This window comes from Marmota monax, unplaced genomic scaffold, assembly GCF_021218885.2.
Source record: "Marmota monax isolate L192 unplaced genomic scaffold, Marmota_monax_Labrador192_F-V1.1 WCK01_AAM20220418_F8-fsc00088, whole genome shotgun sequence".
Classification (NCBI taxonomy): domain Eukaryota; kingdom Metazoa; phylum Chordata; class Mammalia; order Rodentia; family Sciuridae; genus Marmota; species Marmota monax.
This window is the reverse complement of record NW_026694492.1, coordinates 5,271,011-5,343,099: the sequence shown is the minus strand read 5'-3', so window position 1 is coordinate 5,343,099 and position 72,089 is coordinate 5,271,011. Positions and strand designations below refer to the sequence as shown.

The window sequence follows — 72,089 nt, the reverse complement described above, 5'->3', positions numbered from 1 at the left end:
GTCCCTCACACATGTGAGGCAAGTGCTCTACCACTGAGCTGCAACCCCAGCCCTAATATTTTAATTTTTTTTTTAAAATTTGATCCCTGCCTCTTGCACATTCATCTCCTCTACCTCCTTCCCCCAGTGTTATCAGTCCACCTTGTATAGAATTCAAGATCTTCCTGACAAATATTTCGTATCTATAACACGAGAGAATTTGGTTTCCTGGATCCCAAGCTCCCTAACTCTCAGGGAGGATGAAATGGAATTATAACTCAGTAGATCGTCGAGTGAAATACAGGTATAGACAGAAATATTCTGGCCATCCCAAACAGATGGCTGCCATATTTAGTGAGGACTAAATGGACCCTTGGGTTTGGGAGCTGAGACTTGCTGTGCGCTATAGTACCACAGGCTGTGGGAGGCCTCTGGACCATTAACAGGATAGTCACTGAGTCCTGGGTCCAGAGCATGCCTGAGACAGGAGAGCAGAGAGGGTTCCCTTATGCTTTCTCTTCCTGGGTCTTGGCTCCAGTGGTTGTTCCCTTAAGCCATCCCTGATGAGGACAGTTCTTTCATCATTTCTTCACCACGTCACTAAATATCCCAGATAGGGCCTCCGATTCCAAATACAGTGTGGGTCAGAGCTCTTCTTCAAATACTCTTACAAACCTTGTCACTAGGTCCCCTTCCTCAAATTCAGCTTTCCCGACTATCACATCAATCTCCTGGAAGTCTGTTTTCCTCATGTGCCCCCTGGTGAAATTGCCTTCAGTAATACCTCATTGGCTCTTAATTCTGATTTGAAGCCTGCAACTGTCTTCCCCTGTGTTGATGCTATTTGAATCTGGCAGGTACTCAGAGCATACCATCTTTATCTCCTTAGTGTCTTTCTGCAGTCAGGAATGATCTTCCGTCTCCAGATCCTATGTAAACTTTCAGGGGTGGTGAAAGCCCCGTTTCTGCATCAACCAAGCCTCCCCTGATTATTCCAACCCTTAACGAGAGTTTTGGTTAAGAATTCCCGTTGCTCACTGCCTGGACTGGCCTCTTGTGACTTAATCATACACTGTTGTGCTTCGTTAGTTAATTCTACTGTTGAATCCTTGCTGCAGCCTATAACTAGACTTTTCACTATTACTTCTTCCAGGCTCTTGGCACATTTGTGCTTTGTACTCCGGAGGCAAGCCCTGGGCTGGAGTTTTGGAGGGCCTCACCACCTTCCTGTGCCTGTGTGCTAAGGGAAGAAGGAAGAGTGTCTGGTTCCTTTGGCTTAAACAGTAGAGGGGCACTTCATGGAGCATCAAGAATCACCCAGGGAAGGCTTTCCCAAAAACCCAGGGTATTTTGCTGCCAAGGAGCTAAGTGTTCAAAATTGGAATTTGAGTTCCAATTTTCTTATCTACGAGCTAAGAATAATAATATTTGTCAAACAAGGCTGTTTAAGAATTAAATAAGATGATATATGTTGTCACATACAGCTTGGCATAAATCATCACTTAACAAATATGAATGCTTCTCTCCCACTAAGAGTTATTACAGAGTTTACTAGGAAAATTATTTCTCACAATTTTCTATAACTACTAATCAGTTCATAATAACTTTATTTTTTCATGTTTTTATTGGTGCTTTATAATCATCCATAATGATGGGATTCATTGTTATGTATTTGTATATGCACATGTGTTGATAGGAACTTTAAAGAAAACAACTAATACCTAAGAACAACTCCCTACTAGTGTGTGTGTATTTGAATGACTCCAATCCTTATTTGCAAGAAAGATTGTGACATCCTGCTTTTGTTTTATTTTGTAATATGCCTTCCTTACATAAAAAGTTTCACTTAGGAGCTTTACAGCTTTTTAGTTTTCATTTCTTATTTCTGGTTTTGAATTCTGGGTGGATTAGGATTAGCAGACTTTAAGGGTTCAGGCGACTTCTGCCTCTCTCTCTCTCTGTCATAATTGACAGTACCAAGGGGACCTGGGGAGCTAGGACTATGGGCGTCATCGATTTGGCTGAAGATGAGGGTGTCATTACAATCGGCAAAGTCATGGGTAGATATGAGTCTGAGGTCTCTACTGAGTAACTAGCAGTAAACTAGGAATTGATTCTGTTGTGAGGGTCAATTTTTTCCAAAGGGCAGATGGAAGTGCTCAATTGAATACCATCATTAGGTCACAAACGTCACCCTTTTCCTACCCTACTGTAGGTGTTCCTTCAATGGCCCCTTATTTATTTTGAGTCATTTTTGACAAATATCCACTCTAGAGTTGGGACCCTGTTGCTATTATTTTTGTGACTGACCTTTACAAACAAGCCATGCTCAGAAGATGAGTCATTTAATCACAGTCTGTGTGGATCCCACCACCTAGTCCCCAGCCTCTGGGGCTGAGGCTGAGGGGGCTGCATTGTCACATCAGGGAAGGAAGTGGGGAGCAGCTTCCCTCACTCACCAAGGAAGGTACTTCTGGGCTGCCATCTGTCAGCAGAAATCACTTCTCCAAAATTGCTAGTGTAAGTTAACAGGGCCTAGAGTACAAATAACTGGCATATGGACTGGCTTCCTCCTATGGAGCACAGAAATGTGACTTTATTGGAAACGGGGTGAGAATTTCTTCCCTCACTTTTCCTTATTATTTCCACTGGACAAGTACATTAAAGGGTCATACATTCTATAACATGACATCTCTTTGATGCATAACTCTTTAAATATCATCCCATGAAGGGAGTGGGTAGTGCTGCCCGAGTCAGAGAGGAGCCACACAGAAACCAAGGAGCTCAAAACCATTCTGGCTTAATGGGTGTTCCTGTTAAAACACATCTCCCTTTGGATTTATGACTCTCATTTTATTATTTGTTTCTTCCTTCTCTCCCTTCTTAGATAATCAGACCACATGCATTAGCTCTGTGGGTGCATCAATAAATATTTGCTGAATGAATGAATGATGAGCGCTATCGCCAGCACATGTTGACCCTCTGGATGTGCCAGGGTGACCCAAGAAAGAAATGGATGGAAACAGTCCTTAATGAGGTGGCGACCCGAGGCAGGGGGGACTTTGTTCACCCTCTTGGCGAGGCGAACAGGAGCATTGGAAAAGAAGAAAGAAAATGATGAAGACATTTTGGTTTTATGCCATCTGGGATAATGGACTTCTTTTCTTGAGAAAGTATTTAGGAAGTGGAAAGATAGGCTAGTAGGAACGCAAGGGGAAAAATGTGTTTTAGAGCCAAATGTAGTGCCCTGGCTTAGAATGGAGATAAATAAAGAAGTGATGTAGATGGATGAGCTGCAATGAAGTACTAGATGATTCAGAGTTGGGAGACAGCCACCTGAAATCCTGGGGGGTTCTTGAGGTAGCTTGCTGTTCTAGAGACTTAATTACCACTGTAACTCATGACACATAATTGCGTGGCAGATAGGCTGGTTTTCATGCCGAACTGCAGCCTGTTGGAAAGAAATGATGTTTATTTCTCCTTCTCCTGCAAATTGACCCACCAGATTTCTGATACACATCTTGTTTTTCTTTCTTGTTCAAATTTTTTTTCCCAACAAAAATAGCAGCCATGATGTGATTTCATCTAAAATTCACATAAAACTTGTAGAATCCTAGGTTCTTAAATTTTTAGAGTAGATTCGAGGTCTAATCTTAATTGCAAAAGTGTTCTGAAGTTGATTAAAGAAGAAAACAAGTGAAATATAAGGGAACTTTGGTTATAAAATAATGTGATTTTTAAGTTAGCAACTTAGCAATATCTCTTTTTCTATAAAGAAACTTCTTTTTTTTTCTCTATTTTAGGATGTTCATTCCAAACCCACTATTTTATGAATAAAAAGTAAATAGTTTCCTATGGAATAGAAAGTTAAAAATGGAGCCCAAAGCCATGTAGAAAAATTTGGAGGAAAGTTATTATCTAATCATGTCATTGTTGTACTGAACAGAGCACAACTTGTCCTTAAATCTTTTACATCTGTTTTTCTAAAGAGTGAGCCTTCATTACCCTGTAGTCATTAATTTAAATTTAAACCCAGAAAAGGCATCATGACCAGATGTTTTGAGAATCATTTCTAATGTAGGAGTTTCCCACCTTTTCTTAAAGATATCTCTTTTGGTCTCACATTAATTTAAGATATCTAAGAGGACCTAAGCAAAGGAGCACTCTGTTGTTGAAGATTTATATTTATAGTCCTTGATGAACTGAATACATTTACAAGCTGCATTTTGAAATCATAATAATCTCATGTGAAGCAATCAAAATTCCAAAATCATCTAATCAAGAATGACATCAGAGGCAAACAATCTCTAGCTGGAGTAGGTATAATTCCCTCTGTAAATCTTCCATTTAGAGCAGATGTTCTAATTCTGTGGATTAAGTCAAGAAGTGTTGAGCTAAGTTGCCCAGAACACGGTTATTTAGAAGACCTTAACCAATACGAACTTGAGTTTCCTAAATCAAAAGAAGAGGTCATTATAACCCATGCTCCATCCAGTGGCTCCTTACCATCCTTTCTGAGTCAACAGAGGAGAAGTGAGCTGACAGATAAAGCAGAAAGGTCATTGCCAAGAGGAAAAGGGTACTTTCAAAGAAAAACAGCCTTGTGGTGACCCGCTACCTGCACACGTGAACATATTCTGTCTTCTTTGGGAGATTCTCTCCCTGTTCTTCACCGCCCAGTCCTTCTTTTCCAATAGGATTGAGAACAAAAATGAACAGCAGCAAGTTCTTGCAGCTTTTCAATTCCAGAGATAGTTATTTTGGTTCATTGATCAAGCAAGACATATGTATTTAGAAATACAAGATCTGTATGTTTTACTTCTGCCTCACATCTCATCATTTTGGCATCTCGATTAGGGTGACCTTCTATGGCAGGAGTTTGGGTCTGGAATGTATTGACATGGCCCCAGTGATTGCAACATTCAGGCCCTGGCCCCTGATCTAGAAACAGAATCATCGGCTCCAAAGGTCTGTTGTTAACAGTTTACTCGGTGTTGTCAAAAGCTGCATTCATTCTTTACTGTTTTTTTATTGCTTTTGTAATAAATATTTACAGATTTATTGCATACTTATTTTCCAAATGGATAGACATTTTTAGAAATGACATTTCTGAAAGTGCAGAAGCTATCTGGCACATATACAGTGTATCGTACCATGTGTTTTCTGACAAGAGCATCATCGAAACTGTCTCTGTGGTTTATCTGATGAAACTCTATTGCGATCAGTTGTATCAAGTTTATGGCCCTATTCTTCTCCTCTATGCTTTTTATTTTTACATCTGACATAGGGAAAATGGCAAGATTTTCTTTATTCCCTCGCAAACTAATCTGTAAAAGCCACAGGAACTTCTCTTTCCCTTGCAAATGCAGGAGATCCTGCATTTAACAGCTTGTCTTCTCTGCTAGAGAATTTATTTCTAGTCACATTGTCAATATATTGAGTCGTTCCTCTTAAGGAAAGGGATGGATAAAAGGGGAAAGCAGGAAACTGTAAAATGTCTTATTGCTTAAACTATACATTATTTTTAAATGCCTTGATTTAAAGGTGAAGGGTGCTACAACAAAAGAATCCTCTAGATCAGTTGGGTGTCATAGCAGAATGTGAAGCAGTAGGTGGATGATTTTTCTGACAGACTGTGGAATAGTTTCAATACCTGCAGCAAAAGTGGAATTATAGGATAGTAGAGCAGAATAGAGCAAAACCTTATTGTCTTTTTATTGTCTTGGTTTTGAAAGAGTCAGGTATTTTGCTGTGGGGTACATTTTTCTTTAAATGGAAGGTTCAAAAAATAAAGGAATATGTATAAAAAATCCATAAAACCTACGAATAACACTGTGGTCTCTATGTGATTTAGGTTCTGTTTATGAGAGGTCGGTTTGGAGTTTTATGACAATAGTCAAGTTGTCTGGGTTTATAGTTGTTAACTTTCAAATTTAGTTGAAGTGATATAGAAGATCTATTTTATAATAACTCTTTTTTACCTAATTTGTCCCCAAAATAACCCTCATGGCAGATGAAGTCTGTCATTAGTGGGTAAAAGAGACTAAAATCAGATCTCATGCATCTGTTTAAACTGAAACTGTAATTAGGACCAATGCGTGAATATTTCAAGGAATCACATTTTGATTAATTATAAGGAAAACTTTTAAACTATAGATGCTTTTAACAATGAAATTGGCTTTGAAAAATAGTGAGCCCTCTATTAATAGATGTGTTTACACAGCCTGGTTGATGACCCAAGATCAATTGAGAAGATTCCTGCATTAACGATGTCCCAGATCTCAGTCATTAATGTGACTAAGAGTTAGTGTTTTATCAGTTTACACACATAAACTTTTAGTAAAGTCAGATTTCCCTGATTTGGAATTCGGAATAATTAGGCTAAAGCCTTTTATTGCATACCACATATTTTGTCTTTTTAAAGACAGGATAAATAAGTTAGAGGAAGATTTTAAAAATGCTTAAAATGTATGTTTAAATGCTATCAATGTATCAATTTATATAGAAAAATGACACCCACTATAGGTCATTTATTAAAACATCAATCTCTATTGGATAATACCTCTTAGTAACTTGAAAATTATAAAGTAATATTATCTTTGAACATATTCTAATCAGAAAGATATTTTTCCTTTTAAAGTTTGAGTTAATAAGACTTTACATGAACTTATCTACACATGTTAAAGGATATATATCTTTATGTATATCTGTATGTATATGCATACATATGTATATATATATGTATATGTATATATATGTTCTTTGAGATATTTCTTACTAATTAACACTCTTCTTATTGCAATAGCCTGAATAAAGTAATCATCATTTTGCATTTTGTAAAAGACTGAATGATGTTTGTACATGTGAGGGTAAATTGGTTTTCTGGAAATGATAAAAATCACAAATATATACACATATACATATGTTTAACGGTAAAATCACAAGTCAAAATAAAAAGTGAGCATGTCATAGATTTATCTCATTAATTAATGAGAGACCCAGAACAGAGATGTAACTAGTTTCAGGTAAAATCCAAAACCCAGCTAACATTTATAGGACATCAGGAACGTAAAATAAAATTATTTACATAGATGTAAACCTGGCTTTTCCACAGTGGGAAAGACAAATCACTTGAACCTTCACTGGGCAATTTTGGCTTTCTATGGAGAGGAATTAGTTTCATTATGAGCAGATTTTTTACAGGGTAACTCCTATCTCATGTTGTTAAATAGGTCTTATCAAAGGCAGTGTCTTTATTGAACCCTTTTCTTTCAGATATTCCTTATTAATGAGCATTCTTCTTATAGCAATAGCCTGAATAAGATCATCATGTAAATTGCCAGTTGCATTTTGTAAAAAATCTGAATTATGTTTCAGTCATGTGAGGGTAAATTTGGTTTCTGGAAATAATAAAAATCATAAAGATACAAATATGGAAAAAAGATGAGTGGTTGAGTTGGAAGATGTTTTTGTGGGTGGCAAAAATATCGGTACGTAAGCATAGACGGTTGTTTTTTTGTGTGACATATAAGCAGACCATGAAAAGCAAAAGGAGTTTAAAAACAATCTAATGGTAGCACACTCAAGTAAGTCACAATCTCTTGAGTGAACATACTGAGAGTGCACCAAACTAATATTTTTTTGGAAACTATCAGTTTATAAGAATAATTTCTACTATATTAAAGGAATCAGTGCCATTTACCTCTTGGTCCCTCAGTTTCCTCCTCTGACAAACCAATGGTTGGGCTAGATAACTGCTATGTGCTATCAGTTCTTTGGTCTTTTGTGGGTTGGGCCCTTCTAGAACAATCAGATCACTTGATTCCAGCATTTCCAGGTAGCTAAGAAATGAAGAAATTGAAGGGTTGGTCATTCTTCTCTGTAATTCCCTTCTAATCTCATTTCTCGAATGAAAGCTATTTTATCATGCAATGTAGTTGCCAGAGCTTTCTAAGGGAAAGTGGGTTTTTGTGCATTTTAAGAATCCAATTCCTTCAATGAGGATCATTAAACACTGGGATAGAGGAAGATTGACGAGGTCTTTGGAATCTTCTACTATCCTTGAAAACTAAGGAGATGGGCTGGGATTGTGGCTAAGTGGTAGAGTGCTCACCTAGCATATGTGAAGCCCTGGGTTCGATCCTCAGTATCACATAAAAATAAATAAATAAAATAAAGGTATTGTGTCTGTCTACAACTAAAAAATATTTTTAAAAAACTAAGGTGAAATAGTTTAAATGTGAGAAGCCATAGAGTATGAATACCTAAAAGCTACGCTCTGTATACGCTAGGCACTGTTCTAAACTGTTTAAATCATTAGCACTTTGAATCCTTACATCCTATGTATCAGGATGACTGTTATCATCACCATTTTACTGTTGGAGGAACTGAGGCATGGGAATTGAGAATAGCAGATGATGATAAGCCTGCCATCTCCCACCTTATGGTGCATCCTGAACACCTATCGAGGGAATACAGAGTACATCTCTTGGTGTGGACACTTAGATGAACGATGCCTTATCTATAGTTGTAAGAGGACTTGGCCTTGAAGCCAAGGAGGGCATGTTCTCTTTCCCACTCCCAGCCTCTTGCTCATCACTGGTTTACTCCTGCAGCAGACATCACAGAGAAAATTGAATCTCTTTTAAGAGTTCCTTCCCTAGAGCTTGTCATGCAGCAGAATTCTTTCGTGTCTCCAGCTCTTGATAATATGTGGTCTTTGCTAGAACTCCTGTGGTTTGACACCAGCCTATGCTAGAGATTATGGCAGCTTTTGTTTTCTTAAAAAGCTGGCCGCTCTTGGAATTTAGGCTTGAGAGAACAGAAGTGAGGTTGGTTTGGCTCCAACAAAGCAGTCAAGTGTAACTAATACTGTGTTATTAGCACGGGGTGAAATTTTCAACTTTCAGTATCTTGACGAAACATAGACAATAAAAATTGCTCAGTGACTTTCTCTAACCTTTCTAACCTGTATTTTACTCCCCAAGACCACGATCCACTTTGCATTCTCAGACAATGAGCCAGGGAGCTTGAAATTGTGCCACTCATGGCGAAGGACGGCTTCCCCTAAACGGAACAGCTACGTTTGGCAAATTGAAGTCTCAAGAAGTCTTACAATTTTCCAGGTATGGAAATGTTCTTCTTAATGACAGATTGAAACAGTCGTCAAGGCCCCTGATGGGGGGGAGAATCGGTCATTAAAAAGTTCTGAAAAACCTAAGGAGCTGAGCTGGTCAAGTCCCCAAGTGTGATAAGAAAGCATTTTGTGCATCCCCGTGGATATTTAATTAATCTAATTGTTTTGAGATGCTCTGTTCTAAAATACAGTAGGATGAAAACAATACAATGTATTAAAATCACAGTGGTCTTAGTCAAGGCCCATTAACATTGCCAGTATAGAAATCTATACACATATCATTATTTGGAGTTTGTCTAGCTTTTCTGTCCTTTAGGCATTTTGGAAGGCTTGGAAAACTGGTGTACGACTTTGAAATGCACTTTCTAACTGTCAGCATTAAGTGATCAGGGATAGCATGTTTTTGCATTCAATAAGGAAAAATAAATGCAATTTGTTACCACCTTATATTCATTGTTTGTTAGAAAAAGAAAGCGGCAGGAAGAGGCAGGGCCAATTTCTGGCCTATGTGAGATCAGCTTGGAGACACCTCTTCTGTGGATTCCAGAGCTCTCCTTTTCCCCCATCCTAAGCTCCCCGAAGTGCCCAGTCCAGGTCTTTCTCCCTGGAATGCCCCATGTCCCGGACTTTACAGCTGACTTCTGCCTGCTAGCAGATACTTTTGGCTGGAGAGGGAAGCTTGTGTTGGAGTTTGGGGAGAGAAGACTCAGGCCTTTGATGGCAGGGTAACTCGTGGCTGCTGGTGGGGAAGCAGTAATGTGGACAGGAAAACATGGTTCTCATCTGGCTCTGACTCCAGTGTTTAAGCAAAATTCCTTAAATCCACCCCAAATCAGTGTTGTCTCTTGAAAAAGAAGGGGGTTGGATTTATTAGTAAGCCTCAGACTTTTCCTTTAGCCTCAGGATTTATTCCTTAGGAGAAAATTTATATGTGAGGATAATAAGATTGAAAGTCACAAGTAGAGTCTCTGAATGGGGCAAACCTTAGCTCCACTCACCCCTTGGTTTCTTCCCTTGTGCTGCTGGGTGTGTGTGTTAGTGTGTGTGTGTGTTTCTAACCAGAGTGTCTGGTATGGTGCTTTTGTAAGGAACATAAAACTGTGAAATTTTACATAACAGAGATCCTGGCAAGCCAGAAAGAGGAAGGGGGAAATATAGAAAGGAGAAGAGAAACAGATGTAGGGCAGGCAGTTGGAAAGATGCAAGTCCTCATCCTTTTCTGGGCCAAAGTTCCAGAGTGAAAAGTGTTTAGAAAGTTGAAGAAAATGTCATGTGTAATTTTTTTTTTTGGTACTTGGAATTGTACCCAGGGTGCTTAACCACTGAGTCATATTCTCAGCGTTTTTATATATTCAATTTTTAAATTTTAAAACAGGGTCTCACTAAGTTGCGTAAGGCCTCGCTAAGTTGCTGAGGCTGGCCTTGAACTTGCAATTGTCTTGTCTCAGCCTGCTGAGCCTCTGGGATTACAGGTATGAGTAACCATGCCTGGCTCATGTACAATTTGAAAGGAAAAAAACAAAACCCCAAACCTTGTTTTATTTATGGAATATTTTAGAGTTAAGTGTCTATGTAGGAAACAAATGGTTTCCTCTCCAGCTAACCTACCCTGTGACTGAGTCCGGGATTACATAACTATGTAGCAAGGAAGAGATATTATGGCCCAGCAGGGGCCATTGGGCTGGAGAGGAGGCTGGGGCTGTCTATGGAAGGAGAAGAATGAGGACGAGTCCAGAGAGGACTCTGGGAAAAGAACAAATAAGAAGGAAAGAAGCACAGGAGGAAGGGCCAGAGGAGGGGAAAAGGCCAGCGGGGTCAGTTAGCTATGAACGGGAACACTGGATTCGTATTCCAAGAACCAAAGGATTTTCAGGTTCTTCTTTCCATCTCTCAAAACAAAATATGAGTCGTCTGCCAAACAAGAAATGCAATGAGGTGCAGGCCATGGATTTTATATCTGTGTGGTGACATGTCAGCTTTAACTTATATCCCATATCTTAATTCTGGTTAGCTGTTCAACAGTTTACGTCCCTGGAGCCAAGGGACATCGGATGAGAGAGTGTGAAAGTTACGTGGACAGGCAGCATTTGTGAGCAGAGAAGGATGCCCACCCAGATTGCACATTGCTGCATTATACCCTTGGTTGAGTACCCGTGGTTTTCCTCCTCTGATCAGGAGATTTTGAGTAGGTTGATGGAGAGACCAAAGACTCCTTTCTTCATTAAATCCAACAAGTCTCTATGTCACACAGACACATTCTCTCTCTCTCTCTCTCTCTCTCTCTCTCTCTCTCTCTCTCACACACACACACACACACACACACACACACATACCATAATCCTTCATGATGTGAAGGCTTAAAAGAAACTCGTTTGATTTACTGCAGCCTTCAAATTCATCTTTTCCGAAGATATTTTTGCTCTGTGCTTGTCTTAATTTGGGCTACCATAAAAACAGAATGAAAACACCCCCCCCCCAACAAACAAACAAACAAAAAATTCATAGACTGGTTGGCTTAAACAACAGAAATCTGTCTCTTCATAGTTCTGGAACTTAAAGTCCCAGATCCAAGTCAATCTGGGTTGGTTTCTGGTGGGAGCTCCCTTCTTGGAAATAGGGTCACAGACCTCTGAGATTAGGGCTGCATCTTTAGGATCTGATTTAACTTTCCCTTGCAAAAGCTCATCTTCAGGTACAGTGACATGGGGGTTAAGGCTCCATCACATGGATTTGGAGGAGATACCAATCAGCACATAATAGTCTTTGAACCAATTAAAATTTCTTCATTTTAACAGTGTATTTTTAATTAAACATTTGAGATACTTGTAGATTCACATACAGTTCTAAGACATAAACAGAGAGATTCGTTGTACCTTTTACCTAGTTTTCCCCCAATAAAAGTGTTTCATAAAACACTGGTTCAATATCACAGCCAGAATACTGACATTGATAAAGTAAGATAAAAAAACATTTCTTTCATAGGGATCCCTCTTCTTGCCCTTTTATAGCCACATCCACCTCCCTTCTGTGTGGTGAGGATGTCTCATGCTTTGTTTAACAATAGTTTGGACCACTAATTGATGGGACATCTGTTTGTTTCCAGGTTTTGGTTATTATGCATAAAGCTGTTATGGACATCCATGCACAGGTTTTTGTGTGAACATAAGTTTTCATTTCTCTGGGATAAACTCCTAAGAGTATAATTGCTAGATTGTATATGAATTATGTGTTTAGTTTTTAAAAGAAACTGCCAAACTATTTTCCAAATTTCCAAACTGTTCTCACTTTGCATTCCCACCAGCAATGTAACAGTGATCCAGTTTCTCCATATCCTCACCAGCATTTGGTGGTGTCGCTCTTTTTTATTTTAGACATTCGGATAGGCATGCAGTGGTATCTCACTGTAAGTTTAATTTGCATTTCCCTCCTGGCTAGTGATGTTAAACATCCTTCAATGAGCTTATTTGTGCATATATACTTTTAAACATCTGGTTGTATCTGGGTTAAAAAAAGCATTTAATTGCTCTTTAGTGTTTTCTGTACAGTATTCCTGTGTCTCTAGGAACAATGGAAAAACAGGGCTAGCCACAGAGAAGAAGCTCACAGGGATTTCCAATACATTGGACAAGGAAAAGAAGTAGAGATGTTCATTGGAGGTGGATGCCATTCCTTGCTAAACAAACAAAAAAAAAGTGTTTTATGTAAGCGACCATGTAACACAGTATAACAATAACAAGGATTATTGTTTTATAACCCCTCAAAGGTCTAGTTCTTTTACCTTTCACAATGTTAAGAGTTTCTGTTGCCATCTTAAAGACGTTGTTATCTTTGGCAGAAGCAGGCAGCTTGGCTCAGGAAGCAGCAGTAACAATGATATCAATTCCTTTTGATATATGTATTTTTTTCTTCTGGAACACCATGTTACCTAGAATACATGAGAATCTGGCAGAGGTCTCCATTTTTTCTTCCCCTGTATTCCTTTCACACCATCTGTTTGGGTGTGCTAGAATCCACTGGAATGTCTTTACAAGGTGTCAAAACTCCGGGAACTCCACTCTATTTGGCAGCCGAGAGGGAAAGGATAAAGTGATCATGGGAGTCCTGTGGAAGAGCGAATCCGGGGGAGTGTCTGCGACAATTATAGAGGCAATTTACAGCGTGGCAGAGTCCAAGGGTAGAGTTACTTCTCCAGGTCTATTTCTGATCAAGATCTGGGAATGGATGCTGCGCAGGCTCCCTTGCTCTTCAAAGAAGTCCACATCAAGTGATGCCACACACCATTTTCAGAACCATTCATGCACCTGTCTAGAATGTTCTCAGAGGAAGACAAAGCTGGGGTGAGGGTGTGATGGCAGGAGCAGTCCTTGAGTGTAGCACAAGCTGATTTACATGACGGGCTAGTCATTAAGTCATCTCAATGGCAGAATTTCTATTTTGCTTACAAATATCTAGAAAAACAAAACAAGACCAAACCAGTCTTTCTACCCCTGAAACTTGTTTATAAACTGTATCATGTGAAAATCCAACTTGGAAAGAATTCTAGTTTGACTTTAAACTGTTCACAAGCTCATGGAATAACATGGTTCTTGGATTCATTAACTCTTATTTATAAACTTAAGGTTGTTTTGGAATAGGAAGCATAACATTTACTAAAAAGAACATTGAAATGTATTTGTCTTTTTAATTAAAAAAATACTAAGAAATGAAGCCTGTGAAACACAAAATCTTAATATTGCAGTAGGATTTTCCCTCATTAAAAATATATATCAAACCATTGTCTGATTGAAACTAAACACAGTTAAACATATATAGATATAAATTATATAATTTACATTTATTATACTTAATCCAGGTACACATGCAAACACATTTGTATATATAAATTATGTATGAAATACTCATAGCTAAAATTTATGTGGCTATATTTGAAACTGTGACATCAGAGATAGGCTTAAAACACGTTTAATTACATTACCAGCGTGTATAATCAGAGTTAGAACTACTGATAGATTTTGCTGACAAGAATTATGGAAAGTAGCAGCTAATTCAGGATTGTTCTATTACAGATATTACAGGGGAAGCAAGTCTGGAAAGTGGATTTATACTTATACATTCACTTTTGGTAGGAATTTTATCATTATAAAAGCATATTTCTTAAGCAATCTAGGCAGGTAAATTCTAGAATAAGACAGTAGCCATCATCTTTGATAACTTCCTGAAACCTTTATTTTTTATGCAATTAGGAGACATCCATTATAGGTTGCATAAAAATATAAAAGCATATAATGTGAAATAAATAATATATACCATTTCTTGCCTTCCAAAGGAAGATTATAAAAATATAGTAGCATCCAACTGGTATTGATTGGTAGCCAATGTGGTATTATCCAATTGATTCAGAAAAACGATACAAATTGTTGAAAATACGTTAGTAAGGAAAGCCCTTTCCCCTTAAAATGCTACACGGCTCTGTGGTCATTACTTTCATGACCCTAAAGTATGCATGCTCACATTTCCTTTGAGCAATGCATTTAAAAGATGGAAGGATATTTTTTCAAGCATAGGTGCCCTAAGTGCTCTATTAAAAACTTTATTTATAGCTTGGAAATATTTTTTTCCAGTGAAGATGGGTGGGTTTTAGCAACCACAGCAAAAATTATCTTTGACTAGAAGTCTTAAAGACACCTCCAAACATAATAACCTTGCTGAAATAAGTGTACTTTTTGGGTTGTATGATCATGCTAAGAAAAATGAGGGTTTGAAATTATATTTAGTAAATTAGTATCATTACCACCAAATAATAGAAGTCTCTTGTCGGCAGCTTTGAAAAGTGTTCTGAATAGTGTTGGTATTCTGCATTCCGAGCATTTAAAAAGATACTGATTCATTCATACCCATTTATATATTTAAATTCTTGACTTAATAGGCTATTGACACATCCTTTCTATAATTAGGGTCTGTAAATTCTTAAGAATGTAAGCCAGCATATGAGAAATCCTGGGGCTGATTCTGGTATATGCCTCTGACCACTCTCATTATGGCTCAGTGTCTGGTAAAGTCCTGTGTCAGAAAACTCGGGACAGACAAAGAATAGTCCCTTTAGAGGTTATTAGGTAAATACCATGGCTCAGGAAAACTTCCTTGACTGTGGAACTTCTCTGATCCTGGCACATAAGCTAGCCAGCTAGACTGTGTAGACCAGCATTGGATTTTGGTGTCTGGGTCCCTCTATCTGCTCTTACAAAATTTAGGTTGGATTGGCCTGAGGAGAATTCTGCTTGGATTGTAATCTGGCTGTGGTTTACTCTCAAGGTTAAGCTCTCCAAGAACAAATGACAAACAGTGCCAAAACCCCAAGATAACATCAGAGTCAATGGTGTCTGTGAGAAATGACTGTTTTGAAAGTAGGGGGGGGGGGATATGAGAGCCCAATAGCACATCAAGTCTCTCTGTACAATGTGAGAGACTACATTATTCTCCCCTCTTAAGAACCTTTGGGGTCCATTTGTAAATGATTACTCAAAGGTGGATAATATCATCAAGTAAATTAGCATACTATAAACAGAAAGATCAGGTGGACAGAATGAGGGAGAACAGATGGCCAGAGATTGCTTCCAAACATAATTCCAAAGGCTAATTGTCCAAGGAAATATTCTGGGCTGTCACGGTCTGGATAGCACTCATTCATTCATTCATTCATTCATTCTACTGTATTTATGGAGTGCTCAGTCTGTGCTAGGTCCTCTTGTGGGCTCTTGGGATTCAGCAATGAACATTAACAACAATAAAAATATCTGTTTATCTGTTGGTTCCATAGCTTGGCTATTGTGAATTAAGCTGCTATCAACTTGATGTGGCTATGACATTGTAGTATATTGATTTTAATTCCATCGGGCATAGACCGAGGAGTGGGATAACTGGATCAAATGGTGGTTTTATTCTGAGTTTTCTAAGGTATCTCCATATGGCTTTCCATAATGTGGTAAATGTACACAACAGAATATTACTCAGTCATAAAGAAGAATAGAATCATGGCATCTGCCCATAAATGGATGGAACTGGAGAATATCATTCTAAGTGAAATAAGTCAGTCCCAAAAAATCAAAGGCCAGATTTTCTTTCTGATATGTGGATGCTAACCCATAACAAGGGAGGGTAGGGAGGGGAAGAATAGAAGTTCATTGGATTAGACAAAGGGAAATGAAGGGAAGGGAGGGGGGATAAGAATAGAAAAGATGGTGGAATGAATCTGACTTTCCTTTGCTCATATATGAACACATGACCAGTGTAACTCCACATTATGAACAACCAGAAGAATGAGATTCTAATTGAAGTGGGTTGTACTATATGTCAAAATACACTCTACTGTCATGTATATCTAAAAACAACAAATAAAAAAATTGTAAAAAAAAAACAATAAAAATAGACAAAACTGTCTGCCTCATTGAAGCTTCCACTCTAGAAACCAAGTACACTACAGAAATGTTTAATCATCAGAAAGGCTATTAAAATAATGAAGCACTGTATTTACATATGTATATGTGAGAATAATACTGCTTAATCTATGTGGAGGAAATTACTTAAAAACCATTGGCTTTCTGCTTTCAAAAAGTAATTTACTTAGAAATAAGGGTTACATGTAAAAAACTCTAAAAACAATTGTAAAAGCTACTTCCAATCACTTTACCACCAACCTCTTAAGTAGGTTATGATCTTAATTTTTTAAAAAACCACAACAGGGAAGTTAAAAGTCCTTTAAATGTTGCTAGCAACATTTTATTTCTGAGACTCTCCTGAGCTGGTCAAAATTAAATGGAATTATTTATATTTAAGTAAATAGGATATTAATTACCCGATAATTATTTTAAGTGGAAAACAGAGTGAAGGAAATGAGAAACAAGTTTTTACAATTGGCCCCCCAAATCCATGGGTTCCCATGCGTGGATCTATATTGAACATGTGCAGGCTTGTTTCTCTTGTCATTTCTGAAATGATATATTTTCATATCATTTGCATTGTATTAGGCATTATTAGCACAGTTTAAAGCATCCAGGAGGTTGTATGTAGGTTATATGTAAATACTAACGCCATAAGGGACTTGAGCATCTGTGGGTTTTGGCATCCACAGGGCATCTTGCAACAAAACACCTATAGATATTGAGGGATGATTGCAAATAGCAAAGAAATACTTTTGAACTTTATGCTTCTTGAAAATCTCTTCGTATATTTGCTATTTTATATTAAAGAAATAGAATAGTATGTTAAACTCTTTACCTCTGATATAAACACAACACATAATGTAGAGAAAATAAGAAGTTAAAAAGAGTCTTCAACTCCAATGTGAAAAATGTGTGTGCTTTATCCAATTTGACTATAACAAAGGAGCAGAGTTTGCTCACTCAATCTCCTTTCCCTCCATTAACCTCATCCATTTCTCAGAAAGTTTTCTTGCAGTGCCGTTTCTCTTTCAGGAGTATGTTGCATGGACTTGGTGGGTGTAGGTTATATCACTAGAGATAGCAGAACATGTCATCTTGTTTTCCATGTGTAGATTTACAGACCAACCTTCTTTTTTCTCACTAAGTTTTAGGTCACTGTGTAAAATGATAAATAAATGAATGAGGAATACTATGGATAGAGACTTGCTCAATATCCTTGTAAATAAATGTCCTTCCGCTCAGGTGCCTTCTATCCAAGCTTCACTCACTCAACAGCAATTGAGCCTCTCACAAGGATATATAGGATGGAGTGCTGTCACCAAGGTTAGGGGGCTCTGCAGAGAGGCTCCCATTTCAGTCATGTGGAGATGGCGAGCAGGAGTTTTGCAAGGGGACTGGGGACGTTCCAGACAGAGGGAGCAAAGTATGCAGACAGAAATAGGCAGGGGTGAGTCTGAGAGGAATAGTGGACACTTCTGGTGCTTTTCATTTACTTGTAGGGGTCCAAATTTCCATCTGCTACCTATCTGGTATCATTTTTCCCTCTGCCTAAAGTGCTTACGTACATGAAATGCAGGGAGGCCTTATTGTCTGAGAAAGTATTTCACTTTCATTTTTAAAATATACTTTGGGGGTATTGACAGTTGTTCTTTTTTGTTTTCAGTACTTTACATATGTTGCTGGATTGCTTTCTGGCTTGAATAGATTTGGGTGGCAATCTGCTGTAATTCTTATTTTTGTTCCTATATATGTAAGGTATGTTTTTAATTTGGCTGTTTTTAAGATTTTCTTCTTACCCTTGATTTTCTGTAATTTGTTGTGATGAGTTTTGGTGTGGTTTTTCTTCACTTTCATTCTGCTTGGGGTTTGCTGAGCTTCTTGGATCTGTGAATTTATAGTTTTCAGCAAATTTGGGAACATATTTGGCTATTAATTCTTCAAATATTTTCATCTTCTTTGCCTTTATTTCAACCTCAAGTATGTTGGACCCTTTGAAATTTCCCCACAGGTCAGTGATTCTTTGTTCATTTCTTTCAGTTTTATTTTCTCTTTGTTTTACTTTGGATAGTTTCTTTTCCTATGTCTTCAGTTTACTGTTCATTTTACCCAATCTAATGTAGTTTTAAAATGTTCAGATATTTTAGTTTTCATTTCTAGAAGTTTCTTTGATTCTTTTTCTATCTTCTGTTTCTCTCCTCATATTTTCTTTCACCTTCTCAAACATGTAAAACATATTTATGACACCTGTTTTCACATTCTTGCCTCTTAATTGTATCATCTCTGTAATTTCTTGTTCTGTTTCTGTGGATTGATTTTTCTCCTGGATATGGATCATATTTTCCTGCTTCTTTGCATCCCTGATAACTTTTTGTTGGATGATAGATATTGTGAATTTAATATGGCTGTATTCTGGGTTTTGTTTTATTTCTCTAAACTCGTTGGGCTTTGTTTGGCATGCGGTGGGGTTACTTGGAATGGCTCTGATCTTTGCAAGGGTTATGTTTAATATCTGCCTTTAGCTTGGGTTAATCAATCCTTGCTGAAGCAGCACCCCTCTGAGGACTATGCATTATGTCCCATGCATAATGCAGTTTTTTTATTCTGGTTGGTGGAAGTATAAACAATTCCAAGCTCTTTGTGAACTTCAGGAATCATTCAAACCTACTTTGCAGTCTTTCTCTCATGGACCTCGGGTTGTTTCCTTGCATGCATGCGTAGCTAAGAGGTCTCCTTTACAGACTTCTGGAGAGTGCTCTCTTTCTCTCTGTGCTCTACAGGCCTTGACCTCCACAAACTTCAATCTTTTCTCTACCCTTTCGTGAGAATACTGGGCTTCATTTAGGTTCTCCTTTCTGTACAACAGCGTGGAAACTGTCTCCAGGCAATAACCCTCAGCAATTGCAGGGCTCACTTTGTTTTCCATCAAGCCTTGCCTATTATTCAATGTCTGAAAACAATTGTTTCATATGCTTCTTTTTCTCATTTTCTAGTTTTTCTCAAGCAGGAGGATAAATGCAGTCTCAGATGTTCCCAGTATTGGGAACACTGTGTTTCTTAAAATATTTTTTATTATGGAAAATTTAAATCATAAGATAAGTAGAGAGAATGATAATTGATCCCAATCTATTCCATCATCTCAGCTCCATAATGATCAACTTATGTCCAAGATGCTTTAATCTAAATACCTCCTGCTTCTCACAGGGAGATTATTTGAATTTATTTGAAACAAATCTCATAGATTGTATAATCTCATTTATAAATATTTCTGTATGCATTTATAAAAGATAAGGCTTCCACCTTTACTTATAAACCCCATTCTTCTCAAACTTACTCCTTGTTATGGTTTGGATGTGAGGTGTCCCCCCAAAAAAATTTCGTGTGAGACATTGCAAGAATGTTCAGAGGAGAAACAATTGGTTTGTAAGAGTCTTGACCCATTGGGTGAACTAATCCCCTGATAGGGATTAACTGAGTGGTAACTGAAGTGGTAGATTGTGGCTGGAGGAGGTAGGAATTAGGACATGGCTTTGGTGTATATATATGTATCTGGAGAGTGGAGTCTCAGTTTTCTGATCACGATGATGTGAGCTGCTTCCCTCTGCCACCCTCTCCTGCCATGATGTTCAACCTTACCTCAGCCCTGAGGGAAGGAGCCGGCCTTGTATGGACTAAGACCTCTGAAACCTTGAGCCCTCCAACAAACTGTTCCTCCTCTATAATTGTTCTGATCAGATCCTTTAGTCACAGCAGTAAAAAAGCTGATTAAACCACTCCTCAATGGCAGGTAAACACCCACTAACTCCTTATCTTTAATAGTTGTGATGCCCAATCTTCCTTCTGTCCTTCCCAACCTTCATCAAGAACCCCCTCCCCCTCTACTCTCCTTTGAACCCCAGTTTCATGTGCACACCTGGCAGATAAGCACAGTTGCTCCTCAAGTTACCTTGGGGTGACATCCTGACAAACTCATCATAAATCATAATTATCATGGAAGTAAAAAACGCACTGAGTACGCTTTGCCTACCAAACCATGTGGCTTTGCAACAGCACACTGTAGGTTCCTGCTTGTTTGCTCCCATGATCATGTGGCCAACTGGGAGCTGCTGCTGCCCAACATTGAGGGAGAGTATCATCCTGCGGTCTGCCAGCTTGGGAAAAGAGTAAAATCAAACTTTGAACCATGGCTTCCACGAAATGCACATTGTCTTCACATCATAAAGTGAAAACTTTTTAAGTCAAACTATGTGAATTGGGACTGTATCTTGAAAGATAAAGAAAGCACCTTAAGGTCCCATTTAGTTCTGACCTGATTTGACCTGGAGAGAAAGTCATAGGCAGTTGTGGAAACAATTGCAATAATTGCTCAGTCTCTGCCAGGAGCTCCCAACACATCTAGCATTGCCTCTCGGGGGTGCTTTACCACTGCTCTGATTAGCCTGTCATCATGTGATTTAATTTATTTTAAAAGTTGAAACTATGCAAAAGAAGTCATGAGATATTTATGTTTATCAAAATCACTTGTGGGTTCATAACATTTGGGTAACACTGATTGACTAGCATATAGCAGGACCAGCTTCCATGTAATTAGCAAATGGGCCTTCTAAGTGTGATTTCAGAGAACAGTAAGACTCATGCCCTCTCCTGCCCACTCCCATCCCTCACCTCTTCTTGAAGGCTTGATATGATCTGTATTGAGAAAAAGGCCACAGAGAGAAGTGATTTTAAAACAGTTTTATTGACATTTAATTCACATACCACACAGTTCACTCACTCAAAGAGAACGATTCGGTGTTTTTTGGTATATCCATGGATACACGCAGTCCTCACAACAGTACATTTTGGAACATTTTCATCATCTGAAAGAAACCCTATTCCCATCAGAAGTCACCCCATATTTCCCTTCTGTCCTACCGTCCCGGGGCAAACTGACTGATTTTTGTCTCTATGGATTTGTCTATTCTGGATATTTCATATAAATGGAATAACATAACATGTGTTCTTTGGTGTCTGAAAACAGGAGTGATCTAAAGTGGTTTAAATTCCTATTAAAGAGGCAAAGACTACTTCTATCCCTTTAAATAGGTTTGTGATGGGGGAGGAAAGACCCTTTGGTCTCTAGAGGAGCAGAGGCAAAGCAGAGTAGCAAGAAGCAGCCGGCCTGCCTTCAGCTTGGCTGGGGCAGGCCCCGGCTGTCAACACTAAATATCAAAGCTTCAAGATGATAATTCAGATGTTGGCATCAAAAGAGAAGGACTTGCCCAAGTGGCCTCATGTATAGATGCAGGTAGGCTCCGGTTACTGTCTGTCACATTCATAAATAGTGGAAATGAGACTTATAATTAGACCGCACTTAACTGACAGCTCACCTTGATTTCTCACTGAGCTGATCACAGGACCAAAGTGCCTCTTTCCTCTGCCGCGGCTTGTAGCTCGGAGCGCAGGAACAATGTTGCGCAGGCTATTTGCCCAATCAGGCCAGGTAACGGGGCACCAGGCTGTCATTTTCATTATGAGGAAATAGGTCTTTTGGTGTAATTTTCCTCCAGTAATTAGTCTCTCTGTGATTTTTAGACTTCATGTCATGTTGTGAATGCAACATGTTCGACAGCATTCCTGCCGAGGAAATATCTTCTATGATGGGTAAGCAAATACTATCTTTCATTAAAAACATCAGAAAAATTTCATCTGAAACTTCTGAACAGCCAGGGGGAGGAAAACTCCTAACAACAACAAAAAGCCCACTTGTGCCAAAATCCATGTGAGAGTGTCTTCCAGGGCAGTTTGAGAAGCGTCCATTGGCTGGATGTCTGCTCGCATGTTAGCAATGACGTCTTCTGAGACAATTGCTTTCTGTCTACCAAATGGTGTTGTTTAACTAAGAAAGGTAAGTGGGTGGCCTAAGTGATATGTATCAAATTAAGACACTTGCCTAAGCCAGAAGTCTTGTAAATCAGATTTTGACTCTACTAGTCCATAGTTCTTTTTAGTTTTCTCTGTAGGTGCATGCCTATGAATCAACTTCCTCAATCCTTCATAGAAAGAAGCAGTGAAAAATAATTATTATCAGATAATAAGTTTATCCTGCTGAATACATGATATCTGGGAGAAAAATGGGCACTGAAATTCTTAGGTCAAGACAGCCATGCAATCTTTTTGGATTAAGACTGAGCTATGATGGTACTATGGAGAGACTAGAATTCTCAGACCTTACTGGTGGGAATATAAAATAATTTGACTGCTTTGGAACACATTTTGAGGTGTCTAATCATCAAACATTTACCTGGCAGTTCCACTTTGAGATATATTAATAAAAGAAATGAGTGCATACTAACACACATACAAGAATGTTCTTGGTAGTTTTGATCATTCCACTGACTTTCCTATTCCCATTCCTTGCATTTCCCTTCATTCTCCTTTGTCTAATCCACTGAACTTCTCCCCCTTTCACCCTGATTGTGGTTTAGCTTCTACCTTTCAGAAAAAAACACTGGGCCTTTGGTTTTTTGGGGATTGACTTACTTCGCTTAGCATGATAGTCTCCAGAGCCATCCGTTTACCAGCAAATGAGTAATAGTACATATGTCACATTTTCTTTATCTGTTCATTTGTTGAAGGGCACTAGTTTGGTTCCATAGTTTAGCTATTGTGAATTGTGCTGCTATAAATATTGATGACCACCTCTTTTTTTTTTTTAAACATTTCAAGAAGCAATATTGAAAGACGTGTTCCACATAACTATGGTACTTCTAGGTCAGGGACTTCTGGGTGATATTGTATATGTGGGTGGAGATATGAGAGAGAGAGAGAGAGAGAGAGAGAGAGAGAGAGAGAGAGAGAGAGAGAGAAGTGGGTGTCGTCTGTGTAGCCATGGTGGAAGAAAGCAGAAGAGTCTAGAGAGTGAGGACCTGAGGGCCCAGAATAGCACGTTGGAGATGAGCCAGATACCTGTGTAGGGGAGGGAGGGCACTAGGATGAGTCAGGAAGACCCAGGGGAATAACCTGACTTCCCATGCAGGAATCTTCATCTCTAATGCACGCTTCCCAGGTCTCTGTCCCAGGTTTTTGCTCCTCTCTGTGTTTTTTCTCTGTAGAGACCTTCTCTGTTTTAGTGAGGTCAGTTTTCTGCTAACACCTTCCACATCCACCCCTGCCTTGACTTTACCTCCACACTCCACCTCCTCATTCTCCCTCCCTCAGCCTGTACATGGACAGGTCCCATAAAACAAGTCTGGAAGGCGCTGGAGGGTGTGGGGCCAGATAGGCTCAAGGATGTAATAAGGTGTTTTCAGGCAAAAAGGGAACATTCTAATAGAAAGCTAAAGATTGTAGATACAATGAAAGAAGATCCTAGAAGAACTTAGAGAGGCTTTGCTTTAGGAAGGGGGAGGAGAAGAGGAAGGGTAAATATGGAGACTTTTGGAAATAGAGATGCACCTGACTGCTTCCAGTCTCTTCTCTCTGAGCTGTGCCTAGGACATCACTAGCACATGGTTAGTTTTTGCTATTTCTCTAGCACTGTGCTATGTGCTTACGGATGCCACCTCATTTATTTTTTAATGACAACCCTGTAAGAAAGATGCTGTTATTAACTTTACTTTTTAGATGAGGAAGCTGAAGCTTAGAATATTAAGTCATTTTTCTGAGGTTGAATCCCATGTGTGAGTCCAGTCTGCATGTGGTTACTAAATTCGTACTCATAGCCAGTAGGCTGCAGTGCCTCTTTCTGGATATGTGCCCACCTTTGGTACTTCCCGAGGCCCTCCTTAGCGCCACTGTCTGCCCACCCTGGACCTGTCTGCATGATCTCAGGGTGCTTTCCTTCTTGCTGTGTTTTGCAGCTGGGGAGATCATACACATGGCCAAGCAGGCAGGGATGGGAAAGTACCCCTGTTTGATCTGTCCTGGCCCTGAATTCATGAATGAAGAGCTAAGGAGCAACTTAATTGGCAGTGCAGAGCCACTGATGACTTTTGATGAGAGCTGAGCTTTAGGGAGAAGAAACTGACAGCCACCAAGGGATGGACTGGAGCTGGCAGAGAGTGCAGGCAAGAGACAGGTCTCCTGCAGTCCAGGTGAGGTAACAGGTCTGTTAGGATGAGGGGAGGGAGGGCCGAAAAGAGAGGATGGGAGCTATCAGAGAAATTGCTCTTCCCAGAGGCCCTGCTGGGGAATATATTTATCCAGCTTCCAAGAGAGCAAGTGGAAAAGAATATCTTGTTCATTTAGCACTTAATCAAATCTATATTTCCCAGCTGAGCTTTCAAACGCCCTTTGTAAACTGATGCCAACCCGTTTCCTTCTCACTCCTTCCCAACTTTCATCCTCCACAATGGGCAGGCTGTTTTTACTGTTCCACAAACATATTGTGATTAATATTGTATCTCAGGTTCTATCCCTACCTCTTAGGATGGCCCCTGTTTCCCCATCTATTCAGCAGGCATTGTGTTGATTATAGCTACTCTTCTTTTATTTATGTATTTGTGTATTTATTTTGGTACGGGGAGCATAACCACTGACCACATCCCCAGCCCTTTTAAAAAATATTTTCTCACTAAGTTACTTAGGACCTTGCTAAGTTGCTGAGGATGACTCTGAACTCATAATCCTCCCGTCTCAGCCTCCTGAGCTTCTGGGATTACAGGCGTGTGCCACCATGCCCGGCTACAGCTACTCTTCATTCTTCTTTCCTCTGAATTCCCCACGCCTTTGAAGGCAAGTGTGCATGGGTTAGCTGGTTGTGTGTCTTCTAGAGCTCATTGGAGAATGACTGGTGACCAGCATCTATTATGCTCCCTTCAAGTCCTCCACAAAGCCCAGCCTTGCCTGGAGCACATAGTGAGTTTCAGATGCGCTGGGTGTTGAAGATTCACAGGTGGAGAACATAGCTTCCATGTGGAGTTTTAACATGCTGAACTTAGTTCTGTCTTAAAACTCAATTTCCAATCAAATGCCTCTTGACTGGAGAGAGGCGTTTCAGAAATCGGGCAGAGGTGACTGGAGACAAGATGGCGAGGGAAGGACAGGTTTGAAGGGAGAATTGTGGTGAGCTTGTGTGCTCTGCCGTACTCCACTCTTCCTTGCTCCTGAAAACTCTGGAACATGTCTGACCTGGATGCCTAAATGTCCTCTTCTTTATTTGGGGGGCAAGAATTAACCCACAGTCAGCTTGGAAGAGAAACAGCAGTAAACACTCAGACTAAAGCAGAGGAACAGAATTTACGTGCATACTTATGACCAAGTCATTGGTAGTAATTAAGGAAAGTTGCCATCTTTGAAGGAAATGAAGAGTCCATTTGGGAGCTTTGTGACTGGCACAAGCCCATGCTGCATTAGCAGCTCCACTCAGGTGTGACTTCCATGGCACCTGTTCCCCCATGAGCCACACTATGGGTGCTAGCTCAGTGCTTCTTGGCTGACAACACATGTTGTTTATATAGCACACCCCTCCCCCCCCAGTGGATGCTATTACTGTTATTGTCCCTCGTCTCATATGAGATAACCAGGACACACCTCTGTAAATTATTAGTAATCCCAAGATCACCACAGCCGGGAGGTAGAAGAGAAGGATTTCAACCCGGGCATTCCAGCTTTTCCGTATCTGCTTTAACTGCCATTCTCCGCCATTTTAACCATTCCTGTGTGGAGTCTGTTTTAGCTGCCTAGGGATAGAAGAGTACTGAAGTCACTAGGTTCCTGGGTGGGGGGCTGGAGTGGTAGGTAAAGGGGATAGAGGAGAGGAAAAAGATGGGGAGGAGATGACAAAAAGCAGAGAGTTGGAGACCAGGACATTTGCCTTTATTTCACCATCTACCCAGGACTTGGCTGGGTATTAGAATTGCCCTTTACCACTTTTAATTGAGGATTCCTCAAAGCCAATCCCAGGTATTCGAAAGTAGCAATTAGATGTTATTGTCCTTGGTCGTTCATCATCTGTGCTCTCTGACAGGAAGGAGCAGATGCTGTGTGAAGATCATGCTGTCAGGGACCTTGTGGAGCAATTTGGGCTTGATGGATGTCACTCCCTCACTGCTTCTCCAGTCAGACAACCCAGGACACGGCAGGGACAAGGAGGTCTCTCATCAGTTGTCTCTTCAATCTAGATGTCTTGAGCCTTCTGGGAGTTTAGCTGCCTAGGTGAGAATTCTCTTACAGGTGCTCAGTTTGGGATGATTGGTCTTTTAATGGTCACAATACCTTTATTTTATTTGTTTATTTTTTGTGGTGCTGAGGATTGAACCCAGTGTCTCACATGTGCTAGGCAAGCGCTTTACCACTGAGCCACAACCACGGCCCCTGGAATGATTTTTGGAGTAGATTTCTTCCTTCCTTCCTTCCTTCCTTCCTCCCTCCCTCCCTCCCTCCCTTCCTTCCCTCCTTCCCTCCTTCCCTCCTTCCCTCCTTCCTCCCTCCCTCCCCCCTCCCTCCCTTTCTTTCTTTCTTTCCAAATTAACTCCACAGTTCTGGAAGCAGAGCAACAGTATCTCTTTGTGTGATGAAACTTTTTGCAGGCTAGAATTTTGTTTTTCTTTGAGATGAAGAGCCATTCATTTGAAGGAAATACTTTGCAACTACGTCTTTTCTCTGAAAGGTGGCTCAGAGGGAATCATTAAATAAAATAAATTAAATAAATAGCCAAGATAGCCTTCCGGGCAGGGCATGGAGCCTGGAGGGACTTTCAAAGCTTCTCTGAAATTCAAACCTTTGGGGGTGGTGGAAAAAAAAATGGATTCCTTTTCTATGTAATGGAAAGATCATTCAGTGTTCTCTGTGTCTCCATTCTCTACCCAAATAAGCTGACAAAATATTTCATATTCTTCCTGTTGGGACTCTGATCCTTTGGGCTAAGATATCACAACTTGAAGAGTCCCTTCTTACACAGTGAGAATTGGGACCGGGGAGGGAGTGTGTGTGTGTGTGTATGTGTGTGTGTGTATGTGTGTGTGTGTGTGTTTGTGTGTGTAACACATAGCTATTGTTATATTATTACCATTGGTTCGTAGTCCTAAAAAGAAATCATAAAAATTAAGTTATGTCCAATTATCTGACTTCCTGCTTCATATCTATAACTGATTTGTGATATAACGAGGGTTTATTCTAGGACTCCCTATCTGGAGGGAGGTGGGAGTTGAGGACAGCCCCTAGGAGAGAAGAGAGTAGCTGCCTGGGTACGCCCACCTGAGAAGCCAGGCTGTTTTTGCCTTGGCGTCCCCACTGTGGCTTGGAACACAGAAGAAGCAGAACAGAGAGGGAAACGAGAATATAAAAGCTCCTCACGCCTAATCTAAATTCCCTGGGGAAGATTTTGTTTGTTAATGCTATATAAAACCTCAGTCTGGGCGTGTGTAGGGGTAACTGTGGAGGCATAATAACTTACCTGGCTTATTAAGGGTGTGATTAACTGCCTTGGTTGTTTGCCTGCTAGAAATGTTTTAAATGAACACAAATGAATTTGTGTTTCACTTAAGACTGAGGGGAAACTGGAACACGTTGTTTATGAGGCTCCAATGCTAACTCTGAGCTGGCAACTTCTCAGCCCTGCGGGTGGTCCCCTTCTTTCACAATGTGCTGGATCCTCCTCCCCACTCCCTCTCTTCCCAGGTAGATCTCACCTGCAGAACCAGACCAAGGGCCAGCCATACTCACTCAGGAGCAATTTGAGTTCATGAAGTTGTGGCTTGGCTCACTTTTCGGCTCCTGAGTTGGTTTCTTAAGACTAACTTTTGGGAGGTGTGTTCCCGTCCTGGTGGCCAGATCTCTGTGCTGTCCTCTGAGGTTAGATGCCTCCCCTGACAACCTTCCCAACTTCCTTGACTTACCTGGGCCTCCCTTTTCCAATTTCTCTAGTCCAACATTCCACCCCTGCCCCTTCCATCTTCATGGGACAGAATTTCTGTCTCCAAAACCCATACAGAAAACGAGAGCTGCTCTACTACTTACAGACTTCCTCAGCGTCCGCAGAGTGGTTCTGCTCCTTGGCTCCTCACTGCTGGGGCTTGCCCATCCTCTCGGCGCCTTCCATGGCTGCATTTGTTATACACAGCTGCTGTCCTTCGTACCTTCCTGTGTTGCCTCTAGCTTACTAAATCAGCTTTTCTCACATCCAGCATTTATTTGTGTTTGGGACTCACAATAAGCAGTCATCGGAATCACCTGGAAGGTTTATTAAAACATAGGTGTCTGGAGACCATTGTCAGAATTACCAATTCAGGAGCTCTGGGGTGGGGCCTTTGAATGTGTATTTCTGGTAAGCTCCCAAGGGATGCTGATGCTGCTGGTTTGGGGACCACACTTGGAGAACACTTTGTTAAGGCACTTACTTGTCTACATATGCTGCTTGATGGGAGTGTCTACCAACAGCTGGAGCTGAACCCCTCTAGCCCCATCTCCCTGCAGGAGATAGGACTAGGTGAAGGGTGATGTGCCTTTCTCTCTGGACTTTTTGCACCTACTGTGTAATGAGGTCTATCAGGCTCCAAATGTCCTGATTATTTGTGACAACAACCTGGATTTCAGGTTAAAAACAAGAAATACAATAGATTTCAGGAACTGATGTGTTAACGAGGGATAGCCAAAGGAAAGTTTATATTTGTTTTAAAATTAAAAGACAGGCATCTTGATTCAGATGTTGCTAGATTTTATTTCCCTGAGTTGCAGGAAGAAAGGAAGAAAGATGTGTTGGTTTGAGGACATGGCCTCAACCTCAAAACCAGGCTGCTGGAGGAAAATATGGAAACGAGATTTCCGTTGCTCCTACCTGAGGCTGCCCTTAGTCCAGCGCAGGGTCTTGTGTGTGAATAGCTGTGTTTTGGGTTTCCAGCCGCTCCGCATGCTCTTGGTTTTCTGCTTCTCTGGCTGGGAAGTGCAGTTTGGGTCCCAGCTCTGGTGAAAGTCTCTATGAGGGCCTGTCTTCACTTCCTATCCTGCCTGAGCCAGGGTAGTTGGTGAATGAATCATACTTGGTTCCAGCTCTACTGAAAAAACTTGTTTATCAGGATACAGAGGAAATTTTTTAAATTATTATTTTAAATTGTGTTAAAATGCATAGAACATAAAATTCATCATCTTCACCATCGTTTTAAAATGATATGTTTCAGTTTGGTGGTATTAAGTACATTCACATTGTTGTGTGACCAGCCCCCACTGTCCATCTCTAGAAATTTTTCATCATCCCAAACTGAAACTCTGTACCATTACACAGGGTTCTATTGCCCCCTCCTCCTAGCCCCTGGAAACCTCTGTTATATGAATTTTACTACAGTGCTTGTCCTTTTGTGACTGCCTTATTTCACTTAGCATAATGTCCTCAAGTTTCATCCATGCCACAGCAAGGTCAGAATTTTCTTCCTTTTTAAGGTTAAATAATTTTCCATTATGTACATATATACCACATTTGGCTCATATATTCATCCTTCAAGAAAGATGTCATTTTCACCTCTTGGCTATTGTGAATAATGGTGCTATGAACTTGGATGCATAAATATCTGTTTGAATTTCTGCTTTCAATTCTTTGGGGGTATATACCCAGAAGTAGAATTTTTAAAGCATGTGGTAATGCTACGTTTAGTATTTTGAAGAAACTCCTTGCTGTTCTCAACAATGGGTATACCATTTTGTATTTCCACTGACAGTGCCTGGGGGTCCCAACAGAGGCATTTCTTTTTGAAGCGGCTTTGAACTTATCTGACTTCACTGGGTTTCTGGCGTAGTCCTTTGTTTGGGGGAAGGTTGAAGAGCTGAGCCGGGTGGAGCCTGGCATTAGATGATACACTTAAAGGGTAGCAGAAGAAAGTGTCAGAGGAGGATGATTCAACACAGGTGAGAACAGGGCTAAGGAACCCGAAAAAGAGGCCAGGGACCAGCAGTGGTGAGCACGCTGCTCAACATGGCCCTTTGGGTTACCAGAACTCTGCCTCCGATGTTGGAATGAGGGACATCTGTCTTGCCTCAACTGTAGCGATGGTTCCGCTGTTTAGGCAGAAACTCCTTGAGGACAGGCCCTGTGGTTGATTCATTTATATTTTCTCCACTTTTCCCATCTGCATTTGCATTTCTCCAGGTCCCTGCCTAACATGATACAGGTCTCGTGCCATTTGGAAATAAGCGACGCTCCCAGTGTAGGGACTGTGATGAATCTGTGTTTGCCTCCTATACTAGGCTCTTCAGGTTTGAGCCTCTGGAGTGGGAACATCACTACTTTTACTTTTCAAATATAACATTTCTCAGATGTTAATATGTTGAGTGGTATAAATCCTGAAACAATTAATTCCCAAAGTCCCTCTGCCCAGATAATTCTCTCTGCCTAGAAAATTCTTGATGATGTTAGGGAAAAAAAGTAACTAAGGCACATAGCTAGAAAATTCAAATAGTAGGAAAAGGTCCCTCTCCTCAAAGGTAAACATTTAAAATAATGTCTTGTATATCCTTGCAGAAAAATATGCAAATATGTCTCCCTTGCAGAAAAATATGCAAATTTCTTTCCCTCTCTCTGTGTATGTGTGTACATCACACAGATGTATATGTTTTTTTTACACTAGAAGATGAAACTATACACAGTTTTCCAGATCCCTCTTCTTTTTCTCCTTCAATTAATGGTGTACCTGAGAGACTTAATACAGAATAACCACTTTATTCTTTTAAAGGTTCCACTGTGTCTATTCACTAGATATGTCATAATTTAAGTATCATTAGCATTTTAGGTGGAATTTTAGGAATACTTTTGAATGAGGAAGGAAAGGTTTATAGCATGATGGAAAAACCCAGGTTATGTGTGAAGAATGAGAAAAAAAAATGGGAAGAAGTAGAAATACCTAAAAAATTTGGAACAAAAGAAGTAGCATGTCTGGGAGACCCTTTGCTCTGACTTCTGATGGCAGAGATGTTGGATTCTGTGAAATATGAATACAAAGCAACAGTAGGGACTTGAACTTGGTTCAGAATGACCAGAGGGAGAGAATCTTGGCAGCAGCTTCTAATATTTACTAGACTTGAGAAGCACAGAGGGAGGATAGGCCATCTGGACAACAGTTACATTTGTCAAGTCAAGAAGTGACCAAAACACATGGTAGCATCTTATCAGTGGGAATAGAGAAGGAGGCTCTATAAATCTAGAGTGAGTGGAAGAGCAGGGCCAGAGTTTAGGGCAGGAGAGAGATTTTATCACTGCTGATGGCTTTAAGAAAGGTAGTAAGAAACTGTTTGCAGCTTAAAGGAGAGATGACTTAATTTGGTATTAGTACATCAGTCCACAGAATTAGGTTAATCCTAGGGGTGTATGTGTGCGTGTGAGTCTGTGTGTGAGTGTGTGTGTGTGTGTGTGTGTGTATCTATTAATGCCAATGTTATGTTTTTAAAGAAAATCAGAAAAAGAGATGGTTACAGAATTTTAAACACCTCTTCCTATCTGTCAAACGCTATGCTAGGTCCTTTGTATAGGAACATATGTCTTCTCATTCTATCTATGCACTGTCCCGGGTGGAAGTTTTAATTATCTTCATTTGAGAAAAGGAAACTGAGGTCCCAGGAATTTGTTACTTGACTAGGACGTGAAATGAAGTCTGTTTGCCTTCAAAACCCTGTTTCTTCTCCTCATGCGTGAATATCGTGAGATCTTTGGCTATATGATGAGAACCTACTGAAACAGTAGGTCTGTTATGTGGGTAGAATATTATGTGGGGGCAAGACTGAATATCTAAGTCACAATAAAGAAAATCACTACTTCTCAGCTAGTGTTTATGTGTCCAGAAAAATAGCACAGCAGGCATGGGTTGGAGAGCAATCAGGATATTAGCTCTTATTGTTTGCACAGCCACTGATAAGCACAGAGAGAGCTAGCTTTTGGATGTGGGAGAGATTTGCTTTTAAAAAGAGCCACGTCCTATCCAGTAGGGACACCACTTGGAAGATCTATCAGTGATCAGAGGGGTGGGACAGGGTGGAGGTATCCAACAGGGTCAAGGAGCCAGATTTGAAAAACAGAACAAAAATATTGGCCAAAACATGTTTAGGAAAAGGAAGTGACTTTGAGACAAGGGAAAGGGAAGAGAAGCCCCTCAGGGGATCTATCAGGGTTTGGAGGGAGGATGTTCAGATTCCAGAAATAACACTATCAAGAAAAGCAAATGTTATTTAGTATGGAGAAGAAGAAATCCGGCAGCAGAGTGGAAGTCAGTAAGCAAACCCACAACCCCCGGAAGAGGGTGCGTGATGTAGGGATAACGGAGCTGCGTGGTCCAAGGGCACTGTCCTATATGAGTGCAGCTGAGGTTCACCCTGCAACTCTTGTCCACACCTCACCACATGTGGAGGATCTGGAGAGCGATGACAGAGAGCCCAAAATGTTTGAAGTCCAACAAAATCATTTCCATATGGAAAGGTCAGAAGAGTAAATAATTTAAACTCAATAAGTGATATCAGAGGGAAAACTTCGACACTCACTTTCAGGTACAGAAAGGTGTATCAAATAAAGCACGTCGACAGTACCAACTAGCTCCACGAAGGAGACTCTAGAGAGACAGGGCTAAACCCGGTGTGATGTTGAACTTGATTACACAAAAGAAGACTCCTCTGTCCCAGTAACACCAGATCTGGAAGAAGTTATGAACACTCATTCTCTAGAGAAGATGATGACATTAACTATACAAAGAGGATGAGTTTTCAACTATCTTGGATACTTTAGGGGAAATTTAAAAATATTCTTCGTTTACTTTTTAGGCTTTGGCCAGGTTGGGAAGGTGACAAACTCATGCAACTATATTTAGAAAGAAGGTATTAGAGCAAGCAAGTTCCGCTCATTGAGAATTGATAATTATCAGGAATCTCAAAGGGGAGTCTGTTCATGCAGGGCCTCTCCAGAGGAACTGAAAAATTCTGCAAGTACATATGAATATTAACTTTTTGTATGTGCCACATAGGACAGAACTTTCTATTCTGAACTGAACCTGCACAGCCCTTGAGGGTCACCTTCTCTCATGGTGGCCATTTTCCAGATCTATCTATCACGCAGGCACAAAACAATCATAATCATTAGTCACACTTGAGATAAAGTTGTATGTGTTAAGCTGTTTATATTCTGCTGCTTAAATCTCTTATTGTTTTAATAATTTAAAACAAACTTTATTTATATTTTCATTACATGAGTATTGCGTATCCTTAAAACCAATCAATGGCAATTAAAGTCAGGTGAGTGGTTAATTTTAGGAGGTGTCACTGGGAGGGGGAAGAGGGAGCTGTGGGAAGATAGAAGTAGCCTCTGTCTAGGCAGCGATCACTTGAATGTAAACAGATGTAAATATACAGAGAACTGTGTATTTGAGATTTGTGTCCATTATGTAAATTATACTTCATTAAAAATAAGCAAATGCTACTCCTCATAAAATATTTTTTAAATACAGAAAGGTAGAAATAAAAAAGCCATTAATTATTCAGAGAATATCTCTGCTAACCTGGAATATTGACTTTTTAGTATTTTGTCTTCAATGTAAATTATCTACAATTTGAGTTTACAATACATATGCCGTTTCTATCTCTTTTCTCCCAACATATTCAGCACCAACATTTTTCATGTAATTTCAAATTCTTGAAAAATGTTGTTTTCCCCTAAGATGCTGATGTTGAACTGGGGGTACCCACAGGCACAGGTCCATGTGCTGCTGAGCTGTTGGACCCCGTGTGGCTAGGTGGGTGCTCTGCATGAGTGACACATAGATTGGGCTGAAGGTATGGAAAGATGATGGGCTTGAGAACTTTAGGTTGGCAAGGGGAAATTAATTTGGGGATAAAAGGGTGTGCTAGGTTCTAGAAGACCTGACAAGGAAGTCAACAGAGTTGTAGCATACTGAGAGATGCTTCTAACATAACAAAGTCTAGAACATGCTCCACTAAGGGGCAGAAATGAGGACCTTGCCCCAGAACTTTCCTCTTAGTGTCGTTAGTGGATTACAGGTGAGTCTAGATACTTATTTCTTAATCCCCCCAGGTGTCTGGGTGAGACCTCTGTGGCTGGAGCTCCCATGCCTCAGGCAGCATTTTCTATATGTGCCACAAGGTTAAAGTGGCTGGGAAGTCCTGCCCCACATGACAAACTCTCTCCCTTCCAAACCTCTGTCTGTGGCATGAGTGTGAGTGTACGCCACCCGGGTATGACCACCCCCTAGAGCATAAGTCATTAGGCAGTTTCCCCTGAAGATTTGTAACTTTCCAAGGGAGTAAGAATAGCATATTAAAAATGTCTTTCACATCTCAGCTCAATTTGTCCTGACAAGAAACCTATAAGGTAGAGGATATGATTTTATAACTGAAGTACTCCAAGGTCAGAATGGCTGATGGTTTGCCCAAGGTTATATTATTAGTAGGTAGCGGAGTTGGGATTTAAACCTAGTTTTTTTTTTTACCCCTCTATCTGGCATTTCTATTATTCAAATGGGTATTAATTCTTATTTTTAACAACTAAAAACTTTTTTTCACCCAAATGTTGAACAGAACCATGTTACATAGAAGACATAAACACGGAGCTTCTGTGGTTCAAAAGGGAGTAGGGCACTCTGGGATGCTTCAGCACAGCCCTCCCCTGGTCCTCCTTGATACTTCTGAGTCACTTCTTTGGAACCCACCACTGGAGCCATCCATCTTTCAAATGCTGCCCTCTCCTACATTGCTCCGTCAGGGTTAGGCGGCAGTCCCTCATTATCCAGATATGGAACACCTAGAAAAACTTAAGTTGAGCAACAAGTATGCCACATATGGTATTTTGTTCACAGAATTGAAAACTTGGGACTTCACAGGTTAACAAGCAGAAATCCCGTTCTTTTATCCCAGGTTGTTCAGGTTGTAGTAACAAAATACCTTCGGCCCAGCAATTTATAAACAACAGAAACATACCGTTCACAGTTCTAGGGTCTGGGAAGTCCAAGATCAAGGTGCCTGCAGACCAGGTGTCTGGTGAGGGCCTCTTCTTCCCAGATGATGCCTTTCATCTGAGGCCTCACGTGATGGTGGTGAAGGGGCAGTTTTCTTCAAGCCTTGTTTATAAGGGAACCAGAACGCTTATGCTCTAATCACCCCCAAAAGGCCCACCTTAACCCCACCATCACGCTGGGGGTTAAGTTTGGACATGAATTTGGAGTGAGGGAGGCACCAACATTGAGCTCAAAACATATCATTGATTTTCAGTTTTTGAAATATTGATTTTGGTTTATCCTTTTATCTACTGATTCAGTTGTAATATGTAGTTCCTGAAAGGATGGTAAGGGTTATATTGTCCTGAGCTTATACATATCTGATACTGTCTTAGGTTCCTATTATGCAAAATTAATAATTTGGCTTGATGTAAAAATTCATGTTTGCCAACTTTCAATCTCAAAATTCTAGCTGTTACTTCATTGTTCTCCTTTGTGTTGCAAATGAGTTAATCACTTTCTGTGATTTTGCTGGCTTTCTAGTTAACTTGTCTGCCCAGATTTTTTTTAATATTTATTTTTTTAGTTGTAGCTGGACACAATATCTTTATTTTATTTCTTTTTATGTGGTGCTGAGGATCGAACCCAGGGCCTCGCACGTGCTAGGTGAGTACTCTAATGCTGAACCACAATCCCAGCCTACCTGTCCAGACTTTGGTAGGGTGTTTTTTTTTTTTTTAATTTTTATTGTTGGTTGTTCAAAACATTACATAGTTCTTGATATATCATATTTCACACTTTGATTCAAGTGGGTTATGAACTCCCATTTTCACCCTGTATACAGATTGCAGAATCACATCAGTTACACATCCATTGATTTACATATTGCCATACTAGTGTCTGTTGTATTCTGCTGCCTTTCCTATCCTCTACTATCCCCCCTCCCCTCCCCTACCCTCTTCTCTCTCTACCCCCTCTACTGTCATTCATTTCTCCCCCTTGTATTATTTTTCCCTTTCCCCTCACTTCCACTTGTATGTAATTTTGTATAACCCTGAGGGTCTCCTTCCACTTCCATGCAATTTCCCTTCTCTCTCCCTTTCCCTCCCACCTCTCATCCCTGTTTAATGTTAATCTTCTTCTCATGCTCTTCGTCCCTACTCTGTTCTTAGTTACTCTCCTTATATCAAAGAAGACATTTGGCATTTGTTTTTTAGGGATTGGCTAGCTTCACTTAGCATAATCTGCTCTAATGCCATCCATTTCCCTGCAAACTCTATGATTTTGTCATTTTTAAATGCAGAGTAATACTCCATTGTGTATAAATGCCACATTTTTTTTATCCATTCTTCTATTGAAGGGCATCTAGGTTGGTTCCACAGTCTTGCTATTGTGAATTGTGCTGCTATGAACATCGATGTAGAAGTGTCCCTGTAGCATGCTCTTTTTAGGTCTTTAGGGAATAGACCGAGAAGGGGAATAGCTGGGTCAAATGGTGGTTCCATTCCCAGCTTTCCAAGACATCTCCATACTGCTTTCCAAATTGGCTGCACCAATTTTCAGTCCCACCAACAATGTACAAGTGTATCCTTTTCCCCACATCCTCGCCAGCACTTGTTGTTGTTTGACTTCATAATGGCTGCCAATCTTACTGGAGTGAGATGGTATCTTAGGGTGGTTTTGATTTGCATTTCTCTGACTGCTCGAGATGGTGAGCATTTTTTCATGTACTTGTTGATTGATTGTATGTCCTCCTCTGAGAAGTGTCTGTTCAGGTCCTTGGCCCATTTGTTGATTGGGTTATTTGTTATCTTATTGTCTAACTAAAAAATATAACAAAAGTCTGTTGTTGTCTATTTATGATTTTGTTTGTAATGTGGTAGGTCCTTTCAACATTCAAGCCTTTTCTCAGGCTCACAATATTTTCTATAACTCTATCTTCATTTATTTCTTTGTTTCAAGAGTTATAGGATTTTCTACACATATATTTTTAATTATATGAAAGACTAAAAACAACTGAACACTTTTCTCATTATTTTCATCTATATGTAAATTTCCTGCAAATTCCAGGAAAGTGTTTCAAATGTGTCCTCCACATCATTCACTCAATTTCAGCTTTGAATATCACTTTTCACTAGTGCCAGTAGACATGTAAATTTTGATATTGCATTTAAAATTTTTCTTGCACTCCTTGCTTCAAGGATTATTGTTATCTCATTCTAACTTCTTATCAACTCGGTCTTTTGTTTTTTATATATTTTTTTGTCCTTATTACATAACCTTTCCCTTTATCATTTTCTAAAGGATGACAATTCATTTAGTTTCTGTGACTCCCTTATGGGTAAGCATTCTGTGATTGTCATCTATGCAGACATCAGAGAAAAACTGTAGAGTAATTAGAATAAAAGAAGAAGAAAGTGAAGGATGGATCTTTATTAGGTAGCACTGGATAAATAGAATTGGGAAATATGATACAGCCACAAGAAAGCTCTAAGTAGAATACTTACTGCATATAAGACATGCAATAACTGGCAGCTCTTAATGCTGTTAATTTTTTTTATGTGATTTTGTCCTTGCAATCTCATTTAACAACTTAAGGCATTGCCATTCCTGATTTATAAATGAGGTTTGAAGGTTAAGTGATCTTCTCAAGTTCATGCAGCTAGTTGATGTTAGAGTCAAACCTTCTTTCAGTCACCCGAGGAGATCATCTGAGGCAGCAGTCATCTGGAGACAATGTACTTTAATATCCTCGTGTCCCAGACAAATAAACAAGCCTAAACAGGAAGATGATTGTTAAGGCTTTATAAGTAATGGTAATGTCTGGACCAGAACTCACTGCCCCATAAATAAATCTTTTTCCCCCCTCTATTTATAGAAATCTCATAGCAAACAATGACAAGCTATTTGGCTTTATTCTTCCTTCCACAGAAACCATCCCCCACTGACTGGGCTGAGGTTTCTGTCTGCACAGCATCCCTTCCTTTGGGAAACCATCCTGCTCCTATTCCATTAGTTCTGGCAAGACTGTCAGTCATGGTGGCTGCCCACCTGTCTGCATATATTGCATATAAAAGGTGCTTTATAATAAAAAAAATTCCCTTTTTTGTAATGATGTATGTTAATGGGGGAAAGGGGTTGACTAGTAACAATAATAGTTATGATAATTATGTTTACAGAGTAAAAGAAATGAAGTATGTCTTTGTGAGAGAGTATTGGATGAACAGAGCTGTGAAATGTCACATATAAAGAAGGGAATACTGCTCTTTTTCTGCCTTTTCCCTTATATCAGAAAAGGTGTGTGTGAGAGAATGCATGTCTACTATGTCTACCTTGAGGACAGAGAGTGGTATGGTTGTGTCTGGGAAGTGATGCTTCTAATAAAAATATTCCTTTTCCCTTCTCTTTTCTTCCTTAACCTACTTAGGCTAATACCAGCACCTATATTTTCTATAGATTATAATAACACTTATGCCATGTGTTTTCCTGAGTCCTTGAGTATATTTTTGAGCCAAAAGTAAAAAGAGAATATGCTTTAGCCATAGAAGAAGAAAGAGAAATCAAAATCAGAAGCAACACTCCCCATAGACTTGAAAAATTTAACGGTTTGATCCAAACAAATTAAGTCCAATTCTACATGTGAAGTAACTCCTGACACTCATGTCAAATTTTGTGGAGCCATGGTGACTTAGGAACCAATTTAAAAATAGTAACTGAGAGTGACATCTACATGTGCTAACAACTGGTGAGAACAGTATAGAACCCAGAAATTCTGAGGTGTGGTGTGTCCCTACCCTCTGAAGAAAGTCACACTGAGGGAGGGACAGAGTGGTTTAGTGGCATGCCCTTTTGTGCAGTAAAAATTATGCTTCTGGAGCTATAATGGAAGCTTAGTCATTTGGACCCCTGGGGGGCAAGGGCTATAAGTAAATGGTGGCTTCTGTGCAATTATCCTGTGCTCACCACCAGAAATGATGGCATGCAGGAGGAGGAGGAGGAGGGGGAGGAAGGAGAGGGGGAAATTAGCAGCCTTATCTTGCATTGCATGATGCCCTCCTGCTGGGAAATGGGTTGCCTTGGAGGTCAGAAGACCCAAATAGACCTTCCTCCATGACTCAGAGCTCCCCTTGCCCTTGCTGTAAAGGCTCAGTTTTCCTGCTGAAGTGCTGTGCCCAACCCCCTTGAGAGTGAGCAAGCCCCTTAGTAGATAGATGGAGACCACGCCACCATGCCAAGGGTCTGTGATAACCACCTGTCCTTGGATGCCCTTTCCCTCCTTCTTCCTCATATATTTTGCCAAAGTATAACAAATACCAGGTATGATGGGCTGACTTGCTATATGCCCACATTCTTACGTTGAAGTCCTAACCTCTAAGACCCATGGAGATAGAGTCTTTAAAGAGGGAATCGAGTTAAAATGAGATCATCAGGTTGGACCCTAATCCAATACAATTGGGGCCTTTATAACACAGAAGAGATCAGGACACAGACACATACAAATGGAAGACTGTGAAGATATAAGGAGAGGACAACCAACAGCAAGCCAAGGAGCAGGGACCTAAAAGAAACCACTGTTGCTGACACCTTGATCTTGTGATCTTCTAGTGTCCTGAATTGTGAGAGAGTAAATCTCTGTTATTAAGTCACCCAGCCTGTGATACTTTGTTATAGCAGCCCTAGCAAACTAATACACCAGGATTATATTTTAATCTCATCCCATCTACGCTAACCATGGCCTTGGAGGGTCCACACACTGGCGGAGTCTAAATGGCCCACACCAAGACCCCTGGCACATGTACATACAGCTCATGGCTCTTCACTTGGGGCCCATACATTTCCAAGTGCCAGGCGACAGAGTTATTATTTTCTTCACATTAAAAACGTCAAGCTGATCAAAGAAACAAACACTTTTAATGAAACATATGTGGGACACTTAGAAGGAGAAGATTTACAATGTGTCTGCTGTGAAACCAGAAGGCTTATGGAAAGTGTGAAGTAGGAGGAGAAAGATAACGGGCTCTGATGCCAGAGGAGACATGGCCTAAATATTAAACAGAAGGAAAAATAATTCCCGTCCATAAAATCACAATTCATTTCCGTATCTAGCATAAATCACTAATATACACAGAGGACATTTTCATCTAACCACACTCAGTTCTTTCCACACCCATCATAATAATGTGCACTTTGATCTTGAGGAAGGAAATTAAATTCAGACATTGAGATATAAAATTGTCATGATTGCTTCAAAACCCAAACTTTTAAGCATACCCTCTCCCCCCACTTGAATTTTAGGGGTTGATAAAAATGTGGGTATATTTGCCTAGTTTTAATATTAGACAGTGTCTTAACTTACTTTTGCAATTTTTGAATCTATAATAAAATCCTGCATAACGTTTGGTGCTTCTTATGAAATGATGATAAAGATTCTACTTTGGAATACTCGTGTGACCGACATTAAACATGGTGTCATCATATATTTTAAATGGCATGAAATCTGGTTTTTAATATTTTGACTAGATATTAAGTTAATATTAATCATACATCTCTAGAGGCTTTCAAAGTGTTTGGGAGGTTGTCTATATGTGCTTTTTAGGGAGCATAATGTGTGCACACACACACATTTTCTATAGTCTTCCAATTATGACCCACACCTTATATTTCTTGTGATATTTATAAGATTTTCTCACCTTAAAATCAGATTGAAAATATCCACAACCTGCCATCCGTATTCTCTCAAATTTAGGTTTTCCTTTCCTGTTGGCAGTTTCAAACTCAGGCTAGACAGCTGGTGGCAAAGGCAGGATGCAGCCAGGATACAGAGCACAGCTCCGATTGGCCTCTGGCTGCCTCTTCACTCCTGCTTTCTCCTGTCTCAGGTGGGTTCCTGGGAGAGGGGTCTCTGACCTTCTCCAAGGAAAGAATAAAAGGCTGTTCTTTTTCTTCTTCTAAAAGCATGAAGGTTATCAGGGAGCAGGGTCCTGAGTGAGGAACCAGAGAAGGGGTGTATATCATTTGAGAGCATGTGTGGGAGTGTGTGAATGTGTGTGTGTGTGTGTGTGTGTGTGTAAGGGAATGTATAAGTGTCTGAGTGAGTGTGTCTGGTTGCACAGATGAGACTGGAGGTATGGAGATGATTTGGGGTGACTTCCATCCTTGGGGTTCAATGAGGAGAGCCCAGGAGGACTTAGTCTATCTTTCCAGATCCAGGTCTGGGAGTGGAGGGGGATGGGGTGAATGGCTCCCCTTCATGAGGCCTGCCTGATGATCTCCCTTCAAAGATATAAGGGAGATATAGCCCAGCCTACAACAGTGCCTAACTAGCCAAGGCAACCCTTCTTTCTTCACATCTTTGTTTTTATCTGAAATTAAGTCATTTGTTCCCAAGTTGTGGTCCATATGTCTCTGAGGGTCACAGAGGTATGAAGGTGTGAAGACACTAAGCATGGCTCTGGACAGACTCTTTTGATGTGGAAATAGGTTTGAATTATCAAATGTATGTACAGTCCTCTTGGGATTCATAAAACAAAATTTGTTGTAAACCACTGAAAAATTCGGGGAAATTATTTTTGCTCATGGGTTATTTCCTCAAATCTATGGGTTCTAAAACACAACTTTCATCTCTTGGAAATCTGCAGATTTGTTTTTTGACTTTGGAACAGTTCTCTCCATGGAAGGGGTGGTCCAGATCCCTTATATGTCCCCTGAATCTTGGTTATGTGAGCATAACTCCAAACCCAGCTAGTCAGTCTGGGGTCACTGGTCAATGAGAACAAACTAGTGTTAAAGGCATAATGCATGGGACAGTTAAGGAGGTGGTTTCATCTAGCTGTTGCAATAAAGAGAACATTCATTAGTAAAGAATGTCTTAGGGAAGAGAAAGGAGGAGGAGCCTAGGAGATTATGGAGGTGGGGAAACAATGGAGCCATTCCTGAGTCTCATGGAACCTGGAGGGAGAGAGAATGCACCTAATCTAGAATATGGAAGAACAGGATGGTGTCTTCTTTTAGCTCTTTCCATAAACAAAATGGTGCAGGGGAGAGAGATTTCCTACCCATCACTGTCTTCTAGGATCCTCTTCTGAGTTCAAAGACACTAGAACTAGTCAGCTGGTATGCTGTTCTCAAAAATTGTTACCCTAACTCTCTCCACACTTCTAAATTTTAATAATTCTGACCATTGCATTTTCTTTTCATGGTTGTCTTTTCACATGTGTAACCCTAACAGAGCAGGAACACATATGGAGCTTCAACATAGTGTGTACTAGAAATTTTTTTTCTATTTATTCATTGATTCAAAAACTAGACAGTTTTTGAGTCAATGAATAAATAGAAAAAAATTATACCATATACACCATTTTGAAAATTAGTTACTAATGCTATAGCTGGCAAGAATTTGGTAATTCCATTTAGCAAGTTTCCCTAAAAGTTTAACTGCAACTAGAAATTCTAATCCCTCCCCCCAAAGAATGTGGCTAGATAAAACACGAAGATAATGAAAATAATCCCATCCCCCAATAATTCTCTTAATGCCCACGGTCCTCCACTTATTGAATCAATGACATTCAATGAATTAGCCAAAAACAAGTCAACAGGGGGCATAAACAGGTGTTTTACATTCACAAAGAAGAAAAGAGTTTGGAAAACAGAATTTTTCAATTGTAAGACTAGAGCTTTTTGAAGAAGAAAAAGGGTTTTGATCTTCAAAAAGCTAACAATCTGCAGGACTCAGGGTTAGAGATTACAATTAAACCAGAGAGAAGTGGAGAATGTCTGCTAATGTGACAGAGGTTTTCTGGTCCCAAATGAGATTCATGCTGATAGGAAATAGAAAAAGCAGGAAGCAAATGAGAGCAGAAGAGTTTGGATACAGGTCGATTTAGATGGCATGCTCCCTTCCCCTCAGACCAAACCCTAGGCTGGGGACAAAATTCTGTGAACCATAACTTTTAGGAACCCCAAAATAGGTTTAGGGGTCCTCCAACCATGGGCTGGAGGTGAGATAATCAGCATTTTTATGGAGAAGACCCTGTTTCAACATTGGTTTGAAACAGTAATAGAAACGGTAGTGGGACATGTGTGCAGAGGGGGTTTATTAGAGTTCCCTGAGTCTTCTCCAACACAGGTGAGGCAGAAAGAACATCGGAATTTCCCTGTGTGCAAGGAGAAGGACCTGTGCAAACCTCAAGAGTTCAGCTGTCAGGGCTCTCATTTCCATGGCCCCTTACAACCTCCCAGGAGGAGTCCTGGCAATGATCCATGTGGTTCCACATTCACAATTGTAAACATTTTTAACGCAATCAATTAAGACCACTATCTTTTTTCCATTCCAACTTCCCCTCAGTCACACTTCCCTTTGTGTCAGATGGTGTTCATTGAGGTCGATAGTGAGCCATAAACAAGTGGATGGGGAAGGACAACTTACAGGGAGGACATCAGACATATACATCAAAGAGGGTCCTGGTCACAGGGAACTTTATCAAGAGAAACATCTGGAAAATGGGAACTGGTATGCCAGAACTCCCCCTGCCACAGTTAACTATAACCCCTTAAAGGAACTGGTGGTTTCAAGATCAAGTCACACCCTCCCCTTGTGACCAGGTCTTCACACCCCTCCCCTTATGACTAGGTCATTATGACCTTCACACAGGAAATTTGCTGAGGGCTGTAGAAAGGGTAATAAACCTCTTAGAGCAAGAATGTGAACTAAGGCAAGAACAAAGGAATCCAAAACTCTTACAATCCTTAGACTCTGTAAGAGCCACCCATTCATTCTCTCCAGAGAGTGTCTGATCTGCTTAGTGCCTGGACTGTATGCTTACCTCTCTTATCCCACTATCTCTAATAAGCTCCTACCCGTTACTCTGTGCAACTTTCTTGATCCTGTGGGATCACAAGTACCTGTGGCCATGAACCCCTGTGGTCACTTTGGCTCTGTTGGCAGGTCTCCTTTGCAACAGTGTTGGAGTAACCATTGGCATATTTTGGAAGAGGAAGTTAAGAATACATTTATATTTGAATTTAGTTGGATATATATTCATGGTTCCAGTCATTTCTGTGTATAATTGTGTTTGCTAGCTATCCAATTATTCATATAGGTGCCCCAAATCCTCCTACTATCTACTATGCCCACTTACGCAGAGGTGGAAAGTGTGGCTTGGATGATGTTCACAGGAACAGGAAGAAAACAGGAAGCAGACACAAAGCAATCAATCCTTTCTGCCCCATTTCCAGTCTTCTAGAACTCCTCTGGCAAAGCCTATCAGGAAGCCAAGGTCAAAAGAGAAATATGATATGCAGGGTTTCATCCTTAACATCGTGATACAGTGTTTGGGAAGAGATGATTGTATAATAAAACATTTGGCTGGCTTGTCCCTGAATTCTGGAAGTGATACTCCAATTTCTTGGGATTTCCTGAGTCAATAGTCAGGCTTTTGCTATTCATGAGCCTCTTGGATCACACCTGAGTTTAGGCTAATGAGGTTACTTGATGGGTCTGTTCACTAGAAAGATCAACCAAGGAATTAAGGCAGGAGCTTGGAGCCAATCTGATCTCCGGGCAGGAGAGCAGGGCTGGAGATTGAGTTTAACCACGTGGCCAATTATTTAATCAACCAGACCTTTTAAATTAAACTCCAATAAAAACTCTGGTCGCCAAAGCTCAGAGCTTCCTGCTTGGTGACCACATCAATGTGCCAGGCAGTGATGTACTCGGATTTCGTGGGCTAAGAGAACAAAAGCTCCAGGTTGGGACTTTCCCAAACTTCTCCTATGTGTCTCTTAATTTATCTTTTCCTGATTTGTATCCTTATAAGGAAACTATGGCTGTATGTGTGGTGGTTTCCTGAGTTCTGTGAATCATTCTAGCAAATTAATGGACATGAGGGAGGTCATGGAAATTCCTTGAATTTTTAGCCAATTGGTCAGAAATGTGAGTGGCCTGGGCACCCCTGAAATTATGACTAACATATGAAGCAAAGGTAATCTCCTTGGGGACCCTGTCTTTAAACCTATGGAGTCTGATGCTAACACTTACTACTTCAGAAATGTTGCTCACAGGTTTTGTGAATTCAGAAACTCGAGGAAGGCTCTTCTTTGCTTCATGATGTCTGGGTGTCAGTAAGTGTAACTTCAGTGGGGCCACTTTCAAGATGGTGTCTTCACTCACGTCTGGTATTTGGACTGGGAGCTCAGTGTGGACTGGAGGTTGGGAGCTGTTGACCAGCACGCCTACATGAGGTCTTTTTTGGCTTAGAAGTCTCAGGGAAATTGAATGACTTACATGCTGGCTTTAGGATATCTAGTGGACAACCTCTAGTGAACAAAGGGAAAGTGGTCTTTGAGGTCACATAGTGTCACTTCTGTTGTAGTCCACCAGTCACGGCTGTCAGGCCATCAGATCCAATGAGAAAGGACAGACCTTACTGTCTCATCATAGTGTCAAATAATTGGCTGTGTTTTAAATCTGCCCTACACAGTATCCAAAAGGTTATTGGTGTGATAAAATTTGATGTAGAGCAGCTCAATTATAGCCTTTAAGAGGGACTCACAGCTATGTACAGTTCAGGCCCAATATCAGGTGATTATACCATTAATACAAGGGTGTTATATTTGAAAATAATTCCAAAAATACACTATAAAGTGTAATCAGGTACCATATTGCCTTGCAACTATATTCCTTTAACTCTTTCTTGACTAATCTTTCTGAGGGCAGGTCTCTGTGTGGTTCATTATGATACTCCTAGTGCCTGGCGTTATATTTGAAACATAGTAGGCAGAGGAGATAGCTGAGGTATTAAAAAACTTATAAAAATTATTAAGATTTGTTTTGTGGATATCATATGATCTATGTGCACTTGAGAAAAATGTGTATTTTGCTGTTGTTGGGTGGAATGTTCAGTATATGTCTGTGAGGTCTAGTTGCTCCATAGTATGTTCAAGTCCTTTTGTCCTTTTTGGTATTCTTTTTCTTCTATCCATCCTTGAATGTGAGATTTTTTAGTTTCCTGTTATTGTCAAGTATCTACAACTGTCTTCAAATTTGTCAGGTTAGCTTCACATATCTATGAGCTCTGATGTTTGGTGCATTTATGCTACTAATTGTTTCATCTTTTTAAAAATTGATCCTTTTATCAGTATATGATGCCTTTGTTTGTTTATTTGTCTCTTGTAATTGTTTTTAACTTTAATTCTTTGATATTACTATAGCCACAACTGTTCATTTTTGATTACTCTCTGCATAAAATTTCTTTTTTTTTTTAAATTTAACAATGCTAATTGGCTTCATTTTTAATTTTAAAGTCAGGTAACTTCATTCCATAAAACAGAATCAGTTTTCCTATGAGCCAAGCACTCATCAAAAATAATTTGATGAGTTAACATCAGATTATTTATTTTTCTTACACAAAATAAGGACAAGGGAACTTAACTATTTCGCCAGTTGAGAATGGCTGTTCTCCCTCCAATCCAGATTTCTCTTGGAGGACCAGATATGTCAGCTGGTTTGATTAACTGCATGTATTTTTTTCTTTCCCCCTGGAATATTGTCTCTGTTGGAAAACTGGCTTCACAAAGAAGGTGGCAGCAGGAAAATTTCAGAATCCAAAGCTTAAAAATAAGTCTTGGGCAGTGTGGGGTTATTTTCTGTCTCTAGGTGGGGATCTTCCAGTGTCCGAGGCCTAGGGACAGAGGCAAAGTCCCCAGCTGCCCATCTAGGAAATGTCACTCTCAGTAGTGTCTGGTGTCCTGACCTGTGCTCGCCCAGGATGACCGTGGGTAAGGAGCAGCAGGTCACAGGGGCCCCCTGACCCTCTGGGAGACAGAGCTCTCCCTGGGCAGACCCCAGGACTGAGGGTCAGAGGCCAGGGGAGAATCAATGACTGTCCCCACCTGTGGTCCCTGAGGTCCTGGGGCAGGGATGCAGGAGGCAGCCGGTGTCACAAGACGTCCCTGTCCCCAGCCAGGCTGGGCACCTGACTAAGCGAGGAGAAAAATGGTGTCCCTCCTCAGGGCCTGGCCCATGCGTCTCGTCTCACTTCCTCCCTGACACCGACTGGAAGGGGAGGAAGTGACACCCAGGGGAAGGCCGGGAAGTGAGGCCACCATCACATTCAAGTTCAGGGTGAGACAGCTCAGACTGCCCCCCAACAGGCCCCATACTCCGCTCCCCTTCATGGGCCATATCCCTTCTGAGAGTCACGCCCTGCCCTTTATAGGCACAAGAACCCAGAAGTTCCATGTTTAGGCCCTCGGATCCGGAAGTTCCAAAGGTGCACATCCATGTTTAGGCGCCCAGATCCGGAAGTTCCTCAGACATCCATGTTTAGGCCCCCCGATTGGGAAGTTCCAAAGGTGCATGTCCATGTTTAGGTGCCAGGATCCAGAAATTCCTTGGGTGCACATCCATGTTTAGGCCTTAGCATCCGGAAGTGCCTCAGGTGCACGTCCACGTTTAAGCCCCTGGATCTGGAAGTTCCTCAGGCATCCATGTTTAGGCTCTGGGATCCAGAAGTGCCTCAGGCATCTATGTTTAGGCCCCTGGATCTGGAAGTTCCTCAGTTGCACATCCATGTTTAGGCTCTAGGATCCAGAAGTTCCTTTGGTACATGTCCATGTTGAGACTCTAGGATCTGGAAGTTCCTCAGGCGTCCATGTTTAGACCCCCAGGTCTGGAGGTTCCTCAGGTGTGTGTGCATGTTTAGGCTCTAGGATCCGGAAGTTCCTCAGTCCTCCATGTTTAGTCTGTAGCATCTGGAAGTTCCTCAGGCGCACGTTCATGTTTAAGCCCCCAGGTCTGGAAGTTCCTCAGGTATCCATGTTTAGGCTCTGGGATCCAGAAGTGCCTCAGGAGTCCATGTTTAGGCCCTCAGATCCTGTGCATAAAATTTCTTTTTGCATCTTTTTACTTTCAACCCTTGCATGTCCTTAAAGTGAATTTCTTGTAGACAGGATATAGTTAGATGAGCTCATCTTTAAACATGAGGAAGCAGATTCAGAGAGTTTAGGTAATTTGTTGAGATAGCAATAAGTGGTGCAGTGCGATTTCTTGAAGAGTCTGGACAACTCTGAATTAGTACAGGCAAAGGTAAAGGGTAGGAAGGCATATCTAGGAGAAAGTACGGCATATGCAAAGATCCAAAGGCATGAGAAACACGGTTTGCATGAGTGTGTGGGGCCATATCAAGGAATACTTTGGTATTTTGATGTGTGAAGGGTCAGCACATGAAGCCAGAGGCATGAGCAGGACCCAGATCACCAAGAATGTTGAATCTTAGGCTAAAGGAACCTAGATTTCATCGTGGGAGTGATTGGGACCACTTCAATAGAAAAGACAAACTCAAATTCATATTTGATAACTTTTTTAATATTGCTTTCTGGAAAGTGAAATCAAGAAAGAGAAATGAGAGAGGGGCAGATGGTTAAGAACTCTTGTAATAATGTGTAGAAAGAAGATGAGATCCTGGAACAGGGTTTTTGTATCAGTGTCTTCTCTCAGGACTTCCTGAGGCTGGCTTCAGATCTACAAATGCTCCCACCATGTGACATTAGAGACAAAGACAACTTAAAATGATAAAGCACAAGCTTATGTGCATGTAAAATAAAAAAGATTTTGTATTACAAAAATTTATGTATACTCTTTGAAGTTGATATTTTTTTCCTGCTCTATTTGCCTCTAATTCATTGGTGTTCTTCACAGGAGTTGGTATGCCCTTTGAGTAATCTAGCACTGCATATCAGCAGTGATCTGCTGGTTACAGTGTCAGCTGAACAGGCTGATAGATCATTGTCTCGGAGAGATGAGCTTTTTGGCATTATTGGTATTGATTATTGTAGTCATCCTCTAAATTATGAAAGCACGTCTCTACAAGCTAAGCCCAAGATACAAAAGCAGAGCACTTGAGAGTAGATGTTATACTGATCAAGAATTTGGAGCCAGGCTGCCTGAGTTTATATTCCAGCTTCATATGTACTAGCTTTGTGACATTGGACAATGTATGAATAAAGAAACAAATAAACCAACAGCAACAACAAGACCTCTCTGTGTTTCAGCTTCTCCATCCACAAAATGGGGTCATTGCCTGCCTCCTTGTTTGTTATAAGAACTAAGGGATCAGTGTCTTATGAAATAATTAGTGTAGTGCTTGGCATATAGTAAGCATTGGATAAGCAGGTCAGGGGTCTGTCCTCCAGATCTCCTCCTCTCTTCATGGAACTCAACCAGTCCTAGGGCTCTAAGGTACTAATTGGCACATTAGTGACTTTGATATGTTTAGTTCTGATTTTCCTCTGAGTTCCAGGATTGAAAGTCCAATTGTTTATTGGACAGCTCCTTATTTCATGATGAAAGTTTGAAAAAAATGAGTTAATAGTACAGGCAAAAAATGATGGGTCATGGCTCATCTAACTTTGTCACTAACCAGTATGTGACTTTGGACATCTCAGTTTTGTCATCTGGCCTGGATGGTCTATGAGCTCCCTTCAACTCTGCTTCCTAGAGGTAAAAGTGAATTGCAAACAATTAAAAGCACAACACAAATAGAAGACTTTTTAATATTTTACTCTACCCAGTTGTCCCTGCAAACATGGTCCCTTGGTGCTCCAAATACTAGACTGGTTGGTCTTGTAGGTGGAGCACTGTGGTGGTGGCTTCCTGGTGCAGCAGTAAGAGCTCAAGTTCTGGAGTTAGAAGTAGAAGTTAGTTCTACTTCTAGCTCCACCAACAGTCTGGCAGGGCAAAGTTATTTAAACTTTGTAACCCTCCATTTCCTCATATAAGCTCATCTTGTGTTCTTTAGGATGTATTTGGATATGAGTAAATGACAACCAGACTGAAAGTGGCTTAAAGAGTAAAGACATGTATTACCTAAAAAAAAAAAAAAAAAAAAACAAAACTCTTGATGTGGAGGTTCCAGGGTTGGTTCAGCAAAACCACATTGACTTTTCTTGTTTTTTTCCTCAAAGTCCAAGATGAATGCTACAGAATGATTTCAGAAGACAGGAAGCATGGAATCTGGCTTTGCCTTGTCCAACTTCTTCTTTTGTAAGACACCAAAATCTTGCTAAAAGACTCCAGCCAAAATTTCCTCAGTTTCCACTGGACAAAATTCACTTCCTGTTTATGCTTTAGCTGCAAGGAATTCTGGGAGGGCCAGCATATGGGTTTGCAGCCCCTATCAATTGGAGGTTGTTCTACCCACAAGAAGGGGTGAGGGCAAGTGGCTTTTGAGAAGAGATGCCCAGTGATGTTTGCAACAAAAATGTAGCTTTGAGGATTATGAAAATCACATGGATGAGTGAATTTATTTATTTAATTTGTTTAAATTAATCTTTAGGCTTATCCAATGCTTATATAGTGGTTAATGTATGCCAAGAACTTTTAATATCAGATCATTGACTCCTCATAACTCCATGGAGATGAACTGTTAGGATTACTGTTTTACAGATGAAGAAACTGAGGTAATGAGAAATTAAAATAACTGGTTAAGAACTCATAACCTGTAAATGGTAAACATAAGACTCAAATCTGGCTCTAGAGCCTGAATTCTTGATGCCTGTAACAATGTCTTTCCAAACTGTATGTTCAAGCATCTCATGGGACAGCCTGCTAGTAGATGCTGGTTTCCTGTCCATCCTTTGATTCTTCCAGAGAACATTTGAATATCAGTTGGAAAGGACCATTAAGTATAATATGTCCCCTGTATTTCTTACTCCTACCCATTCTGATTTTTCTCTGATAATTTTTCTCCTCTGGAATATTCCTGTCAGTTTCAAAAATACTTATGAGAGCTATTCCAAAGTTCTCACCCCTATTTATTTTATTGGTTTTAAGATGTATATTAAAAGGGTGATCTTATTTTCACTCCTAATTTTTGAAAGCCCAGACCAAAGGATGTTTCTAAAGATGAATAGAAATGGGTTGCTGGAGAGAAGACCTACAAGGCCTGATGGAATTCATCTTTGAGCATTTCTTGGGAAGACGCAGTTTATAATGTTGAAAGAACTTCACAATGACCTGGTCTTATAGGATTGTTTTCAAATAGGGTCTTTGGAGCATATTACTAATTAACCAGACCTGGATGGCATTCCAGAAGGGCAGGACTTTTATTGACTTCTGCAAGATTCACACACTGATGGAGAGGCATCAGCAGGGGCATCGTTTGAAGGATCCCCTGTCTAAGGACATGAAGGAATTGAGCGCAGCATGTGTGACACAAACCAGTAACTCAGGAAGGAACAGGAGAGGACTCTTGTAAGTTTCCTAGCTTGGAACACTGAAAATCTAAAATCAAGGTCATGTGTCCACATGATGAAGAAAGGAGACTCTGGAAAAGGAGGAGAAAAACAACCAAATATAACTCCACATAGAGGCCATCAGGAAAACATCCTCCTTGGCTTGACAATCAACCAAAAATAACACATGAGTTCATCGAGCCCAAATCGGAGGTGAAAGCTAAAAGCATTAGCCAGCTAATTTAAAAATTAAGAAGTACATTTCTCATCTTCATGCAGAGGAATGTTCCGGAGCAGATCCTCCTAGAGTCAAGCTAGCCCCCTAACGCGGGGGTTTCCTGTAGAGATGAAGCAGCTGCACCTTTGATGACTCCTTGGATATTAGCAAAACACTTGCTAAATATAGATGCACGTCAACAAGTCATAAATAAGGGAACAGGAGTGGGAAACACCATACAAAAGGTGAGTGGGCAAGAACAAAGACATCTTCTTCTGCCAAGACAATTATCACATGCAGCATCGAAGCATTAATCACCGAGTCATTTAAAAATCCAAATGCCAAATAAGAATAAAAGTCCCAGGCAGGAAACTGTCACATATCAGGGCACTGGAAGCAATCTAGGACATAGGATCTGTTTCTAGCACTCTGTTCTATAGTGTGGAAGGAAAGTGTGGCGCTGCCGGGACTTGAAGATGTTTTAATGGCCAGGTGGCAAAGAGCTGCTCAGCCTTGGGAATGGAGTTTTACCTACATTCTTTCTCTCTCTGTTGAAGTTTCCTTTACAATGAGGACATTGTAGGAATCTTTATCTGGATTTTTTTTTAGGGATGTGGGATACCAACTCCCTGGGCCTTGAATTCAAGCAGGATGGATAACATCAACCAGAACCACGATAGCTCAGACGAAGGTTGTGTTCCAAACCAAAGTCAAGCACATGCTGATGGATTCCTGTCCTTCCCTTCTGCCCAGATCAAATCTTTTTAAAGTACAAATGGTGTGTACGTATTAGGTGCCATGTGTATGTGGTATTGGGCGTGGCTGTACCCATAACACAAATTCAAATGGGTTCTTCTAGAGACTTTGTCTAAAGAGGCTTTGACGGGAGCAAATGGAAAGCTGCAGATACCCCTCCATAAGTTTATGCAATTCCTGCTGAACATAGAAAACTTGTTGTCCATCCCTGCAAACACAGCATATTATACCTAAATTGCAGCCTGTCAAGTAGTTCTGAAATGCTCCAAGGATCTGTAGAAACAAATAGCTTTTAGAATTCTTGTAGAAAAAGTACATATTCACATCCTTTGGGTAAATCCTTAATTTAGTGTTATACCTCAATGACCATTTCAGAAATAAAAGTTAAGCCAGGGTAATGTTAGCTACTGGAGATGGGGGAAAATCCCCCTTAGATTATTCATTTTTTTGCTCCTTGAGGGTTTTGTTATTCTGGAATTTATGAATTCCTGCTCATTCATTCAATCACATTGCTTCCTGCACATGCTACTATCTGTGCAAAATCACCTGGGCAGCATGATAAATTCTTTATTAAGCAGTGATTTTGATAAAGAGCTGCTTCTACCTTCTCAGCACTGTGGATGGCAAAAATGTCCCCTGGCTCATTGGTTTTTGAGTTAAAGCTTAGTCAAATGTGCCTCAGTGGGATTTGTGTTCCACCACTGAGCTCCTGGGTGTTGGGTCTGGTCCTGGTGTTTGTGGAATGGATCTCTTGGTTTGAATAAATGCAAGGTCAGGGGCTGAAGAGCATTGGAGCCTATTCCGTTCAAGCTTTGCAATCACCCATCACATGAAAGGGTGTGGAGATAACCCATAGGAGGAAAAATAAATCTAAAGTGCTGGCCATTAATTCTCTTGGCTTTTAAAGAAAAGGTGGGGAAACATGCACTTTTTCTTTCCTTCTGTCTGCATTAAAAAATACTCCGGCCTCAAACATCAGGAGTGGCCATAGTGACCTTTGTTCTCATGCCTGTTGCTGGTCCCTGATAATGTGACTAAGCTTTGTTGCTACACCTGTCACCACCTGTATGTCTGTTTCAGCTCAACATTTTGAGCCTCACTTGGAATTACCCGAAGGCAGGGTTTGACAGAGAGTCCTTGAGAGTTGGCCCTTCATGCATTTCTGTGTGTTGTTGTTTTGAAATGGATACACAAAAAATTGAAGTAAACATGTATCAGCATTTTGGTTCAAAGGGAATCGTTTTTTCTTCCTCCTGGACCTTCTGCTTTCCCACCCACAAGAGTGGTCACAAGGGGTGGATTGCTGCAGTCATTTCTAGGGAGTATCTGATCTCGCCATGTTCTGGGAACTTTACTTTGTTTCCCTCCTTTGGTTGATGGGTATCCTTATAGAAACTTGGTGTTTCTGAGAATTTAATAAGTTATCGACTTTAAGATAATTTGTATTTTGTGTTTCTGCTAAGAAAGAAAGAAAAGTGTCATCAAACTATGCCATGCCATGGATGGCACATGAATCCCGATCCCAGAGATTTTGAAAAAGCTCCAGCAAGTGTATTTATGATTTGAGGCAATACACATCCATCATTTTCTTGGAACCTCATAAGGAAGTTTGGGGTCTAACAAGCAGAGACTAAGCATACATAGGAGGTAAAGTTGCTTCCCCAACAAAACCCTATTAGTGTTTGCTTTTAAAACATTTATTTGATGGGACCTCAGGGCAAGATTTTCTGTGGGAGATATTTTTCAAAATCACCTGCTACAGTAGTTTATGGGATGACTGAATCAAGCCAATAAACTCTCAAAGGATTTGTGCTTCCTCTGTCTGTGACATGGCAGAAAGCAATATGGAGAATAGACCCGTCAAGGAGGAGCACAGATGTGCCTGAGTTTGACCTCTTTCCTAAATGCTGTGGGACCAGCAGGTTGGTTGTTGAACCTCACAAAGAATGCTCGGGAGGAAGTTCACATGGCCTCTGGAGAGCAGTTTAGCAAACTGGAGTAGTGTGGTGTGGGCTGGTGTGCGGAGTACTTGTACCCTTGACTTGGCTCTGACATATCAAAATTGGTTTTAAAACTTAAACAAAATGTTAGATATATAATAACTAAAAAGAGTATTTCTAACATCTACGTATATGTGAAGAATAAAGAACCAAGTAAGAAGAGGAACAGTACTGATGTTTTGAAGCCTTATGATTGACATTTCCAAATTGTAATCCTCTCTTTTTCTCTCCTGAAGTGATTACTATCCTGGTCACCTCTTTTCTTTTCTTTTTGGGGGGTGGGGTGGGGTGGGATAACCAGGGATTGAACTTAGGGGCACTTGGCCACTGAGCCACATCCCCAGACCTATTTTGTATTTTATTTAGAGACAGGGTCTCACTGAGTTGCTTAGCACCTCGCTTTTGCTGAGGCTGGCTTTGAACTCACGATCCTCCTGCCTCAGCCTCCAGAGCCGCTGGGATTACAGGCCCCTTTGCTTTCCTTAAGACAAATATTCCTAAACAAACTACTTGGTTTAACCTGTTTTAGAATGTTAGGTAAAAATGAATTATACTGCATATATTTTTCTAAAACTTGCTTTTTTATTGCTCAACATTATACATTTTGAATTGCACCATGTCCAGGCGTGGACACTGTGTTCCATTACACAATACATAATTCATTCATGCATCCTCCAGTTTATGGATGTTGACTTGTTTTGCTCTGAAGGACAATGCTGCTGTGAATTTTTTTATATATACTGCTTGGTAAATATGTGCATGAACTTCTCTTGCAAATATGTGAGAGAAAGAAAGGGAGAGTGAGAGAGAATACAGCTGGGAATATATCTGGCATGATTGTGGGTGTGCCTGGGTTCAGTTTTACGAGGTAATGCTCAACGCTATTCCAAAGTGGGAGGAATGGTTTTGGCTCCCAGCAGCAGTGTATGGGCGTGCTCATCACCATCTCCTCACTTCGCATCTTCCTGAGGCTTGATGTTGTCAGATTTCAAAAATTTTGCCCACCTTGTGGGAGTGAATAGTGTCTCACTGTGGTCTCATTATGCATTTTCCTGAGGATGAATGGATTTCCCCACACGTTCAGTGTGCATTTGTCTTGCTCATCTGTAAAATGCCTCTTTATATTTTTACCCATGGAATTTTTTACCCACATGGATCGTCCTATTCTTACTGATTTGCAGGAGCTTCTCTGTCTTATGGCCACCAACCCTCTGTTAGTTGTAGGTATTGTGTAGACCTTCTCTCAGTTTGAATCTTGTCTTTGCACTCTCTTTCTGGATCTTTTGATACAGGGACATTAATGTGGTTGAAACTCTCTATTTTTTTTTTTTAAATAGTTTCTTCTTGTAACTTTCCTAAACTTTGTTAACCTGTGGCAACAAAAATGTTTTTCTAAAAATTATAATGTTTCCCAAATGCCGTTGATCTATCTGGAATTGATTTTAGGGAGTGGTGTGGGGGATCCGCTGTTTCTTCCTTTCCTCCCACCTTTCCATCCTTCCTTTCTACCTTTCTGTCCGTCCTTCCTTCCCTTTATTCTCTTTCTTTCATTCCCTCCTTCCTCACTCCTTCCCTTTTTTCTCCCTTCTTTTATTTCTTTTTTAAAAAATTTTATTTGTTTTAATTAGTTATCTATGGCAGTAGAGTGCACTTATATACTTTGATATATCATACATAGATGGGGTATAATTTCTCATTTTTCTGAGTGTACATATTGGAGAATCACATTGGTCTTTTACTTCTTTCTTATCTCCTTCTTTCCCTTCCTCCCTTCTTCTTCTCTCCACTTCTCCCCCTTTATTCCTTCCTTCCTTGATTTTGCTTCTTGCTAACCCATCGTCCTCATTCCTAAAGCATCTTTCCCTTTTCCGCTTGTTGCAACGTCAGGTTATCTGTATACGAGTGGGTCTTCTCAGGGAGAATTCTGCTCCATGGACTATTGGTCTATTCCTGCTCCAACACCACAGTCTTATTTATGATGATTTTTAAATAGTCTTCTATCTGGTGGGGCACATTATTGTTTTCAAGCCTGAGAGGAACCAGAGTTGACCATGACCAGGATGATTGATAAATGGAAGATTTCCTTAAAAAAAAGAAAAAAATCCTCAAGAATGTCAGTTCCAAATGAACTGGCATACATACAGTCTAAGAAAGTGAAAGGATAAGGCAGAGTCCTTTCCTTTGTTGACATAAAATAACAATGCTGCTTTAAGGAAATAGTTTATTTTGAGCCACAGAGGAGTGACCGTGCCCTGGGAACACAGATTCAAGTTACCCTGAATGACATGTTCCACAGTGGAAGAGGTTAAACGAACACAGAACGAGAGAAATTCATAAATCAATGCCTTTACTCAATCTATTGGTGCAAGCCTCAGGAAGGCAGGAATCTCTTCTATGGGTTTTGCGTGGATCTTATAGCATCTTAGCTTTGGGGTTGGTGAGGTGCTAAGCTTAATGGTACATTCTGAAAAGTGTATCTATCAGTCACCAGAATGTTAACACAGACACAAAAGTTAAGGTAACTGGCTCTTAGAGGGCTTAAGGTAGCTCAAGAGAATTTTGGTTCTTGACCTACAACACCCATCTCTGCACCATCATGAGGCTCTGGTGGACCAGGGCAGCTCAGGCTACAGCAACTTTACTATTGGTGTGACTACAGAGAACCGCAGTTCAGACCTGTTTCTTTGCAGGCACCCAGCAGAAAGCAAGGCGAACCTTTGCTGAAGATGCCACCTACCTTCATCTTTGGAGGGGAGGAAGCATGTTGGGTTCTTTCCCTACAAGAACCAGAAGGGACCACACACAGGTTCACAGGGACACCGATTTCACTTTCTTCTTCCTTTCAGTCAAGCTTCTCACCTGGGCCAGGAAGTCCTGCCTTTAGAGAGCTCTAGCCACCCAAGTTGATTGCATTTTATTTTGATGAAAAGAAAATAATGGAACAAAAAACCAGAGTTCTCACAGAGATTCCTTCTTTGGAGTTATCTAAAGTTTATCAGCAAAATAACTTTGACTAAGTTAAATGGCGATGTGTCACACACCCAAAACGTGTGAAGCAATTTGAAAAAATATTTTAAATATGCCATGGATTTGTAAATTAATGCAGGGCTCACTGTGCTTGAATTTCCATTTCTAAACTGCTTCATTTGCATGCAAAGAGTGGGCAATTTTTGTGTGTGTGAAAATTTAGCCTTAAGAAATGAAAATCAAAAACTCAGCAACTTGAAAAGAGCTGTTAGGCATAGAAATTGTTTAATCGGTTTCCAGCAGGGCCAATGGTGTTGGCATTTTGAAATACCAGATTGGATTGGCATCCTAGGAAAAGAAAAAAAAAGAAAGAAAGAAAAAGAAAAACCTGAGCTCAGAAAAAGTCGCCTAAAAAAGCCACCATCCACAAAGTGGTGAAAGAAGATAGCCGAGATATGACAAATGCCAATGAAACAAATTCTGCCATCGAGAGAAAGCCCGAAGTGTGAAATGAACAAATGTTAAATGTGATAAAATTTCTGTCAGTGCTACCCCAATCATCCACTCTGACAAATACAATGCCTGATTGAAACATCAGGTGCTTTTGTCTAAGGGCTGTTTAAAGACATCCCAGCGCTGTGGGTGCATCTTCAATGCGATGTTCTCACTTCAGACTGCATTCAAAAGACACCTACTAATTCTCTCCCTAACAAGGTTGAGAGCCCCGATTTGAATTTTCATTCCAGGTCTTTTAAGAAACATGGTGAAAATAAGATGTCATTTCAACATAGTTCTACGTGTGGTGGTATTTTCATAGCTCAGACCTTAAAAACTGGACCAGAATACCAGATTTTATTAGAGACCATGTTTTGTCATCTATAATTATCCCAAATGAAAGCTGAAAAGCTAAATCTACCTTTATATTATAAATAATGATGAAGAAAATAAAAAAGATCACTAGTGATAATAAACTCTGTTCATATGCTTATTTCACACACATTTATTGGGCAACTTCTTTGTCCTGGGTACTATTCTAGATACTGAAGATGCAGAAATGAGTCAGAAACAGCCTTTTTGGTGAGTCTCTTTGTAGTGGGTTTTAGACTACAAGTTGTCTCATCTCTTGTCTATTTTTCTCCCAAAAGATTGATGAATACAAGAAGCCCAGATAACAAGGATGTTGTATTTCTCTTTAGCCTGTGCTCATGGAGGAGAAACCAGCTCAAGAAGTACAATATAAGTGTCTTATAGTATTTGAGTTAGATGCTCTGCTCAGACCCTTGGCTCTCCCCTGAGGAGAGCAGAGAAAATGGGCTCTTGGCAGTTCTAGGTGTGTTCAAAATTTGTAAATTTTCAGATATGCTTATAAAGAGGTAGAAGAAAAAAATTGCAGATTTGGGCAGAGAAGCATTGCATGGATGTGCCTCTGTAGAGGTCAGCTACCAATGCCTTTGTATCTTTCTGGGTGATCTGCAGACGAAGGTGTACCTGGTGTATGTGGCTCAGGTTGGGCTTGAAGGATGAAACTTGAGGTCTTTGTGAATACTTACCAATTTGCTGTTGAGTACGGAGTCATCTTGTAATTTACCAACCCACCATAGAACCAGAATGATTAGTTTTTTTTTAGTTGACATGTGGGGTATGTGCTCCAATGTCTGAATTTTATACTCAAAGAATCAGGATTTCCTTCTTTTTTTTCTTTTTCTTTCTTTATTTCTTTCTACCATGGATTGAACCCAGGGTGCTTAACCACTGAGAAATATCCCCAGCCCTTTTTTTATATTTTATTTTGAGACAGGGTCTTGCTAAGTTGCTGAGGGTCTTGCTGAGTTGCTGAGGCTGGCTTGGACTTGCAATCCTCCTGCCTCAGCCTTCTGAGCCACTGGGATTATAGGTGTGCACCATTGCGCCTGGCTTATTTTTCTTCATAAAAAAAGTTCATACTCCAAATGACAATACATTAGTGTACGAAAAATACTTCAAGATGCATGATTATTGGTGCTGAGCATGAAACCCTGGCATGGTTCCAGCTAGTACACATTTTACGAAGGTGAGACTGAACATGGCTCTCAATTGACGCATCTCTGAACCTCACATCAGTTAGGAATGCTTCTGGTTTTCAGGAACAGAGAATCTGATTAAGGGTGGACTGATCAATAAATATTTAACTTTGGAAAATGACGACTGGAAGATAGGCACTTTTGGGTTGGTGCAATGGCTCAGCAATGCCTCGGTCACCCAGGAGTCGTGAGTCAGCTTTCTGTCACTGTGACCAAAAGTCCTGACAAAAACAACTTGGAGGAAAAATTTATTTTGGCTAATGGTTTCAGTGGTTCAGTCCGTGGTCAGTGACTTCCCAGTTCTGGGCCCAAGGTGAGGCAGAACATCATGGTGGAAGGGCACGGTTGACAAGACTGCTCAATTCATGACAGACAGGAAGCATAGAAGAGAGATCAAAGGGCCAAGGACAAAACATGAACTCCAGAGGCATGACCCCAGTGACCTACTTCATTCAAGCACCACCTACCAACAGTTACCACTCAGTCCTTTCAAAGTTCTAATTGACCAAATGGATTAATCCACTAATTAGGTTATAGCTTTCATATTCTAACCATTTTATCTCTGAATGTTCCTACATTAACATGGGAACTGTAGGGGACACTTTGTATCCAAACCATAAGAGCCATGTCAGTATATTTTTTTCCTACTCTGGTGGTTATCACCTTGTCATTACAATATGGCTGCTTGAGCTCCAGGTATTATCTCTTGGAGGTGATACCTCAAGCAGTCCTAAGCAGAAACCGAGGGCCAAAAGTTAAAAATCATATCTCCTGAACCTCTGTCTTTTAGACAGTAAATGGAGCCTTGAGAATTATCATGTTACTGCTCATTGGCCAGACAGTATCACACATCTATCCTATGATAGTCACTGTAAGGGGAATGGGATCACCGGGAGTTGTTAGATCAGTCATTATTTACTTCCTGGAACTGGGGAGAGGCCCACCTTTCTGAGATCTGGGGATGTGTGCTCACTGCCAAGACCCACTGTTGGAGTTCTTTGGCAGGGAGGCCACACTGTAGAAATGTCAGAATCAAAGTGATGAGCAAAGTAGCACAGGAGACAGACCAAAGTCGTGGGTTAGACGAAGGGTTCTGGGAACAGAAGACCCCAGAGGCCAGCCTGGATCTGCTGTCTCCCAGTCATAGGACCTTGGACCAGTTAGATCTCTGCTTCACAGTTATCTGCAACGGTGCCTACTTTACAGGGTTCTGATGAGAATTCAGCACAATGTGGGTAAAGCACTCTGCACAGAACGAGGTGTGTGGTAAGGGATTAACAAGGAGTGAGTGTTTTTCTTATTATCCCATAGCTAGCGGGGAAGGATGTAGGGTTCTTTGCTGCCACATGCAGATGAAGCTTTGGGGCTCACTTTGGAAAGAGAATTGTCCTAAAAGTCGTGAGGTCAGGGCTTTAATTCAGCCAAACTTGCTATGTGTTTGTGCCTGTCAATTTCCATTTGTGGGCTTTAGTTTCCTCAAGTGTAAGCTGAGGATCAGGGCTGAGTGGTCCTGTGAGTTCCATTCTGCTCTGGCATTGTGCTTTCATGGTGGGCTTTCTGTAGTGGTCAGCTAGTGACACAGTGGTCAGGGTGTCTTCAGGAGCCTCTCTCATCACACTCAGTGTCAAAAATGGCAACTACTTCCTGTCTGTTCCCTATTGGTGGTTGCTGTTGTCCTCTGAAGGTGGGCCATCACTGAGGTCCTTATGCTCCCCTTGTGGTTCCTAGGGGTTGGTGGTTCCACTTTGTTGCTAAAAACAGCCCCCAGAGGAAGTCTGGTGCTGTTGAAATGGCTAGTGACGTCCTCCCCAAGTGTTTCCCTGCAAGAGAGATCCGGACCAGGCTCCTGTCCTGCTCCCTGGCAAGACTTGGTTTTGCATTTGGAGCTCAATGGGCTATTCGGAAACATTCTGAGTTTAACTTTGTACTTAGTTTCAACAAAAACAAGGCAAATGCATAATTAGCATTTTAACAATAAATAAATTAGAACTTGAGATTGCTATAACAATATACACTGTTAGAAGAAGAATTGAAGAACGCAGTCTAAAAATAAAGTCAAAACCATAAACATACTCTCTTTTCTCCCTGGAAATCAAAAACACACCAATGGCTTTATGACAAAGGAGGAATAATGAAAGGCACCGAAAACTTTTCTCTCCACCTAATAGTGGGAAGGTACTTATGTGGACTTGGATGGGGAACAGTTGTATCCTCAACAATAAACTTGCCCTAAAAGGCTTGATTATTAGTTCCACTTAAAAAAAGCAACATCAACAAGGATAAATGTAAAACGGATGTTAGGAGATTTTAAAAAGCTGCGACCTATGAAAACGAAGTAGGCATTTGCAAAAACACTGTTCCAATCAACAGAATTGTTTCCTTCAGAAAAACTGTCAGATGCCCCCCATACTCTGTCCTGGCACATCCTGGAAATTGTCTTTCTTCCTGTGGGACATGGTGTTGTTCAAACGGTTCATGAAGCCTGTCATGCCCTAGAAAATTCTGAGTGTCATTGTGGAATAATCAGCCTCAGATTTAATGTTACAAATTTTCCAAGTCCTGTTGCAATTAAAAGAAATTCAGGGCCAGTGGCAAAAGTCTTGGGAGTCCACACTGATATAAAGTGGACCCCAAGGGACGGGAGCCCATTGGACCAGGGGTTGGCTCCCACCAACCCCTGCATTGGCTTAGACCATTGGAACTCCTCATAATCCAAACACTTAGACTCCGTGGAACCATAGATCAGGAGCAGGTATTAAGCTGTGTTTTGAGTTTCTCTGACATATTCCATGGCAATTTAGCTTGGGGACTGAATGTCCCAAGAAACAAAGTATAAATACCCAAACAAAATAAGTCCAGAATTCCATGAAGTGAGATGATCCACATTCTGAAAGACTCTTCTATCTTAAATGCTTTATAGGAGAAAATAGATTCAGAGCACAGATATTGGAAGTATTTTAAAATTTGGAAATGTATTTGGAAAAAATATGTGTGTGTGTGTGTGTGTGTTTACCTGCACATACAGAAGCTTGAATGCTAGCTCCTCTTCCCTTTCTAGGGTGAATATGAAAATGACATTCATCTTGTAATGAACTGAATTTTACTTTTTCCTGTATTGTCTTCCCCCTTCCCTATGCACTGGGCCTTGATGCTCACTTTGGGAGGAGCTTTAGAAAAATTATTGTGCCCAATTAAGATCCAAGGAGGCACACTTGGGTATATTGAGAGTTCTTGTAACTTGGAGTTGAATTAAAAAAAAAAAGTAGAAGCAAATTTGTAGAGGGGGGGGAAAGTTCCTATGGCAAAAACCAAGCTAGGGACTTAGAAGCAGGCCAAGAGGACCAGGGAAGACAAGCAGGGCACACTCAAGCCAGAGCTCGTTAAATAGAAATGGGTCTGAGGGAAGAAGAAAGCAAACTAACTGGAAAAACAGAGGGACTGTACATCCACAGGGCTTTGCAGCCAACTCTCAGTGTTTGGAAGCCGATCACAGGAATTTGGAGCTGGAAGGGAGCTTAAAGATCCCCAAGTCTAAGTGCTTTCCTGTTGCAGATGAGGAAACAGGGTGGAAGGCTTTGTCTAAGGTCCCTGCTAAATCAGAGCAGAAGGAGGCTTGGGCCTGGGGCTCCCCATTCTCCCCAGGGGAGGCTGGAGGCTCCCCTGGGGTGGGCAGGATCTAATTTCTTATAGGTTTGTGCTTCCCTGCTCATTGAAATATCACTAGGAAGTGACAAGGGAAATAGAGGTAAACCAGATTTAAAAAACAAAACTAAAGTGGCAAGGTAATAACAACCAGCATTAAGATATACAGCAAGAGTCCCTCAAAGCTGGTTGTGCATAGAACCACCCAGAAAGCTTAGAAGGAAATGCTATGATAGCCTCCGTATCAGACAAAATTGAAATCAATGTGAGCGAAGCTCTGACACATGCCATTGGAAAAAGCTCCCAGATGATCTAAACATGTACCCAGAGTTGGCAAAAAAGTTCCAGGTTGAAATCTGCAAGTGGCCCTGTGACTTGAGATAGGTTGCTTAGCCTCTCTGAGCCTCTCCTTATTCATAAGTGAAATGGAGCTGATGAACCATGTCTTCTAAGGTTACTGAGAGATTGGATGAGTATATGTCCCACCTGGCACAAACTAGTTATTTATCATTAAGTGCTTCCTTATGAGAACCTGGACCTCAGAGATCATTCTCAACAATTCACACTGACAGCTCTCGATTTTCCATATTAGGTGATGGGGGAGAGCGTGTAGCCACTGCGTTACCGTTTGTATATGAGGTGTCCCCCAAAAGTTCATGTGTGAGACAATGTGAGAAGGTTCAGAGGGGAAATGATTAGGTCATGAGATCCTTAACGAATCAGAGAATTAATCCCTGATGGGATTAACTGTGGGGACTGGAGGCAGGTGGGGTGTGGCTGGAGGAGGTGGGGCATTGGGGGAGTGGCTTTGGGTACATATTTGTATCTGGCTAGTGGAGTCCTTCTTTCTGCTTCCTGAAACGTTTCCTCCTACATCATAGTTCTGGTTGGCTCTTTCAGTCACAGCAGCAAAAAAGCTGACTGAAACACACTGCCAAAGTGACACGTAGTCCACTGTCAAAGCCACCTCTCCTGAAATTCTGTTGGGTACTTGGAGGAGCAGAGCCTCCTGGCTGGTATTAGGGGGTACAGCAGGGATTCCCAGAGTGTGACTGCATGGTGGGTGGTACACGAGCCCAGCCATGAATGGCAGAGTCACAGAGATAAAGGTCTTTTTAGTGGTCTTTCAGTGCTTCTGCTGTTATGAAGGACATTGTAGGTGCTTAGTATCGATGCTTAAGCAGAAGTGTTCTCAGGCCTTCTGACTTAGAATTTAACATGTTTCACTTTCTTTCTGCTTATGTTTAAGGTGGCCTTTTATTTATGGCAAATGATTTGGTTTTCCATTTATAGTGAACTTCTGCAGAGAAAAATGTATTGACTTAAACCTCCTAATGCAGGAGTGTGAAGCAGGTGGGGCCCAAGTCAGGGTGCTGCAAGATTGCTGGTCTGGGATTCCAGAGCTCCTGTTTTGGCTCACCTGAGCCTTCCCCTGGAGCAGGAACACACCCTTTCTGGGCCCCAGTTTCCAAAACTCTTAAAATAAAATCTATACACTTGACAATGTGGAAGATTCTTTCCAATTTAAGCATGTCTGATATTCAAATTCATCGCAGTTTGGCCTTTTGATGAGTTTCAATTATCAAAGAAGAAAAAAGAACTCCATAAAGAAAGAAATGGAAAGGATATTAAATTTTTCTGTTTCTTTTCCCATTGACAAACTTGGTGGTTACTGGGTCCTCAATATATTGAGTTTTTTTTTTTTTTTTTTTGCTGATAGCTGTGCTCTTCGATGAGATTGCTACTCTTGCTGATAGCCCTGATTCATTAGTTTTAAAGTCTGTTGTGATCTGGCTGATTGCAGACACTCAGGTGTAACGCCCAAGCCAGGTGCATTTTTTGTGTGAATTTCCCAGGTAATTAGATCGGTGGTTTATTGCTAGGTTAGCATATTTCTTTCTTTTTAGCCCTCTCGGGAAGGCTGAAAATACAGGACAGACTCTCCCCCTGCACAGAGGTAGTAAAACATTAATTGGTATAAAACAGCATTTCTTTGGTGTTTTGGATACAAAGATGGCAACAGCACTCTGCCAGTCACACCTAACTGTGAGTTTTGGTCTGTAGCACACGGATGCCCACAGTGTGGGTTGAGATGGCTTCAGAGCTGATGAGCCAGGACATAAAGGATGTGGAGGGAGGTGTTTTTTTGGTCATTCTTTGAGGTTGATGCCCACTGGAAAGGGCAGGGCCCAGGACGAGGCAAGCAAGGTGCCCCTGGCACTAAATTCAAGGAGGCTACAGAGGTTCCTTCAAGTTCCTCCCCAAGACCTGGCCCTCTGGAAGCTCTCTATATACGGGGGCCTGAGCTGCCTCTGAGCCTGGTCTGGAGGGTGGAAAACGAGTTGTTACGTCCAGTCACTGTCTCTCCTGCTGTAGGCCTCACCGCTGGGGTCTATGGCCGGTTTTCATCTTCGCTGCAGGCCGCTCTCCACCACCACTCCCCCAGCTCCTCTCTCAGGGCAGCTCCTGCATGCCTGTGTCCCCTGCTGTGACTTTCTACCTCCTGTTCCCTGGATGAGAACATAAATGAGCCTGGGACATGGGAGTTGTGGGGATGTCAATTCGACTCTCCCCTTCAATGAGTCTTGTGGTGCAGCTGTGGTCCTAGACCCTTTCTGGTTCATTTCTTTACGTAATCTGTCTGATATCACTACACCAGCCTCAGCAAAGGGGAATCCAGGCTCAGAAAATAACCTGGTTTGCCCTCAAGTGCTAGTGGTCTTCTGAAATTGGTGATTTTTACATGCTCCCATTCTGCAGAAAGATTTTGGTTTTCTAATGCAGGAGAAATATTGGGGAGATTTCTCAGAAGGTCAAAGTGTTTGGAATTGATGTACAGCTTCCCCTGATTAAGGTTGGGCAAACACTGCCTGCCTAAATGCTATAATTCTTGGGATCACAAGTTTGTTTTTTTTCTTCTTCAAGTACTAGGGATTGAACCCAGGGGTGCAATATCCCCAGCAATTTTAAAATTGTTTATTTCCTATTTTGCAACAGGGTTTTGCTAAGCTGTCCAGGTTGAGCCTCAAACTTGGGATCTTCCTGCCTCAGCCTCCCAAGTAGCAGGGATTATAGGTATGTACCACCATGCCCCGTTTATAAGGGATTTTAAAGAATATCGGAGTCTGGAGGTGAACACTCAGATAAGAATTGATCTCAAGACAGGTCATCTATGGACCACGGAATTTTAGGCAGCCCTGTAAAAGCAAGTGGGAATCCTTGGGACTGGAGCTACAAGTAGATCCATGAATGCTATTCAGTGGAATATCCTAGTAACAATGGGAGGCTCTGGGCATGAGAATGAAATGTGGAAACATTGAATTGGGGAAACAGAGGGTCTATCAGCAATTTGTTCACTCACTCATTCATTCACTAACTCATTTGAAAATATTTAGTGAGTATCTAATCAGTTCCAAACATTCTCAGCTCTGGATACACTGGGAAACCATCAGATAAGAGCATGGCTCTCCTGCAGCTGAAGCTGAGACGCTTTGACACTTAAAGTAGAGCAGAGGAGAAATGAGAAGGGAGACCAGGAAGGAATGGCCAGGCAAGTGGCTGCAGCGACAGGAGGGAACCCTTTAGGGAAGCCTGGAGAACAAGGGAGAGCAGGCTAATAGCCTTGTCTGAGGGGACATGAGCCTGAGGAGAGGGAGCCGTCAGGACGTCTGGTGCCCTGTCAACTTCCACCCTGACAACCTACAATGTTCCCTCTTCAGCTCTTTCTCAAGCTTCACTAATGCCGTTCACAGACCGACTGGGCAAATGATGCTCCCGACAATAAGGAAGCAGCACATTGTCTGCTTGTGACAATGTGGGGCTCTTGTGGCAGCCTCCTGGGGGTCCAGCATTATCAACCACGGTTAACAGGAAGCATCTGAAGATGTGTTCTTATTTGGGGTCAAAGTGGATCTGAACGCCATCCATAAACGTGCAGCACTGTGAACAGAACAGCGGATTCCTGAAATGATGTATGTGTCTGCCAGGATCAACCACGGGCCCTGCCAGATCCTTGTGGGAGATGAGATGCCAGAGAGCAGCCTGTCAAACAAAGAAAAGCCGAAATGGCAGCACCGCCTCCCATGGCAGGAAATGTAGAAAATGTTCCTTGGAATCCAGCTCCCCTTTGTGTAATCATGACAATACCGAGATACCAACCCATTTGCTCCTGAGAATAATTACGAGTAACATGCGTGTAATCCTCAAGAGTTTATCAAGTGCTCCCGTGGGTGTTATCTTATTGATTGTGTTCGCACTTGGAGTGTGTGGACAGCCCGGGTGAGGAGTCCTCAAGTCTTCGTATGTCAGCTTGCTTAAGTGGGTCTGTCTCCTTTCCAAAGTGGAGCCATGGAAACTGTGGCAGCCACTAGGATGCGGCGGTGTCCTGCCTTTAAATGACTTGCCTCCCAGCAGTCTCGGAAATGAAAAATTACTCGGAATCCCCATTGTAGGAAATTTCCCATTTTCCCCTTTATATTTTGAGTTCTCCAAATTTTTGGAGATAAGCATGGACTACCTTTGTAATCAGAAAAAACAAAATACTTATAAAATCCAGGGAAGCATGCATTTGAATGGTACCCCGGCTGATGAGATTTGCCTCCCAGGGCAAGCCTGGCCTTGGGGATTGGCTGGCTGCTTTGGCCAAGCTTCCTGAACCAGAAGAGTCATCGCATTTTTGAACTGGGGCCATCGAGAACTTCTAGTCACCCCCTTAGCACACCAGCCAGTGTGCAGAGAATGTAACCAGCCAGAAGCTGTGTCCTACTTCTCCAAAATAGATACTTGGAAAGCTCTATGCCCGCAGAGGGAAGCCAAAGATATTGATCCCTTAGCTGAAGTGAGATGAATTCTGGACATGTTCTTTTCTCTTTGCAGTAGTTCAGTTTTTATTAAATAATATGAACTCCTTCAAGGAAATATGGTGAGTAAAAAAAGGAAAAATATTCTATTTACAATATGTCCACTAAACATGATCACAAAATCTCTCCACAAGTCTTTTAACATGTAAGTGGGTTGGGATTTTTTTTTTCCATAGTGGTACATATATTTATTTGGACTTCTGAGATTTCTTTTCCACAATGATCTTTTTGAATAATTGAGAGTAAACATTCATTATAATTTTTTTTTTCTAACTGGATATGGAACCCACAGCCTTTTGCATGCTAAGCAGAGGCTTTGCCACTGAGGTTCTTCCCCAACCTATCATTATAAAAAATTTAAGACTTTTCCATGGTGAAGGAGAGACATTTCCCATAGCCTCCAACAATTTTTGTAGGTCATTAGTGCAGGGGTGGTTCTCTGAACTAACTGCCCTTTTATAACATGACTTCTTTGTTCTGAGTTTCTGACTTTAATTGTAATCTTGAAAGAAGGGCACACAGAACTGGGGATGTATGCCTAGCTTGCATGATCTCCAGATCCCCAGCACCCTGGAAGGGCACATAGGTGATATATCACTCTTTCCTCTCAAAGACGTCCTTTCTATTTCATTACTTGGAAAGATAACTTCCCTGGGTACAATTTTCTTGCTTTATACTTTGTCCTCTTCAAAATGCAGCACTCATTGCTTCATTATTATTCTTTTTTAAGCATTTAATATTAAAGACTATAACATCAGCCAGAATTTTATCCTGTGTGTAAACTGATTTTTTTGTTGTTGTTGTTTATAAACATGTAGTTTTTAAAACTTTATCCTGGTGGTCCTATTTTTTTTTTTTTTTTTTTGAGGAGTTCATGCTATTTTTTTCCCCATGGGTTTTCTTGGAATGTGGTGAGATGTTTGATCAACATATATTTCTTTCCTTCTCTAGAGGAAGGTTTTCTTAACTGTTATTTTGAATATTGTGTTTATATACTATGTTTTTATTGGGTGCAACAGGATGCCCTGGAGTTTCTTACTTATTCACATTTCTCCCACTGCTGTGAGGGCATCATTGATGCCAGAAGACTTAAGGAAAGCATCAGAAATGGAATCAAGACTGCTATGGATGGGAAAGACAAACTTTGGAAACAGAGAGAGAGAGAGCTAGGGGACGGGAAATGTATATGCTAAGGTAGGCGGATCCAAGTACCAATAGGAAGTCTAGAAATGCAGTTTCTCCTCCAATAGGAGGTCAATTTGTCTTTTCATCTGCAGGTTGTAGGCAATTGATAAGAGGCACCAAAAACATCAAAAACCAAACTGGCACCTTCCAAAATAATAACAAAAAGAGGACCTTTTTTTTTTTTTTTTTTTTTTTTAAAGAGAGAATGTGAGAGAGAGAGGGAGAGAGAGAAAGAGAATTTTTTAAATATTTATTTATTTATTTATTTTAGTTTTCGGCAAACACAAACATCTTGTTTGTATGTGGTGCTGAGGATGGAACCCGGGCCACACGCATGCCAGGCGAGCGCGCTACTGCTTGAGCCACATCCCCAGCCCAACAGGACCATTTTTAAAGTCTGACCTGCATTATGTATTTTTTATATTTTATATTTTCTCTCTTCATTTTAATTTTTGTTTGAATACTAGAATTACTGAACTTTGAGCTTTATATTATTGAATAATTTCTTGCAATGTCAAGTATGCTTTATAGTGCCTTTACTGTAGTTTTACATACCATTATTGCTTTTCTAACTCTCCTGAAATATCTTCCAACTGACAATATCATGATATATAGTATATAAACATAATATATAAACATAGTATATAAACACAATATTCAAAGTGATAATTAAGAAAACCTTCCTCTAGAGAAGAAAAGAAATGTATGTTGGTCAAACATCTCACCACATTCCAAGAAAATCAGTGAAAAATAATAGCAGACACTGAACTCATAAAAAAATAGGATCAGCAGGATAAGGTTTTTATATATTGCATGTTTATATCACTATCACTATCCTGTTGACTTTTCACCTACTTACCTCTTAGTGAGGTTCCCTCTGCCTCAAGGAGGCTACAGGGTTCTCTGTTTAAATGAGAATCCCAGGCCATCTTTCCAGATTCTAGTTTTTATAATAAATATTTTTTCAGAAGTCTTTCCATCTTCTGACTTTTCATAATCATGTTCCTTCCCATTCCCATTCAACTTACATATTTTAAAAAAAATTTTTTTAGATGTTGATAGACATTTGTTTTATTCATTTATTTATGTGTGGTGCTGAGACTTGAACCCAGAGCCTCACACATGCTAAGCATGTGCTCTACATATTTTCAACAGGCACAACCCTAGCCCCTCAACTTACACATTCTTCACATTTTATTTTTCTTTTTGTTGGGTCATCATCTAGGAGGGATACTTGGGTTACTCTTGGTCTCACTCTTTGGTGCTGGTTATGTCTCTTTCTCAGTAGTCTAGTGAGATTTCATATACAGGTGACTGTTCAAGACTGAGATGGAAATTTCTTTCCGTATTTCCTGGCTCTGACATTCTGAAAAGATGGAATGTACAAAAATGAAAATGTCCAACACATAACTGTCACCAGAGCTCTCATTTCTCTGCTTTTTCCTGCCCTTTTGCAGCACATGATTTAGAAGAACAGTATCTCTTATGATGCTAAATGCTACTCTCAGTTTCTCTGTATTTCTTGACAAATAGCTTATTAAGGCTATGGTGTGATCAGTAGTTACTTGCTTGAGAGCCTCATAATCTGAGTTCTGTTTCCACAAGGTTTGTGATTCTGTCAAATCATTTCATGTCTTTGTAACTTCATTTTCCTAATGAAGATAGCAACAGCACTATTAACATGGAGTGTTTCTAGGTTTAAATCAGAGGAGGCTTGGAAAACACTTAGCACAGCATGTAGTAAATTTTAAATAATACCTGCTGTTGTCATTACTAATATTACCATTTCTGTTTTTGGATGGAAATACATAGAGTGGTATGGACTGGGGAAAGGGTCTGAGACAATACATTGATAACCTAAAAAGGAAGCACTCCTCTAGTGGAAAGTCAGCTGCCAATTTTGTGATTGGAGCAGAAGTTGTGTTCCTGAACCTTGGTAGACAAGGGGGATGTATTTTCAACCGGCACAGAACTGCTGAGTCACAAAGTAAGTTTTCCAATCTGCTTTGATCTATGTCTTAATTAGTAGAACTTTCTCAAGGACTCTGGCCCGAGTTTGCACATCCCACTTTTCTTCTTGCTGTGATGTTTCATCTTCTGGGTCTTCGTGGCATTTTTTTCCGGGAAGGCTGATGGTGATGTATCCAGAATTGTTATCCAGTTACAGATTCGAGCTGGAATATTCCAAGTTTGCTTCTTTACAGTTTTCAAATACAAATGGCCCAAATTAACCAGTTAGATACATGAAAACAAAATGCATTGCAGGGGTGATTCCTTTAATTCTCTGGAGTTGCTATAAGCAGTGCTGTTTTTATCCAGATTTCATGTGGTTCGATGTGTTCTCTAAGCCCAGCACGGTGGAACTTACTCCTTTGCTTCATTATCATGTTGATATTCTATCATTCTCATACCACAGCATAATGGAATTACATGTTTTGCATTCTTATGGACCTTTTAAACTACTTATTTATGTTTCCCACAGCAGTCTTCAGGATCAAGCACAGAAATGAATTCAATGCCCGTGGCATTGAGATTCAAATATATTTGAAAACGATGCTTGAACTCCACTGTATGATATTGTACTCCTGCTGAAACTATTGTTATTCTAAGGAAAAAAAAAAGTCTTGGGAATGTAGATTATCTCTTCGTATTATGGAAAGATATATCTTTAGTGGCAATGTTTTTGAGATAACCTCTATATGGCTCACCAGAGTTCATGTCCGAAG

The 72,089-nt window shown here is 40.7% G+C and overlaps 1 long non-coding RNA gene across 2 annotated transcripts; it reads left to right on the top strand.

The window, feature by feature from the left end:
- Positions 1-18,179: 18,179 nt before the first annotated feature.
- Positions 18,180-68,981, top strand: LOC124075854 (uncharacterized). Of its 2 annotated transcripts, XR_009224516.1 has the most exons (5): positions 18,180-18,309; positions 22,126-22,194; positions 26,501-26,688; positions 66,317-66,394; positions 67,039-68,981. It is a non-coding gene; the product is annotated as an uncharacterized LOC124075854 (long non-coding RNA). The 2 variants fall into 2 exon arrangements; XR_006846185.2 differs by lacking the exons at positions 66,317-66,394; positions 67,039-68,981 and adding an exon at positions 57,341-58,545.
- Positions 68,982-72,089: the final 3,108 nt, after the last annotated feature.